We start from the raw sequence: 72,089 nt of genomic DNA, 5'->3' as shown, positions 1-72,089 counted from the left end.
CACTAGCTTTGGTCATGGTAATGCTTCCTAAGGCCCATTTGACTTCACACTCTAGGATGTTCTGCTCTAGGTGAGTGATCACATGATTATGGTTATTTGGATAGTAAGACTTTTCTTGTATAGTTCTTCTGTGCATTCTTGCCAACCTCTTCTTAACCTATTCTGTGTCTTTTGGGTCCTTACTGTTTCTATCCTTTATCATGCCCATTATTGCATGAAATATTCCCTTGATATTTCCAATTTTCTTGATCTCTTGTCTTTTCCATTCAATTTTTTCCTCTATTTCTTTGCATTGTTCATTTCAGAAAGCCTTCTTATCTCTCCTTGCTCTTCTCTGAAACTCTGCATGCAGCTGGGTATATTTTTCCCCTTGTCCCTTGCCTTTTACTTCTCTTCTTTCCTCAACTATTTGTAAAACCCCCTCAGACAACCACTTTGCCTTCTTGCACGTCTTTTTCTTTGGGTTGATTTTGGTGACTACCTCCTGTACAAATGTTGCAAACCGCTATCAGTCATTATGTCTACCAGATCTAATCCCTTGAATCTATTTGTCACCTCTTCTGTATAATCACACAAACACACAAATTTTGTAATAAGGAGTTCATGATCTGAACCAAAGTCAACTCCAGGTCTTTTTTTTTTTTTTTTTCCCCGCTGACTGTATAGGTCTTCTATACCTTTGCATGCAAAGAACATAATCAATCTGATTTCAGTACTGACCATTTGGTGGATTTAAATATATCCTAAGGCAAAAATACTGACAGAATGTGGCAAAAGAATGGAATATACCACTGAAGAACAGGTTGCAATTAGCAGTGAATAAGCATGCTGAATAAGGTGATATGCTATGTCCAGAGTGTATCTATCATCCCTGGTGGCTCAGTGGTAAAGAATCTGCCTGCCAGTTCAGTCTCTGGGTGGGAAGATCCCCTGGAGAAGGAAATAGCAACCCACTTCAGTATTCTTGTCTGGGAAATCCCATGGACAGAGGAATCTGGTGAGCTCCAGTCCATGTGTTTGTAAAAGAGTTGAACACAACAACTAAAGAACAAGAAAGGAAGACTGATGGAAAATACTTGGATTAAAATTGAAATAATAAAAAAGAAACTGAAAGATAACACCAGAAATGCTGGTATTTAAATATAACAGACTAAAAGATCTCTTAAAAAACTGGAAATAGAACTGCCTTATGATCCAGCAATCCCACTGCTGGGCATACACACTGAGGAAACCAGAAGGGAAAGAGACATGTGTACCCCAATGTTCATCGCAGCACTGTTTATAATAGCCAGGACATGGAAGCAACCTAGATGTCCATCAGCAGATGAATGGATAAGAAATCAATGGTACATATACACAATGGAGTATTACTCAGCCATTAAAAAGAATACATTTGAATCAGTTCTAATGAGGTGGATGAAACTGGAGCCTATTATACAGAGTGAAGTAAGCCAGAAAGAAAAACACCAATACAGAATACTAATGCATATATGTGGAATTTAGAAAGATGGTAACAATAACCCTGTGTACGAGACAGCAAAGGAGACACTGATGTATAGAACAGTCTTATGGACTCTGTGGGAGAGGGAGAGGGTGGGAAGATTTGGGAGAATAGCATTGAAACATGTATAATATCATGTATGAAACGAGTTGCCAGTCCAGGTTCAATGCACGATACTGGATGCTTGGGGCTGGTGTACTGGGACGACCCAGAGGGATGGTATGGGGAGGGAGGAGGGTTCAGGATGGGGAACACATGTATACCTGTGGCGGATTCATTTTGATATTTGGCAAAACTAATAGAATATTGTAAAGTTTAAAAATAAAATAAAATTTAAAAAAAAATATAACAGACTAAAAGACTCACAGAGTTGTCCAATGATTTTACTTATTGCCCATTAAATTGTTTCAGAAGTAGGATATAAATAGTAGTAGATCACTTGTAGATGATCTAATATTTAAATTTATAAGAAGTAGATGAGTTAGTGATGGATTTTTATAAACTTTTATCAGTAGAAGTGTCAAAATTGAAGAAAACTAAATGAGGACAGGAAAAGTGATTGCTTGGAATTTTAGACTATCATTCTAGGTTGTCACATTAACAACAACAAAGAATCAGTTATAATGAGGTGGATGAAACTGGAGCCAATTATACAGAATGAAGTAAGCCAGAAAGAAAAACACCAATATAGTATACTAATGCATATATATGGAATTTAGAAAGATGGTAACAATAACCCTGTATGCAAGACAGCAAAAGTGACAAAGATGTATAGAACAGTCTTTTAGACTCTGTGGGAGAGGGCGAGGGTGGGATAATTTGGGAGAATGGCATTGAAACATCTATAATATCATATAAGAAATGAGTCGCCAGTCCAGGTTCGATGCAGGATACAGGATGCTTGGGGCTGGTGCACTGGGATGACCCAGAGGGATGGTATGGGGAGGGAGGAGGGAGGGGGGTTCAGGATGGGGAACATGTGTATACACGTGGCGGATTCATGTTGATGTATGGCAAAACCAATACAATATTGTAAAGTAATTAACCTCCAATTAAAATAAATAAATTTATTAAAAAAAAGAAGACCAAACATTTTTAAACATGTGCCCAAGATTTGACATTCAAGAGAGTTCAAGTGAACATTACTCATCTTAATCATTAATTAAGTTACTTTAAATAAAAATGAAGAGGCAGATTTTATTTCATTAGAAGTCAGAATATTCGTATGTTATAATTTTCCAGATTTAAATAGGGTGGCTCAGGTGGTAAAGAATCTGCCTGCAATGTGGGAGACCTGGGTTCAGTCCCTGAGTCAGAAAGATCTCCTGGAAGAGGGCATGGCCACTCTCTACAGTATTCTTGCCTGGAGAATCCCCATAGACAGAGGAGCCTGGAGGGCTGCAGTCCATGGGGTTGTAAAGAGTTGGACACAACTGAGTGACTAAGCACAGTACTAAAAAGTAATGAGCTAGATCTATCTTTTTATCTTTTATAAGTTGTGGGCATTGGACTAGATGACCTTGAAGATTATTTTTATAACTATAAGTTTTTAGGAAATAATGTATCATATATATTAATAAAATACATTTGTGAATGTCAGAAAAATGTAATAATTGCTAGAAAAGATTTTTATTAAATTTATAAACTATTACTGATTTTCAATAATGAAACAGCATTTTAAAGATTAGACAGTGTTTTCAAATTTTCCACTGTTCTTCCATAAAACACATCTTGATTCTTCTAATTTCTTCTTTACCATTCCTACCAGGTTCTCACAATTTATCAATTGAACTTGACATAATCGAATCAACTTTTATATTTTAACCACAGTGTATGACTCCATACTTTTGTCAAAGTCATGCTACTACCTTGATGAAAAACTGTTGATTGCCTCCCATTGTCCTGGGCATACAAATATATATTTTACAAGCATTTGTACAAGACCCTATGTTTGTCCCTGTGGTATATGGCATGTCCCTGTGTATCTTCTGTCATTTATCCTTTGCACTCTCAGTCGCTGTGGCCTACTTTCAGTTTCCTATGTGAAAAAAACTCTTATCTCTTGTGCAATCTCCTCTATCTTCAAAAGCCACTCTACACCCACTACTACTACTACTACTACTACTACTAAGTCGTTCAGTCGTGTCCGACTCTGTGCAACCCCATAGACGGCAGCCCACCAGGCTCCCCCATCCCTGGGTTTCTCCAGGCAAGAATACTGGAGTGGGTTGCCATTTTCTTCTCCAATACACCCACTATCATCTGTCAAATCTTTACCCTACAAAAGTCCCAAAGAGGTACTTCTGAAATCCAATTTAAATTATTTACTTCTTATATTTTCTCTCATAAATCTGTTTTTCTTTTAGGAACATTTTGCATTAAAAATTTTTACATATGTATATATATGTAATTCATATGGTAGGGACTTTGGTATAACAAATGCTGGCACAGTACTTGTTTTTAATTTAGTTATTTTTTATTGAAGGATAATTGCTTTACAGAATTTTGTTGTTTTCTGTCAAACCTGAACATGAATCAGTCATAGATATACATATATCCCCTCCCTTTTGAAACTCCCTCCCATCTCCCTCCCCATGCCATCCCTCTAGGTTGATACAGCGCCCCTGTTTGAGTTTCCTGAGCCATACAGCAAATTCCTACTGGCTATTTATTTTACATATGATAATATAAGTTTCCATGTGACTCTTTCCATACATCTCACCCTCTCCTCCCCTCTCCCCATGTCTGTAAGTCTATTCTCTATGTCTATTTCTCCACTGATGCCCTGTAAATGAATTCTTCAGTACCATTTTTCTAGATTCTGTATATTTGTGTTAGAATACGGTATTTGTCTTTCTCTTTCTGACTCACTTCACTATGTATAATAAGTTCTAGTTTCATCCACCTCATTAGAACTGACTCAAATGTGTTCTTTTGGAGTAATATTGAGTAATATTCCATTATGTATATATGCCACAACTTCTTTATCCATTCATCTGTGAATGGACATCTAGGTTGCTTCCATGTTCTAGCTATTGTAAATAGTGCTGCAATGAACAATGTGATACCTGTGTCTCTTTCAATTTTGGTTTCCTCAGGTTATATGCCCAGGAGTGGGATTTCTGGGTCATATGGTGGCTTTATTCCTAGTTTTTAAAGGAATCTCTATACTGTCTTCCATAGTGGCTGTATCAGTTTACATTCCCATCAACAGTGCAAGAGTGTTTCCTTTTCTCCACACCCTCTCCAGCATTTACTGTTTATACACTTTTCTGACCGGTGTGAAGTGATAGCTCATTGTACTTTTGATTTGCATCTCTCTAATAATGAGTGATGTTTAGCATCTCTTTATGTGTTTGTTAGCCATCTGTATGTCTTCTTTGGAGAAATGTCTGTATAGGTCTTTTCCCCACTTTTTGATTGGGTTGTTTGTTTTTCTGGTATTGAATTCTATGAGCTGCTTATATATTTTGGAAATTAATCCTTTGTCAGTTGTTTCATTTGCTATTATTTTCTCCCATTCTGAAGGTTTTCTTTTCATCTTGCTTATAGTTTCCTTTGCTATGCAAAAGCTTTTAAGTTTAATCAGGTCCCACTTGTTAACTTTTGTTTTTATTTCTGTTACTCTAGGAGGTAGGTCATAGAGGATCTTTCTTTGATTTATGTCATCGAGTGTTCTGCCTATGTTTTCCTCTAAGAGTTTTATAGTTTCTGTTCTTAAACTTAGGTCTTTAATCCATTTTGAGTTTATCTTTGTGTATGGTGTTAGGAAGTGTTCTAATTTCACTCTTTTACACGTAGCTGTCCAGTTTTTGCAGCACCATTTACTGAAGAGGCTGTCTTTGCCCCACTGTATATTCTTGCCTCCTTTGTCAAAAATAAGGTACCCATACGTGATGGGTTTATTTCTGGGCTTTCTATCTTGTTCCATTGATCTATATTTCTGTTTTTGTGCCAGTACCATACTGTCTTGATGACTATAGGTTTGTAGTATGACCTGAAGTCAGGAAGGTTGATTCCTCCAGCTCCAGTCTTCTTTGTCAAGACTGCTTTGGCTATTCAGAATTTTTTGTGTTTCCACATGAATTGTGAAATTTTTTGTTCTAGTTCTGTGAAAAATGCCATTGGTAATTTGATAGGGATTGCATTGAATCTACAGAGACGGCGATGGCACCCCACTCCAGTACTCTTGCCTGGAAAACCCCATGGATGGAGGAGCCTGGTTGGCTGCAGTCCATGGGGTCGCTAAGAATCGGACACGACTGAGCGACTTCACTTTGACTTTTCACTTTCATGCATTGGAGAAGGAAATGGCAACCCACTCTAGTGTTCTTGCCTGGAGAATCCCAGGGATGGGGGAGCCTGGTGGGCTGCCGTCTATGGGGTCAGACAGAGTCGGACATGACTGAAGTGACTTAGCAGCAGCAGCATTGAATCTGTTGGAGAAGGCAGTGGCACCCCACTCCAGTACTCTTGCATGGAAAATCCCATGGATGGAGGAGCCTGGTGGGCTGCAGTCCATGTGGTCGCTAAGAGTCAGACACGACTGAGTAACTTCACTTTCACTTTTCACTTTCATGCATTGGAGAAGGAAATGGCAACCCACTTCAGTGTTCTTGCCTGGAGAATCCCAGGGACGGGGGAGCCTGGTGGGCTGCAGTCTATGGGGTCGCACAGAGTCGGACATAACTGAAGTGACTTAGCAGCAGCAGCAGCATTGAATCTGTAGATTGCATTTGGTAATATAGTCATTTTCACAATATTGATTCTTCCTACCCAGGAACATGGACTATCTCTCCATATGTTTATGTCACCTTTGATTTCTTTCATCGGTGTCTTATAATTTTCTGTTTACAGTTCTTTCATCTCCTTAGGTAAGTTTATTCCTAGATATTTAATTCTTTTTGTTGCAATAGTGAATGGGATTGATTCCTTAATTGCTCTTTCTGATGTTTCATTGTTAGTATATAGAAATGCAAGTGATTTATGTGTATTGATTTTGTATCCTGCAACTTGACTAAATTCACTGATTAGCTCTAGTAATTTTCTGATACTATCTTTAGGGCTTTCTATGTACAGTATCATGTCATCTGCAAACAGTGAGAGCTTTACTTCTTTTCCAATCTGGATTCCTTTTATTTCTTTTTCTTCTCTGATTGCTGTAGTTAGGACTTCCAGAACTATGTTGAATAACAGTGGGGAAAGTGGACATCCTTGTCTTGTTCCTGATCTCAGGGGGAATGCTTTCAGTTTTTCACCATTGAGAATAATGTTTGCTGTAGTCTTATCATATATAGCTTTTACTATGTTGAGGTAGATTCCCTCTATGCCCATTTTTTGAAGAGTTTTTAATCATACATAGGTGTTGAATTTTGTCAAAGGCTTTTTCTGCATCTATTGAGATGATCATATGGTTTTTATCTTTCAATTTGTTAATATGGTGTATCACATTGATTGATTTCTGTATATTGAAGAATTCTTGCATCCTTGGAATAAATCCAACTTGATCATGGCATATGAGCTTTTTGATGTGTTGTTGAATTCTATTTGCTAAAATTTTGTTGAGGATTTTTGCATCTATGTTCATCAGTGATATCGGCCTGTAGTTTTTTTTTGTGTGTGTGTGTTGTCTTTGTCTGATTTTGGTATCAGGGTGATGGTCGTATCATAGAATGAATTTGGAAGTGTTCCTTCCTCTGCAATTTTTTGAGAGTTTTAGAAAGATAGGCATTAGCTCTTCTCTAAATGTTTGATATAATTCTCCTGTGAAACAATCTGGTCCTGGGTTTTTGTTTTTTGGGAGATTTTTGATCACAGCTTCAATTTCAGTGCTTGTAATTCGGTTGTTCATAATTTCTATTTCTTCTTGGTTCAGTCTTGGAAGATTGAACTTTTCTAAGAATCTGTCCATTTCTTCCAGGTTATCTATTTTATTGCCATATAGTTGTTTATAATAGTCTCTTATAATCCTTTGTATTTCTGCATTGTGTATTGTAATCTCTCCTTTTTCATTTCTAATTTTGTTGATTTGATTCTCTTTTTTTCTTGATGAGTCTGGCTAAGGGTTTGTCAATTTTGTTTATCTTCTCAAAGAGCAAGCTTTTAGTTTTATTAATCTTTACTATTGTTTCATTTCTTTTTCATTTATTTCTGCTCGGATCTTTATGATTTCTTTTCTCCTATTAATTTTGTTTTTTTTTCTTCTTTTTTTCCAGTTGTTTTAGGTGTAAAATTAGGTTGTCTATTCGATGTTTTCCTTGTTTCTTGAGGTAGGATTGTATTGCTATAAACTTCCCTCTTAGAACTGCTTTTGCTGCATCCCATAGGTTTTGAGTTGTGTTCTCATTGTCATTTGTTTCTAGATTTTTTTGATTTTCCTTTTGATTTCTTCAGTAACCTGTTGGTTTTTTAGAAATGTGTTGTTTAATTTCCATGTGCTTGTGTTTCTTACAGTTTTTTTTTCCTTGTAATTGATATCTAGTTTCATAGTGTTGTGGTCAGAGAAAGTGCTTGATACGATTTCAATTTTATTAAATTTACTGAGGCTTGATTTGTGACCCGATATGGTCTATCCTGGAGAATGTTCCATGTGCACTTGAAAAGAAGGTGTATTCTGCATTTGGATGGAATGTCCTGAAGATATAAGTGAGATCCATCTCATCTAAGACTTGTGTTTCCTGATTAATTTTCTGTTTTGATGATCTGTCCATTGGTGTGAGTGGGGTGTTAAAGTCTCCTACTATTATTGTGTTACTGTCAATTTCTCCTTTTATGTCTGTTAGTGTTTGTCTTATGTATTGAGGTGCTCCTATGTTGGGTGCATAGATATTTATAATTGTTGTGTCTTCCTCTTGGATTGATCCCTTGATCATTATGTAGTGTCCTTCCTTATCTCTTGTAATCTTCTTTAAGGTCTATTTTGTCTGATATGAGGATTGTTACTCCAGTTTTCTTTTGCTTCCCATTTGCATGGAATATATTTTTCCATCCTTTCATTTTTCAGTCTATATGTGTCTTGAGGTCTGAAGTGAGTTTCTTGTAGACAGCGTATATATGGATCTTGTTTTTGTATCCATTTTGGTTGGAGCATTTAATCCATTTACATTTAAAGTAATTATTGATATATATGTTCCTATTGCTATTTTCTAATTGTTTGGGTTGATTTTGTAGATCTTTATTCTTCTGTTGTATTTCTTGACTATACAAATCCGTTTAACATTTGTTGTAAAGCTGGTTTGGTGTACTGAATTCTCTTAACTTTTGCTTGTCTGAAAAGCTTTTTATTTCTCCATAAATTTTGAATGAGATCCTTGCTGGGTACAGTAATCTTGGTTGTAGATTTTTCCCTTTCAGTATTTTAAATATATCCTGCCATTCCCTTCTGGTCTACAGAGTTTCTGCTGAAAGATTAGTTGTTAAGTGTATGGGTTTTACCTTGTATGTTACTTGTCATTTCTCCCTTGCTGCTTTAAATATTCTTTATTTGTGTTTAGTCTTTGTTAATTTGATTAGTATGTGTCTTTGTGTGTTTCCAGTTGGTTTATCCTGTATGGGACTCTGTGCCTCTTGGACTTGATTGGCTATTTCCTTTTCCATGTTGGGGAAATTTTCAACTATAATCTCTTCAAACTTTTTCTCATACCCTTTCTTTTTCTCTTCTTCTTCTGGGACCCCTATAATTTGAATGTTGGGTCATTTGATATTCTCCCAGAGGTCTCCGAGACTGTCCTCAGCTCTTTTCATTCTTTTTACTTTATTCTGCTCTTCAGAAGTTATTTCCACCATTTTATCTTCCAGCTCACTGATTCATTCTTCTGCCTCAGATATTTTGCTATTGATTCATTCTAGAGTGGTTTTAATTTTAGTAATTGTATTGTTTGTATGCTTATTCTTTAATTCTTCTAGGTCTTTGTTAATTGATTCTTGCATTTTCTCCATTTTCGTTTTCAAGGTTTTTGATCATCTTTATTATCATTATTCTGAATTCTTTTTCAGGTAATTTTCCTATTTCCTCTTCATTTATTTGGACTTCTGTGTTTCTAGTTTGTTCCGTCATTTGTGCAGTATTTCTCTGCCTTTTCAAAAATTTTTTTTTGTTTTAAGTTATTGTTTTTGAGGTCTCCTTTTCCCAGGCTTCAAAGAAAGTTGTATTCTTTCCTTGAAGAAGGTTGAATTATTTCTTCCTTTTGGTTTCTGCCCTCCTAAGCTTGGTCCAGTGGTTTGTGTGAGCTTTGTATCAGTGAGATTTGTGCTGAGCTTTTGTTTGTTTGTTTGTTTTTCTGCCGATGGGCAAGGTTGAGTGAGGTGGTACTCCTCTCTGCTGATGATTGGCTTTGTGTTTTTGCTTTGTTTGTTGTTTAGATGAGGTGTCCTGCACAGGGTGCTACTGGTGGTTGGGTGATGCCAGATCTGGTATTCAAGTGGTTTCCTTCATGTGAGTTCTCACTATTTGATACTCCCTAGGGTTAGTTCTCTGGTAGTCTAGGGTCTTTTGAGTCAGTGCTCCCACTCCAAAGGCACAGGGTTTGATCTCTGGTTAGGAACAAAGATTTCACATGTGGTTTGTTATGGCATTAAATGAGATTAAAACAAATATAGAAAAACAGGAAACCAAAGATGAACTCCAGCCAAAGGCAGTTACAAAATAGGGCAAATAATAATTTAAATAATGGAATATATACATATACACCCATGAGCAAAGTGAAAACAATCCAACAAAAATAAAGTACAGTAGATTGATTCAGCTAACAAAGGAAATCAAAAATTATATTTACCAGTTAAGAACAAAACTAATTTAAGCACAAACTGGAAAACAAAACTAAAGCAAGGTGCCAAGTGGAGAATAAAGCAATGAAAACAAAACTAACACATATGTTGAGAGGAAAGAAAAGAAAGAAAGAATAGATACGCAAAGTTAAATAGAGGTAGATGAAGAAGATTTTTATACATTAAAGATTAACTGCAAGGAGAAAGGAACAGTAGGAAAGGCAAATAAATGAATAAATGTAGAAAAAATACGATAGGTTTAAAAAAATTAAAATTATAAAAAAGAGAAAAAAATGGAAGAAGTAAGAAAAAAGGGGGAAAAGAAAAGAAAACTCCACAAAACTGCAAAAGCACAATGTAGAGGCAGAGGTTTATAACAATGGAAAGTATGACAGAATATACACATATTCATATACACCCATAAGCAAAATCAAAACAGTCCAACAAAAATTAAGTACAATTGATTGACCCAGTGAACAAAGGAAAGAAAAAATTATATCTACCAGAACAAAACTAATTAAAGCACAAATTGGAAAACAAAACTAAAGCAAGGTGGCACAGTACTTTTATTCAACCAATCTTTCAAGCTATGAGAGAACAGAATAGTTTTTGTTTTTACTTATTTATTTTATTTTATTTTTTTACTTATAAATAGCAGAGATTTGTTTTTCACAGTTCTGGAGGCCAGTAAGTCAAGATCAAGGGAATAGTTCATAGCTGATGCCTGGTCACTGTGTCCTCAAGTGATGGATGGAGTTAGGGATCTCTCTGGAGGTACTTTTCTAAGTCACTAATTCCATTCATGAGGGCCCCACCCTCATGGTCTAAGCATCACTCAAAGAAAGTGAAAGTGAAATCTCTCAGTCGTGTCTGACTCTTTGCAATCCCATGGACTGTAGCCTACCAGGCTTCTCTGTCCATGGGATTTTCCAGGCCAGAGTACAGGAGTGGGTTGCCATTTCCTTCTCCAGGGGATCTTCCCCACCCAGGGATCGAACCCAGGTCTCCCGCATTGCGGGCAGATTCTTTACCTTCTGAGCCACCAGGGAATCCCAAGCATCACCCAAAGGCCTACCACATCCCAATATTATCCTCCTGGGCTTTAGGTTTTTGACATATTAATTTGGGGTGAGAGGGAAAGAAATATTAAGGCTACAGTACACATATGTCTATACGGGCATTGATATTGCTAGGGATTTAGGATAACTGTGTGGCCGGCAGAGTACATACCGATTCTGACAGAGCAGAAGGGGTCCACACTCTGTTGAAGGTGTGCACACTTGAGTAATTATGCAAGTGTCCACCATGATAGAATTCAAGTCAAAAACTTCAGCCATACTGGAAGTGGAGTCAGAAGATCTTTGGGACTGAGACTGTACATGGAGTTTTAGAGAGGTATAAAAAAAGAGAGAGAAACAGGACAGTAACCAAACAGCTATGTATAAACTCACTTCAAGTGTGAGTTCAGCAGTGGGAAACATCAAGGAGTATAGGGGGAACCACAGATGGAATGCTTAAAGGAAAGGGTCCATATTTTAGCTGTTGCACAAGGCAAAGGAGGCCCTGTTATAATCTTAAACCTACTCACATCAAAGACATTGGTACAGAAGATGGATTCTGTCTTCAAAGTGTTACCAATAAAGTTTCTTGGCCTCCTGTAATCAATAGAAATTGATCAGAGGCCTGACATTCAGGGAATTCAGGCAAGACTTTATTGGGTCTCCCACTGCATCAGGGCAATAAAAACAAGTAACAGATTCCTTATCTTGTCCCTGAGCAGGGACAAGCTTGTTCCTCATATGGAGTGAGAGAAGGGGTCCAGGGGACAGGCAGGAGGGGTGACTTAGGTGGTCTGTCCACTCCTTTAGTGGTGTTGAGCACAGGGGACATGCATAGCACCTTCTTTTTACTCCCACCCTCCTGCTTTATGCTCTTGGTTATTCTGAAGTGGCAGTTGGGTTTTTGATCTTTTTGTATCTCGTTGTCCATGGTTTGCCCCAACTTCACTTGCACACATTTTTAGTCCCTTTGTATTTTCTTGTTCTAGGAGATCTTTGTTCAGGTGTGAGCACTGCAGCAAAGGGTCTCAAGTCTTAGGTCCCAGCCTGTCTAAAGACAGCCAAAAGGGCCATGCTCAGAGAGTCAGAAACTGAGGAGTTCACTTTGGATTAATGACACAAATGAAGTAGGCCCATTAAACAACATCCAGAAGTTCAAGTTTATCCATTAAAATTTAGTTATTTTCTAGAATGAAATTCACTCCTCCTTGAAGAAGATCACAGAAAACATAATGCATCCACCACTATGACTATATTTGTATTAATAATAAGTTCAATAAAAAGTTAATACAGCCCCACTTCTTTGTGAATAAGTTGGTCCCACACACCAACTGATGGGGCCTGAGTACCTACCTGGCTATCAATCTCATTTGATCTATTCTCATTACCCCAGTGGAGCCTTGGGTCCCCTTTGATGTAGCAGGTAAAATTGAATTTCTTGTAGACACTGGAGCTACCTGATCTGCTCTGACTTGGCCAGTCAGCCCCTCTCCCTCTGCGGACTATACTGTGGTAGGAGTTGGTGGACAGCCATAGGGAGGGTGACTTACATCTCTCCTTGGCTTCCCAGGTGGCAGAGTGGTAAAGAATCTGGCTGGAATGCAGGAGACACAGGAAACTCAGGTTCGATCCTTGGGTTGGGAAGATCCCCTGGAGAAAGAAATGGCAACCCACTTCAGTATTCTTGCCTGGAAGAGTCCATAGACAGAGGAGTCTGGTGGGCTAGAGTCCAAGGCAGGGCAAAGAGTTGGCCACAACTGAGCAACCGAGCACAGCCCAGTATAAATTAGAACTCTGGATTCCTGGGTGAGGGGGATCATTAACTGGAAATGGATATGAGAAATTGAGATCACAATGATGGTGTCTTTTTTTGTTATTGTTAATTTGGATGTTGTTTATATGGGTATATTCATTGTCAAAATTAATCAAGCATTACAGTTAAAAATCCATGAATTAAATTTATGTAAATTATGAATAAATTAATAAATGACGGGATCAATTTCCTTGGTTTGTAAATAATATGTAGACATAATTTTGTATAACTGTTGCTCATAGATTAGAAAAATAGCTAACATTATAATAATTCATGCAATAGTAGCCAAGATTTCTTTGGATTTTTTAAATTATGATATACTAAGTGTACACAGTTCTCCAATAATTCAAAATCCCAACTTAGCATTTCTTTCCTTTAATATGTCTTCTAATTTGGAGCATAATCACCATCTTCACCCTTTGGTTTGAATGTAAGAAGCATGAAGGTGTGGCAATAAATATATTATGGATCAGTAACTCAGTGATGCTCACTCCTGCTGCCTTCCAGATCACTGAACTAGTCAGCATCAAATTCACAATAAATCGCCTTCTATTCTCTACCTCATTTCTCATTCTTCAGGCTCCACCTCATAGATAACAGCAGTAGAAACTAAACCTAGTCCAACCTGACACATATATGGAATATACAGAGTATATAAGCATGTCATTTTCAAAGGAGACCACTCGATGGTTAAAATCCTCCAGTTTAAAAAGGAGAGGAAAAAAAAAAAAAACAAACCACTGAATTCTCTCTTTATAAAAGCAGCAGCAGGATGGTTGTTCAGATTCAAGTAAAGGCCTTTCAGAATAAACCAAGCAATTTTGATTTGCTATTTTACCTTTGACTGAGAAACTTTACGGCTTGCTTTATGTAAACAGAAATACTAGGTTTTATGTCTAAAGAGATATTCAATAAGTATGTCACATAACAGAATTTGTCTTTTCAATTATACTTTGCAGTTTCATATCAAATGTCTAATCTATATGTAGGCTATTTTTGATAATTTTGGTTTTAATGCAAAAAGACTATAAAGGATGAAAAAGTGTTTAATCATCCCATCTCTGTCTCACAAGTGCAAAAGCATTATAATGCTTTTGGTGAAATTACAATGATGTGCATATATTTATAAATCTTTTATTTTGACACAAATCTGTTGGGGGATAAATTTCCAGGGTAAGCATGAATGATTTTAATTTCATGACACACTACTTTTCAAGAATCAAAATGTATTTAGAAGTTCTTGGATTTTACAATTTCGCATTCTTTGTTTTATAGATTAAAGAGCTTTGTAAATTAAAGATTATTTATATCAAAGCCTTGATTTTATAGGGAACTGGAAACAGTATCCCAGAGTGGTGAAGTAAACCACTAGTTCACAGCTAGTTAAATAGAGTAAAACAGAGCTCAGAAAGCACGTTCCATTAACATACATCTCTGAGACTGAACATTTGAGCATTTTTTGTGTGTAATTCTTCATGCTTCAGGTTTTGCTTTTCATATGATATGCTTTGAGGAAATCCAAGCTTCAGCAAAAATCTAGAACTAATTGGCTTATGTGAGTGAACATTCTGACCTGGAACACATCTTGTCAGAAGAAAGAGGGGAATAATTAGACACAGTTTATGCTGGATGAAATTTAAATAAAGATAAATCTAGAAGTACTTCCTTAGAGTTAGTAAAGCTACTGTTGTATTATTTGTTCAAAGATTATTTTTTCCAATAAGAAAACATTTTTATCTTAATCCCTGTCAGAAGACCTAACTCTATTCTCAGAGACACAAATTTTTCAAATTAGGGACTTTAATGTTTTCAGATACACTTAGCATTTAAAAAATGTTAGTTAAATCACCTTTGCTTCACACCAGTAAACAATTCTGTGAATTTTTATTTTTTTATTACAGTCAAGTAATTCTCCTACATGAAGTGTGTGTGTGTGTGTATATATGTGTATATATATATATACACATATATGCTTCCCAGGTGTGTGTGTATATGTATGTGTGAGTATATATATATATAGGTTTCTCAGGTGTAACCAGGGATCAAACTTGCCATCATATGTTGGCACTAACAGCCAATGCTGGAGATGTAAGAGACTCAGGTTCGATCCCTGGGTTGGGAAGATCCCCTGGACGAGGAAATGGCAACCCACTCCAGTATTCTTGCTGGGAGAGTCCCATTGCCAGAGGAGCCTGGTGGGCTACAGTCCATAGTATTGCAAAGAATTGGACACCTCTGAAGTGACTGAGAGTGCATGCGTATATGTGTGCATATATATATATATATATATATATGAATTCATGTTTGAAGCAAAATTTAATTCATCTCTTTCTATATCTTTACCAGTAAAGTAGGGAAGTTTGGGGACAGTGTTTCCATGTCTCTTTTAAGATTTAAATTTCTTGAGACATTCTGTGTTCATTTATCCTTTGAGAGCTAAGAAACAGATCTCATCTATAAGCCAGTGGACTCTCACAATGTTGTCACAGTCCTTGGTGCTTTCCCTAGATTATCTAGCATAACAAATATTTCTTGACATTAGAGTTGACAGTATTTCATTAAATATTCAACTGGATATTCACTTTATTGTATTCTATTTTTCAAATATATATATATATATATATATATATATATATATATATAAGCCCTCCAAGCTTCTCTGTTCATGGACTTCTCCAGCAAGAATGCTGGAGTGGGTTGCCATTTACCTGACCCAGGGATGGAACCTGGATCTTCTGTATTGCAGGTAGTTTCTTTACTGTCTGAGCCACCAGGGATGAGGCATATATATCACTGAATACTCTTTATTGCAATATTTAAGAAGCTGTGACCTATTAGGTGTGATACATCATTTTTCATTTTATGCTCTAATTAGGTGCTTATTTGTTTTCCCTTCATTTCTATATAGGGTGAGCCCATTTATCCCAAAGATAGAGAATCGAATCTCTCCAAGTACCAGGAGGCAAGATTTGAATAACCTTAGATTTTCCCTCAGAGAAAATACAGGGAAAGATATTTAAAAAGCAGTGTGACTTTTTTTTTTCAATATAAAGGCTTTTTTGAATTAATAAATTAACTTATTTTTTCTGCATACAGTTCTCTAAGATATAAATTATACCTAAATGTAACTACTGCTGTATTATATATATATATATATATATATATATACTGTCTTTCATATTTGTAGCTTATTTTGACTATTTCATTAAAAAATTGTCTGCTAGTACACATAAACTTTTTAAAGGAAGCATGATGGTTAATTTCATGTGTCAATTTTCCTGGGCAATGGTGCCCAAAGTGTTAGTCAAACATTATTCTGGATGTTTCTGTGAAGGCATTTTTTGAATGAGATTAGCATTTAATTTGATGGACTTGAGTTAAGCAGTCCTCATATGAGGTTAGTACTCATCCTAAATGTTGAAAACTTTAATAAAGACTGAGCTTCTGAAAGACAGAAGAAATTCTGCTAGACACACAGTCTCTGAACTCTGAATTTTTTCCTGGATCTCTAGCCTACTGCCCTATAGTGCAAATTTTGGATATATCAAGTCTTCATTATCACATGATCTGATTCCTTAAAAATCTCTCTTTCTTAGTAAGAAATGGAAAATATATATATATAAAATTAATATCATATACTATGCATGACATACATAAATATGTATAATATATAATAAAATGTGTATTAAACATAACAAAATATGTATTAAGTGTATTACACACATGTATATATACACACACATACATCCTATTGACTATTTCTCTGGAAAACTATAACACAAACTGTTGCTAATTTTATAGTTATTGATAAAAATGGATTTACAACATTAAGAATTCCTTAATGTCACCTTTCCTAATCTTCTTACTTTTAGTAAGATGATTAACATCTCACACAAATATAGATACTATTTTTATTTGAGTTATAAATGTGACCTGCAACTTTATTTAAGCTAGATTAAATTTGAAACTAAACATTGAGCTGTTGTGTAGAATTCTCCTTGGTTAAATGGCTTTGCTCCCTTCCTTTTCATTTTTTTCAACCTCTGATGATAAAGGAGCTTTGCATCTTACCAGGGACTCAGGAGAAAATGTTATTAGCAGGAGTTTTCTATGAGAAAATTGCATTGAGCCATATGGCTTTCCAAATCTCACTATTACATACAAATGGGGACTTTAGAAGAGTCGAGGGAAATAAATTCCTCATACCCACAGCGGAAATTATTTGAGACATCTAAGGAGGAGGATCAGACAATATTAATGTTAGTGTTTCCAGAGATGTCTTTAGATTTTGCTTTGAAGATATGTGATGAAAACACATGAAAACTGTAACTTTTATTGTTTAAGAAACTTTATTATATATTATTATATATTAATGAGAATTTTAAAGGATTTCATGCAGCTGTAAGATGAAAAATAATCCAATTTTGATAAAATAAAAAAATAATATCTGCTACAATTAACGGTTTCAAGAGGTCCATGAACACAGCTAATAGCTATTCACCTCTGGCAATTTCACAAATAATTGCTTGCTTTGCCCAGGCCATCATGTCCTTCCATTGCCATTACTATTAACACCATTAATTGTCTATTGGCTATTTCAATTAGTACAGATGTCACAGCAATAATTAGATACTCTGCCCATTTTTCTCCACAACTCTCCCATTTTATTTCTCTAATTCCAGTTAAGGAATTTAGGACTATCCCATTTGGGGCTGTTCTTCTGTTTAGTTCATCATAATTGATTGGGTAAACACAATTGATTTAATTTTTGCCTATTTCTTGCTACTAATTCTCATATCCTCATCAGATTTCATTCAACATTATTATTCAAAGATTATCTCTCATTCAGGATTCCCAAAGTAAACCTATTGAATCAAAGGAATTCAGTGTCAAAGCAGTCTTTAAGAATATATTATTCATATTATTGGCCTGATACTCAGCAGTGTCTACATAATTTGTAGACTTCAGTACTAAGTGAAAATATAGGATTTCTTGTCCAAAAAATTAAGAATTTCAGGACAGTGCCTGCAGAGTATTGAACTAATGCTATGGTCCTTCTGAGCATTGGGCCCTCTGCAATTGGCCAGTTCATATACATAAAGCCAGACTGAATTCTTCCCATATCATCTTAACCGTGTGGTTATTGGGCCTCTATTTACACACTTTCAGAGACAGAAAACACACTACTTATCAAAGCCAACCATCTTCAGTTCAACAGTTGCATCTATTAGAGGGTTCTTCCTTATTCTTTCAAAATGCGGGTGGGAAGTATGATGGCACATGATGAACTATTGAAGCTTCTAAAATTATTGTTGTCTATTATTAGACTTTTTTCCCCTCACATTTCTCCCTTGCATCCAGTGTTTCAAAGGCAAATGTGGGAAAGGAACTAAGATGATGTGAGCATCCCTCCAACCGCATTACTTTCACTCCATTGATCTTCTTTACTAATTAGATCTCTTTTCTCTCCTGAAACTAGAAGGAGCAACACTTTTAACAATACATCTAGTATAAATTTTTAAAATGAAAAAAATAGGGTAAGAAATGAGGGGTAAAATGGGACATGATGCCATTGAATCTAGTGGCTCCTGAATGCAAATTATTTTGAGAACGCATAGTTTCAGAAATATAGATATTGATAGAAATTCCAAATGTAAACTTCATTGTCAAACTAAGTACAATCTGGATCTCTTATTCATTGTTGTTAGAGCAGTGAAAACAACTAGAGATCTGTTCTTTCTGAGGTACCTTTGGTTAGGTAACTGCTGCTGCTGCTGCTGCTAAGTCGCTTCAGTCGTGTCCGACTCTGTGCGACCCCATAGACGGCAGCCCACCAGGCTCCTCCATCCCTGGGATTCTCCAGGCAAGAACACTGGAGTGGGTTGCCATTTCCTTCTCCAATGCATGAAGGTGAAAGTGAAGTCGCTCAGTCGTGTCTGACTCTAGCGACCCCATGGACTGCAGCCTACCAGGCTCCTCTGTCCATGGGATTTTCCAGGCAAGAGTACTGGAGTGGGGTGCCATTGCCAACTAGATGTATTATTTTCACATATCCACCCTTAATGAAAACATTAGTATTACTAATATTTTCATGTTCATTTCTTTGATCACTACATGGATTAACCCCATTAGTTTAGGTACTTCAAAATGGCATTTGTACTCCATGCCTTTTTTAATCCTGTTATATATTCTCAGGGCTTCTCTAGTGGTTCAGACAGAAGACACTGGTTTGATCCCTGGGTCAGAAAGATCCCCTGGAGAAGGGAATCCACTCCAATATTCTTGCTTGGATAATTTCATGGACAGAGGAGCCTGGCGGGCTACAGTCCATGGGATCGTAAAGAGTGGGACATGACTGAGAGACTATGACTTTCACTTTTTCATGCATACTTAACATGATCTCTTTCTCCTTGTCTGGTATAAGAAATCTTATTTATCTCTATAGGACTTTTACTGCCCTCCTCATTCTGAATCCCTCTCTCTCTCCCCAATTATATATAATCTCCTCCTCCTTTGAATTCTTATAAATATTGATTTGCTCTTTTCTCAATGTATTTCTTATTTTATCCAACTTCTACACTGGAATAAAAATTGGAGGTCATCCTTACAGCATATAGCATAGCTTTCAATGAACATTTACTTTATTTATTGAGCAAAATATAATTAATCATAATTTTACTCATTGAGTTTGATAAATACTTACTGAATTTATTTATAATGCATGTAAAAAAAGAAAAAAGAAAGCACATAAACCCCGAATCATAAAGAAAACAGTACTGCTTGGTTTTAGACATATTCGGATAGCTATCTCTATCTTTATACCTATACATATGTATTTTAAAATAAAATAAATATTAGTTTTTGACACAAAACTAATTCATAAATCATATAAGAATGTTTTCACAATGATTAATATTGGTTGATCTTTCTTCTCCTTCTGGAACCCATAAAATGTGAATGCGAATATATCTGATGTCTCAGAGGTAATTTTGGAGAAGGCAATGGCACCCCACTCCAGTACTTTTGCCTAGAAAATCCCATGGATGGAGCAGCCTGGTAGGCTGCAGTCCTTGGGGTCGCTAGAGTCGGACATGACTGAGCGACTTCACTTTCACTTTTCACTTTCATGCACTGGAGAAGGAAATGACAAGCCACTCCAGTGTTCTTGCCTGGAGAATCCCAGGGATGGGAAGCCTGGTGGGCTGCCGTCTATGGGGTCACACAGAGTTGGACATGACTAAAGCAACGCAGCAGCAGCAGCAGCAGAGGTAATTTGAACTATCCTCATGCTTAAAATTTCTTTTTTTCTTTTTGCTGTTTCAATTAGCTGATTTCCATTATTCTGTTTCCCAAATTGCTGATCCTTTCTTCTGTCCATTGAATTTGCTATTGATTCTCTCTAGGGCATTTCATTTAAATTTCAGGTTTTTTTCCCAATATGTATATGGTCAATTAATCTATGATATTTAAGGCATGAATAAACAGTGGAGGAAATACATCTCTTCAATAAGTGGTGTCAGGAAAACTGGAGAGTTATATTCAAAATAATAAAACTAACCCACTTTCTTATACCATATACCAAAGTAAATTTAAGATGGATTAAAGACTTAAATGTAAGACTTGAAACTATAGAATTCCTATAAGAAAACATAGGTGGTATGATCTTTGACATTAGTCTTCAGTTCAGTCACTCAGTCGTGTCCGACTCTTTGCAACCCCATGAATCACAGCACGCCAGGCCTCCCTGTCCATCACCAATTCCCGGAGTTCACTCAAACTCATGTCCATCGAGTTGGTGATGCCATCCAGCCATCTCATCCTCTATCATCCCCTTCTCCTCCTGACCCCAATCCCTCCCAGCATCAGAGTCTTTTCCTATGAGTCAACTCTTCTCATGAGGTGGCCAAAGTATTGGAGCTTCAGCCTCAGCATCAGTCCCTCCAATGAACACCCAGGACTGATCTCCTTTAGAATGGACTGGTTGGATCTCCTTGCAGTCCAAGGGACTCTCAAGAGTCTTCTCCAACACCACAGTTCAAAAGCATCAATTCTTTGGTGCTCAACCTTCTTCACAGTCCTACTCTCACATCCATACATGACCGCTGGAAAAACCATAGCCTTGACTAGATGGACATTTGTTGGCAAAGTAATGTCTCTGCTTTTGAATATGCCATCTAGATTGGTCATAACTTTCCTTCCAAGGAGTAAGCGTCTTTTAATTTCATGGCTGCAGTCACCATCTGCAGTGATTTTGGAGCCCAGAAAAATAAAGTCTGACACTGTTTCCACTGTTTCCCCATCTATTTCCCATGAGGTGATGGGACTGGATGCCATGATCTTCGTTTTCTGAATGTTGAGCTTTAAGCCAACTTTTTCACTCTCCACTTTCACTTTCATCAAGAGGCTTTTGAAGTTCCTCTTCACTTTCTGCCATAAAGGTGGTGTCATCTGCATATCTGAGGTTATTGATATTTCTCCCAGCAATCTTGATTGCAGCTTGTGTTTCTTCCAGCCCAGCATTTCTCATGATGTACTCTGCATAGAAGTTAAATGAGCAGGGTGACAATATACAGCCTTGATGTACTCCTTTTCCTATTTGGAACCAGTCTGTTGTTTCATGTCCAGTTCTAACTGTTGCTTCCTGATCTACATATAGGTTTCTCAAGAGGCAGGTCAGGTTGTCTGGTATCCCCATCTCTTTCAGAATTTTCCACAGTTTATTAGTCTTAGCAATATATTTTTGAATCTGTTTCCTCAGGAAATGGAAACAAAAGCAAAAATAAATGAGACTACACCAAACTAAACAGCTTTCACACAGAAGAAAAAACTATGAAAAAAATAAAAAGTTGCCTACTGAGTGAGAGAGAATATGTGCAAATGATAAGTCCAATAGGCATTGATATCCAAAATATATAAAGAGTTTAAACTACTCAAAAATAATACAACAGTCTGATAAAAAAATTGACAGAGACCCAAAATAGACATTTTTTTAAAGACATAAAGGTAGCAAGAGACACATAAAAAGACACTCATCATCACTAATCATCAGGAAAATGCAACTCAAAACCACAATGAGATATAACTCATGCTTGTCAAAATGGACATTGCCCAAAAAGATAAGGTGGACCATAATGAAGGCTGAGCACCAAAGAATTAATGCTTTTGAATTGTGATGCTGGACACTCTTGAGAGTCCCTTGGACAGCAAGGAGATCAAACCAGTCAATCCTAAGGGAAATCAACCATAAATATTAATTGGAAGGACTGATATTGAAGCTGAAGCTCTAATAATTTAGTCTCCTGACATGAAGAGCCTACTCATTGGAAAAGAAATTGATGCTGGGTAAGATGGAGGGCAGGAGAGAAGCGGGCAGCAGTGAATGAGATAGTTAGACAGCATCACTGACTCAATGTACATGAGTTTGAGCAAACTCCAGGAGATAGTGAAGGACAAAGAAGCTTAGCGTGCTGCAGTTCATGTGGTTGAGAAGAGTCGGACATGACTTAGCGATTGAACAACAACAAAGCTAGGATGTGGATAAAAGAGAACCCTTGCGCACTATTGATGGTAGTATAAATTGATGGATTCAATATGGAAAGCAGTAAGGAGGTTCTTCAAGAAATTAAAAATGGAACTTACTCAAGCAAACCAAAACACTAATTCAAAAAGTTACAAGCACATCAACGTTTATTACAGCATTATTCTCAGTAGTCAAGCTACGGAAGCAACCTAAGTGTTCATTGATAAATAAAGAAAATATGATAATGTGATATTTGTATAGATACAAAACTGAAAGTTACTCATCCACCAAAAATAATGAAATCTTGCAATTTGTGACAACATGAGTGAAACTAGAGTGTATCATGCTAAGGGAAAAGGTCAGGCAGGGGAAGACAAATACCATATTATTTTGGGTTTCCCTGGTAGCTCAGCTGATAAAGAAGCTGCCTGCAATGCGAGAGACCTGGGTTCGATCCCTGGGTTGGGAAGATCCCCTGGAGAAGGGAAAGGCTATCCCCTCCAGTATTCTGGCCTGGAGAATTCGATGGACTGTATAGTCCATGGGTTCATATCATTTTACTTTAAATTAGAACCAATGTATTAATATAAGAAAACAACAAACAAAATCCTCTCATAAATACAGAGAAAAAAAAATTGGTCAATGCCAGAGGGGAGACGATGGGAAGTTGGGCAAAATAGGTGAAGGAGATTAACAGGTACAAACCTCCAAATATAAAATAAATAAGTCACAAAGATGTACATAATACAGAATATAATAAATAATAATGTAATCAATTTGTATGGTGACAGATGGTGACTAGATTTTTCCTGGTAATACATGAAAATATGGAATCAATATGCTGTATACCTGAAACTAATATAATATTGTAAGTCAATTATTCTGCATTAAATATTGATTTTTAAAAACAGTGAAATTTTGTGATCACAGTGGCATAGCTAAGTGACTATTGATGCTTACATATAGACAAAGCAGTAGTGAAAAAAATTTTGTTCCGTTTTGAGGAAATTTGTTACTTAAAAAGAAAGACATACTTTTCTTCTTTTTGAAGGATAATTTAAATATGCTTTAAAGGCACTTGCGACCTATTGACCATGTTAAAAGGTTTTAAATGGTCATAAATACTGAAATGGAGAATTTTTGCCTAAATCCTCTATGTTTTTTAACAATTTTTATTGAAGTATGGTTGATTTACAACGTTGTGTTACTTTCAAGTGTACAGCAGAGTGAATCAGTTATACGTGTATCTGCTCTTTTTTAGATTCTTTTCCCATACAGGTCTGTATAATTTAAACTTACTAATAAAAATAATACATTTTCACCAATACATTTTAAATAACTGAATTATTTAAACTTTAAATTGAAGAAATATTTGTTACTATGGCTATCAGAATCATTTTTCCACCATTTTAATGACTTTTAATGAGCCTTTGCAGATATTTACATGGATTTATTTTTTTCTCATACCATATAATTGCTGATTCTATTCTGTCCTTTATAGTAGATTCATCCTAATAGAATGATATGCTTAAATTAAACATTTCAATGCCAAATTTTTAAGTAATCATGTATTATGCTTTCTCATAGATAATGAGAAACCACTGTCAGTTATAATTTAATAAAGCTATATATTTCATTTCTTAGAGTATTTATATGCATTTTATTAATTGAACACTGAGTTTTACTATGCCCTAGGAAGATACTGGAGAAGGCAATGGCAACCCACTCCAGTACTCTTGCCTAGAAAATCCCATGGACAGAGGAGCCTGGTAGGCTGCCGTCTGTGGGGTCACACAGAGTCAGACACGACTGAAGCGATTTAGTAGTAGTATTAGTAGGAAGATAGTAAGTACTGAATATGTATGTAAGTATAGATGTATAGTATATAGTATAGTATAGTATATATGTATATATGTGTGTGTTTATATATATATATATAATTTGTAAAAAGATATCATAATTGTCATATAAATGTATGATTTAAATATAAACAGATAACTGAGCATATATGTTAGTGCTATTGAAGATAACTTACTGTAGTTCTATGAATATAGAAAACAGAACAACTTCCTGAAGGGAATTGAGGGGCAATGCAGAAGTGATGTTTAATGTTTGATCCAAGGGAGAAATGTTGAGGACCTACACTTGGGTGGTGACAGGTGGATGGTAAGAATAGCCTGAATTTGAGAGAAAAGTGTGAGGGAGAATTGACAGCTTTGGTGACAAAGGATTTTGCTGCCAATTACAGTAAAAGTGCTTTATTATAAGAAATATGTAATATAAAACAGGTACACTATTGCTAAGTATTGGTATTCTTGCTTTAGCAATTATCTTGAGGTGTTTAATCACTTTTATATAGCTCATGATTAAAGAGAATGTGAGGTTGATAATATTGATAATAAAAATAGGAAACATTTATTTATGCAAAATATTGGAATTTAACAATCTGTACAGAAGACAACTCTTTCAGAGGAGACTTAGGTCCAGGAACACAGTGGCAGAATTCAGGACTCCTGACTCTGTTGATCTGAGGCATGAAAATTGACTTAAGTCATTTCATTGTATCACTGAAGTATGTTTATATATTTTTGGAGTAATATTTATTCCTAATTTATTAGTACCCAGGACACACCACATTCAACTGTGCTATATAATAGACCTGTGGTAAATATTTGATGAGTTAAGACATGCTTCAGAGAGAACCAAAGTAAATTGTGAATGTATCATTTCCATTCACCTACTATTTTTGAGGGGCTGTAGAAATGTGATCAGTCCCTACTGTAGTACATTATGAAAGAAACAGAATTATACCATTCTTAGATTTTACCTTCTTGTTGAAGAAAATTTGAAAACCAAAAGATGATGCAACAAAATAAATCAGCATCTAAAATAAAATGCATAGCAAACAAAAGAGATTTTTAAAGCTTAATTGGGAAAGGAAAAGTAACAAGAAATTTAAGACATATATGCACACAGAAAGAGGTCAAATTAGTTTGATGTTTGTAATGACATCTAAAGAAATAAGACTGGAATATATCCAACTTGATTTTGTTTTTAACTGTTTTAAATATAACTAAAATGATTACAATTCTGTAAAGATAAGTAGTTTTTATTTTTAAAAAAGAATGAATTTTAAAAGATAAATAATAGAGCACTTTTGAATTGAGGTAATCTCAGGTGAAAAAAATTTTTTTTTCTAGTTTCCAGATCAACATGTTCAGTTTTTTACAAAGGCAAAACAGAATGAAATATTTATGAAGATGGGGAAAAATACACCCAGGCAGTGTATCAACACTTACTGCAGGAATTTCTGTGTCAGCCATGGTGGTCTGTGGGATGTTTTGGAGGCAAGGATGTATGCAGCACCGTGGTCAGAGTGAGTGCATTCAGAAGTAGAGTATTCTTTCTGGCTCCAGGTGCACTCCAGTGAGTTGTGCAGATCTGATCTGGTCTACCCCTCTTTGAGTACAGGACAGAATGAGGAATGATTCAGTTTTGTGCCAGACTTCAGAAATGGCCCTCGCAGAATCTGTGAGATTTCAATATACAGATCATCCTGCCCGGGGGTGTCTGGGCTGCTTTGATAACAGAATTAAATTGGCCTCTGAAGAAGGTATGATCTGTTGGTAAAAGCATTTCACAGAAGTGATTTTCCCTCTAGTTCTTCATTTATCAACAAAATACCAATAGAGATGGAAAATAAAATCATGAAATTATAATCTTCTGAGTGAGGCAATTGAGACACCTAGAGGGTTCTTAAAAATGGTATTTTAAATAATGGGCTTCATAGAAGACCCCATATTAAAAAAGAATTAGAAAATTATCCCATACTTGGAAGTTTGACAATAGGAGAGCGAGTAAAATTGAGAGTCTAGATAAAGTTATATGTGGTTAGTGTATGTTATTATGTTTCTAACATTAAAGAAAAAAAAACTTTGAAGTGCAGTTACATTTATTTATCTGAGCACTCTTTTTTTTTAAAGATGTAAATGCACTTATCCAGCTGGAAAAAGAGCTATAATGTTGCAGATTATATTATTAGTTACACAGATTCCCAGAAGATGCAGAGAGAATTTTAAAGTTAAGAAAATATCCAAGTTTAAAGAAACTTTGGCCACCTGATGTGAAGAGCGGACTCATTGGAAAAAACTCTCATGACTGGAAAGATTGAAGGCAAGAGGATAAGGGGGTGACAGAGGTTGAGATAGTTGTATAACATCACTGACTCAATGGACTTTAGTAAGCAAACTCCAGGAGATGGGAAAAGACAGGGAACCCTGACATGCTGCGGTCCACGGGTTGCAAAGAGTAAGACACAACTTAGCAACTAAACAACAACAATAATATGTAAAGAAAGAGCAGAATTCACTGAAGGAAAAGTGAATTTTTACATTGTCTGCTCCTTTATCTTCTTGTTAATATAGGCAGACTTTGGAAGTCTAGTTTTAATGACATAGTTGGTGGCATTTTTAGGCTTTATAGACTTTTGACAGATGGAATCATAAATTTGTTGATTTAATATCCTTAAACCTAAAATATTCCAGATGCAGATGTAATATAATAAGCATTTATGGCATAGTTAGGATTAGTTATTATGTATTTTAATATTTTTATCCTTATAACTGGATTCATTTTGGATATCAAAATATTGTCATGGTCTGTTATAAAAGGACCTAAATTAATTTGATGAAAGCATCATCTGCCTATATGCAAATTTAAGAAGGGTTTTTCTAATTGATGTGCCAAATTCCACATAGTGTAACTAAATTGCCACAGGAGATTTCAAATGTGTCAAGACAAAGTTATAATCATCAACAAATATTTATGGAGTGTCCACTGAGTGCCTAGCTTTATATGAATTGCTATAAATTTGTTTTCATCTCTGGAAGTAGATTGGGATGGTAAAGACTGAAATGGGAGAGAAGAAAGTACAGAGGGCAAAATTCCCATTAAAAAATGATTTAGATTCTAAGTCTATAAAAAAGATAAGCTAGGAATTTAAAGAAATAAATTCTTATTTATACTTTGATTTATTATATTTTCTGGTAATTATAAAATAGGACATGTGCCATTTTTTTACAAAGTCTACTAAGATTAGTGTTTTTTTACTTTAAGGAAGATTATAGCACTCATATAGGTATATTGAGTCATTTTACAGTTAAATTTTGAGTGAGATATTCTAAAAAAGGAAGAAAAAGGTGATGTGTGTGCTGATTTAGAGGACCTATTGTCATTTTCATTTTTGGTAGGAGAAGAAAACTTCAGACAAAAATGATCATTCTCTTCTTAAAGTATTTGTCTTATACACATAGATCTCTAAAATAAGATCTTACATTTACGTCTTTTTTTCTGTTTAAACTTTTAAAAATATACAGTTAGAAATACATTTCATATCATGGCTCATTTATTGCAATGTACACAGATGTTGCTAAGAGACCATGTGATGTGTTGTGATAGTTTCTATTCTACTTCATCCTCTTTATTTCATTTACAAGTTCAAAAATACACTGCATTTATTTCATTACCCACCAATGGGTACTGACACACAATTTGGAAATGATTTTTCTAGAATTTTGAGAATAAGCACAAAAAATAAGAAAAAAATAGACAATGGAAATTGAGCAATAAATGCATGGATCCAAATCCTAAATACACAATGGAAGTTCTTGTATTCCTAAGAATTGTATTTTACTGCTAGTTATATTTAAAAAATTTTCATGGTAACAAACCACTTGTTAATAGACTTCAGTAGGACATTTCAAAATAGTTTGTAAATAAGCACAGCACCTCTACTGGTTAACCTGCTTTTAATTTTCTCCCTGAAGCCAGGTAAGCTGAGATTAATGAGTTGTAGGGCATCTTTGTACTTCTCTGTTTATTAACATAGGCTGCACTGTGACAGAGTGTACATGTGAATCCATCCATATTGTTCAGTAGAACAGCAGACAGTGCTTCCGGTTTATGGATCAAGTTGGCATTTCAGACTGACTGTCCTACTTGTGTGATTCCTTAGTAGCCATCATTAATTCTTCATCTAGAAAGATAAACAAAAGTATCAAAATTTTTCCAAGGACACATTTGAATATATTCAACACTACCAAATTAACATTGTTTACTTGTCTTTTAATATATGTACAGGTAATATACACACATATAGATCTTGCATAATGTAATGATTAAAATGACTATAGGAATGAATTATAAAATGCAGCAAGTGTGACCCTTTGAAAGTTGTGTTGAAAATAGACATGGGAGCTATGGCAACCAGATCTAGACTATCTGTATTGAACTTCAACTCATTTTGAATAATATTGAAAGAGAAAAAGAGGTCCATAAGTTTGAGAGCATCTCATTTTCCAACAGAACCCATGAATATGAATGTAATATCTTCCTGCTTGAAAACAAAAAGAAAACTGCTGTCAAAACCCACATTTTTTAATTCTTATTTTTTCAAAGGAAATTTATTTTTTATTGTAAAAGATTTCCTTTATTTTTCATATTTGTTTCTGATGGTAGCTTTAATTAATGTCATATCACATAGCTCTATGTTAAATCATTATAAAGCACATAATGATAGAATTATAATTATAAAATAATAATCTCATTTTGAAGTGAAGTTGCTCAGTTGTGTCAAACTCTTTGCGACCCTGTGGACTGTAGCCCACCAGGCTCCTCCGTCCATGGGATTCTCCAGGCAAGAATACTGGAGTGGGTTGCCATTTCCTTCTCCAGGGGATCTTCCTGACTCAGGGATCGAACTCAAGTCTCCTGCATTTCAAGCAGACGCTTTAACCTCTGAGCCACATTATAAAGCACATAATGATAGAATTATAATTATAAAATAATAATCTCATTTTAAAGTCATCTAAAAAGCAGCATTTTCTAAGCATGGTGGAGGGGAAGTGATGGACAATTTAATGAAGATGGCTAAAGAAATACAAATAGCTTTGGCTATTAAAAAGGCAGATTAATAAAAAATCTTTATATTCTATTTTTTCTGGAGAATTTGCTAAAGTTTGGATGATTGTAAAAGTTATTTTTGGTTTATTTTTGTCTGCATTAATTGTTTTTATTTTGACTATTATGATAATAATAAACAAAATGGAATAATGAGAGTGACTGTATCAGGATTTCTGGGAAAAAATATGTTTAGGGAATGTAAAGATTCTAGAAATGTAAACTGAGGAAGCCATGGCCTGTAGTGTACATGGAAAAGGTCATGTGTTTAAATGGAATTAATCTTTATTAAATAACAGAGAATCTAAATACTTAAATGTTGTTGGAAGAAAGAATTGTGAAATGAAACAGAAGTTAGATAGCTTAACTGAGGGTGTCTTTGACACCTCCAAGTCCTTACACCTGAACACATAGAGTGCACAGCAAACAGACTCTGCCCCCAACAGCACAAGCTCTATCCACTGAGATAATTATTAGGAATGATATAAATATATCAAGACTAAAAGGGGAGAGGAGAAAGAGTGGTGTGGAACACTAAATCTGTTAAAGGGCTGATTAATATGTGAGAGATTGGGGGCAACCACCAGAAAGAGCAAGACTAAGAAAGATTGCATCATGAAAGTGAGATTTATGGTAGTGCAAGAAAAAAGAAGAGATTCAGTTCCTCTCTCTCTATATATAAAACCTTTGCAATTTCTCGACTTTTTAAATATATTGTTATTGTTGTTCAGTACCTCAGTCATGTCCGACTCTTTGTGACCTCATGGACTGCAGCACGCCAGGCTTCCCTGTCCTTCAACATCTCCTGAAGCCTACTCAAACTCATGTCCATTGAGTCAGTGATGCCATCCAACCATCTTGACCTCTGTCATCCACTTCTCCTCCTGCCCTCAATGTTTCCCAGTGTCAGCGTCTTTTCCAATGTGTTGGCTCTTTGCATCAGGTGACCAAAGTATTGGAGCTTCAGCTTCACCATCAGTCCTTCCAATAAATATTCAGGATTGATTTCCTTAATGACTGACAGGTTGATCTTGCACTCCAAGGGACTCTCAAGAGTCTTCTCCAACCACAGTTCAAAAGCATCAGTTCTTTAGCACTCATCCTTCTTTATGGTCCAACTCTCACATCCATACATGAGTACTGGGAAAACCATAGCTTTGACTAGATGGAGCTTTGTTGGCAAAGCAATGTCTCTGCTTTTTAATATGCTGCCTAGGATGGTCATAGCTTTTCTTCCAAGGAGCAAGCGTCATTTCATTTCATGGCTGTAGTCACTGTCTGTAGTGATTTTGGAGCCCAGTAAAATAAAGTCTGTCACAGTTTCCATTGTACCCCATCTATTTGCCATGAACTGATGGGACTGGATGCCATGATCTTAGTTTCTGAATGTTGAGCTTTAAGCCAGCTTTTTCCACTCTCCTCTTTTACCTTTATCAAGAGGCTCTTTAGTACCTCTTTGCTTTCTACCATAAAGTGGTGTCATCTGCATATCTGAGGATAATGATATTTCTCCCAGCAACCTTGACTCCAGCTTGTGGTTGATCCAGCCTAACATTTTGCATGATTTACTCTGCATGTAAGTTAAATAAACAAGGTGACAATATACAGCCTTGATGTACTCCTTTCCCAATTTTGAACCAATCCATTGTTCCATGTCTGGTTCTAACTTGCTTCTTGATCTGCATACAAGTTTTGCAGGAGGTGGAAAATGTGCTCTGGTATTCCCATCTCTTGAAGAATTTTCCACAGTTTGTTGTGATTCACACAGTCAAAGGCTTTAGTGTAGTCAATGAAGCAGAAGTAGATGTTTTTCTGGAATTCTCTAGCTTTTTCTATGATCCAACAGATGTTGGCAATTTGATCTCTGGTTCCTCTGCCTTTTCTAAATCCAGCTGGAACATCTGGAAGTTCTTGGTTCACATACTGGTTAAGACTAGCTTGGAGAATACTGGTGTGTGTGTGTGTGTGTGTGTATTTTTTTTTTAACAATATTTTTTAAAAACAATATTTTTTTAACAAAAAAAGCCCTGAAGGTGGGAAGAATCAGATTAACTCCTAGGATAATAAGCCACCATCTTTCCGTATCCATCATGCTTTTTTTTCTACTTAGATTTAGCAGGTGTATAGGAGTGAATCACAGCAAAAAAACTCATATCAACAACATGTAACATGAACAACAAACAACATGTAACAGTAAAGAAAATTATAGAAACCATTAGTTAAGCCCATTTTGGTGCAAAAAGCAGCTGAAAAAGAGTGTCCAGAAAAAGGGCAATGGAGTTGGCAATATATGCTAGGGATTTTATTTTGATTTCCATTTATTTTTAAATATTTCAAGTATTTTTTCCAAGTTGTCTGTCATATTCTGAGCAAGATATCTACTACTATGTGTGGCTGGATAATATCTTGCTATTTTTCTTTTTCTCTTGGTACTTACAAGTCCCCAAGAGAAATGCTGACTCTGTACTTATTATCTTCTAACAAGTTTGTGATGTACTGAACAGAGAGAATAGAAGTAGTACACATATCTTTTCTGGTGTTTGACTTCATAGGAATTTGTGCATACTCAAAAAATAAGTATTGTGGTTTTGGAAAAAGCAATTTCCCCATACAATTAATGGTTTTCCTCAAGTTGAGAGAAAGAGAAGCGTGAGTGTGGTAGATGGCAAGAAAGAAAATAGGCTACTTGTCTGCAGACAAGTAGCTCCTAAGAGGCAGCAAGAACCTCTGCTGAATATGCAAGACCACATGCAAAATTACAAGATAAAGATTCTGTGTCTGAAGCGTGGGACAGGAACATTATAAAACAAATGTATTAGAAAGATAAGCTGATAACAATAAAAAAAAAAAGGAGGTCAGTAATCTATTTCCATCTCTAAAGAGTTTAAATTGCAAAAGATACCATAATGGTGGTAAAATCCCAGAAACAACTAAGTTTAAATTTAGTAAAAGTTGACTTTTCATTTTTCTCATCAGATTTGAAGAATGTGAACTCATAGTTAGAAATCAAGTTATAAAAAACAGGTGGCACTAGTGGTAAAGAACTCATTTGCCAAATGCAGAAGACATAAGAGACACAGGTTCAATCCCTGGATTGGGAAGATTCCTGGAGAAGGGCATGGCAACCCACTCCAGTATTCTTGCCTGGAGAATCCCCTGGACAGAAGAGCCTGGTGGGCTACCGCCCATAGGGTCACTAAGATTTGGACACGACTGAAGTGACTTAGCACAATATTGTAAAAACAACTATATTCCAATAAAAATTAATTTTAAAAAGTAATATTGTATATCTTTGAGTTTGCTGTGATTCACTCCTATACACCTGCTAAATCTAAGTAGAAAAAAAAGCATGATGGATATGGAAAGATGGTGGCTTGTTATCTAAGGAGTTAATCTGATTCTGCCCACCTTCAGGGCTTTTGTTGTTAAAATAAACTTGTGCTCTTTAATAGCTCCCTTTTAAAAAAATCTTTTATTTTGTATTGGTTACAGCCAATTAACAATCAATGTTGTGATAGTTTCATGTGAACAGTGAAAGGACTCAGCCATACCCATACATATATCCATTCTTCCCCAAACCTATCTTCAATCCAGGGTGCTACATAACATTTAACAGAGTTACATGTGCTATATAGCAGGTTCTTGTTGGCTATTCATTGTAAGTATAGCAATGTGTTCATGCCTATCCCAAACTCCCTTCCCTCTATCCTTCCCCCTAGAAACCATAAGCTCATCCTTGAAGTCCATAATTCTCTTGCTCTTTTATAAGTAATTTAATTTGTATCATTTCTTTCTAGATTCCACATGTAAGGGATGTCATATGATATTTCTCCTTCTCTGACTTCACTCAGTATGACACTCTCTAGGTCTATCCATTTTGCTACAAATAGCATTATCTCATTCTTTTTTTATGGCTGAGTAATATTCCATTGTATGTATGTATCACATTTTCTTTGTCCATTTCTCTATTGATGGGCTTTTAGGTTGCTTCCATGTCTTGAAAATTGTAAAATGCTACAATGAAATTTATTGGGGTGTATGTATCCTTTTGGATCATGTTTTCCTCTGGATTTATGCCCAAGAGTGGGATTGCATGGTCATATATTAGTCTATTTTCAGTTTTTAAAGGAATCTCCATGCTATTCTCCACAGTGGCTATGCCAATTTACATTCCCACCAACAGTGTGAGAGGGTTCCCTTCTCCATATCCTTCTCAGTATTTATTGTTTGTATATTTTTTGGTGATAGCCATTCTGGCTGGTGTGAGGTGATATCTCACTGCAATTTGGATGTATATTTCTCTAATAATTAGTGATATTCAATACCTTTTCATGTGCCTATTGACCATCTTATGTCTTCTCTGGAGAAATGTCTGTTTAGGTCTCCTGCCCATTTTTTGAGTGGGTATTTTATTTTGATGCTGCTAAGCATCATGTGCTATTTGTAAATTTTGGAGGTTAATCTTTATTGGCCACATTATTTGCAAATATTTTCTCCTAATCTATAAAATGTCTTTTCATTTGTTTATTGTTTCCTTCATTATGCAAAAGCTTTTGAGTTTAAGTAGGTAAATTTGTTTGTTTTATTTTTATTTCCATTATTCTGGGAGATGGATCAAGAAAGGTACCTCCATGGGTTATGTCAGAGAATGTTCTGCCTATGTTTTCCTGTAGGATTTTTGCGGGGAGCCAGCATGAGGACCTCCACCCGTGGCAAAGGTCATGAGGAAAGAGGCTCGACATAAGCAAAGGCGGGATTGAGCCTCAGGAGTCCCCCTGGAAATTCTTGAGCATCTACCCCCCAAACCAGAGTCTGCCTACTTTACTGCTTTGTGCTTTCACCTACACCTCTGACTTTACGGGGGGCTGTCCCCCACCACCTCTTTCGGAGAAGGAGTTAACTTAGAGCTCCAGTTAATAATAATTCCTGGGCGTGATAGGAGTGTTTCAACCTACAAAGTCCTCTGAAGTTTCTCTAGCCTGCCTGACAGGCTTGTCCAGCCACATGTGATCGCTCACAGCCTCCCAACCGTGAGAGGCACGAGATGCTTTAAACCTTCTAAAAACAGGTTCTTTAGAGAAGCTAGAAAACTATTAGTATAGTATAGTGGGCTGATCAGAAATTGTATTGGTGAAGGGTTTTTCATTTGTTGAGCCAATGTTTGTTGCTAACTCTCCATATCCCCTGCCCTTACACACATTAATGAATATATAGAAGAAATAAGTATTAACCTTTGATATTAATCATGTTAGACCTTAGGCTAAGTAAATTCTTTCCTTAATTAAAACCCCCTACACCCTCACCCTATAGGAATGTAACTTTATTTGGGTGGCGTCTGTTTTAAGAATAATCACCCCTGGAGAAATAAGTGTTGACTGACGACTGTCACAAGGAGAGGGTCATAAATTGTCAGCAGGCCCCCTGGCCAGAAGATGATGTAACACCCCTAAGACCTCTGTATACGTCTGTATGAAGCACCTGACTTTAATAAAAGTCAGGACTGCTGACCCCGCATGACTTTTGTATAACATCTCAGTGTATAGAAACAGACCCTGGAAAATAAAGAATTGGGAATCTCCAGGTAAGAATACTGGAATGGGTTGCTGTTACTTCTCCAGGGAGAGACTGTCTACAGCATTGTATACAGACTTGTGTCCTTTGTCATAGATTAATTGTCCATAGGTGTATGGACTTATTTCTGCATTTTCTATTCTGTTGTATTGATTTAGATTTCTATTTTTGTGCCAGTACCCTATTGGGTTGATAACTGTAGCTATGTAGTAGTCTGAAGTCAGGGAGCCTGATTCCTCCAGCTCCGTTTTTCTTTCTCAAGATTGCTTTGTCTATTTGGGAACTTTTGTGTCTCTACACAAACTTTGAGATTTTTTTGTTTTATTTGTTCTAGTTAACAACTACCTTTTAAACTTAACTGTTTAAGAACTTAGATAACTCCTATAAGTGTTTTTATGCACTTGTTTCTCATATGAGAAACTATGATATAAATTCAGTTGCTCAGTCGTGTCTGACTCTTTGCGACCCCACGAATCACAGCACGCCGGGCCTCCCTGTACATCACCAACTCCCGGAGTTCACCCAAACTCATGTGCATTGAGTCGGTGATGCCATCCAGCCATCTCATCCTCCGTCGTCCCCCTCTCCTCCTGCCCCCAATCCCTCCCAGCATCAGAGTCTTTTCCAATGAGTCAACTCTTCGCATGAGGTGGCCAAAGTATTGGAGTTTCAGCTTCAGCATCAGTCCTTCCAATGAACACTCAGGACTCGTCTACTTTAGGATGGACTGGTTGGATCTCCTTGCAGTCCAAGGGACTCACAAGGGTCTTCTCCAGCACCAAAGTTCAAAAGCATCAGTTCTTTGGCACTCAGCTTTCTTCACAGTCCAACTCTCACATCCATACATGACCACTGGAAAAACCAGAGCCTTGACTAGATGGACCTTTGTTGGCAAAGTAATGTGTCTACTTTTTAATATGCTATCTAGGTTGGTCATAACTTTCCTTCCAAGGAGTAAGCATCTTTTAATTTCATGGCTGCAATCACCATTCGCAGTGATTTTGGAGGCCCCCCACCCCCCAAAAAAAGTCTGACACTGTTTCCACTGTTTCCCCATCTATTTCCCATGAATTGGTGGAACCGGATGCCATGATCTTCGTTTTCTGAATGTTGAGCTTTAAGCCAACTTTTTCACTCTCCACTTTCACTTTCATCAAGAGGCTTTTTAGTTCCTCTTCACTTTCTGCCATAAGGGTGGTGTCATCTGCATATCTGAGGTTATTGATATTTCTCCTGGAAATCTTGATTCCAGCTTGTGCTTCTTCCAGCCCGGCGTTCCTCATGATGAACTCTGCATATAAGTTAAATAAGCAGGGTGACAATATACAGCCTTGACGTACTCCTTTTCCTATTTGGAACCAGTCTGTTGTTCCATGTCCAGTTCTGACTGTTGCTTCCTGAATGCATATAGGTTTCTCAAGAGGCAGGTCAGGTGGTCTGGTATTCCCATCTCTTTCAGAATTTTCCACAGTTGATTGTGATCCACACAGTCAAAGGCTTTGGCATAGTCAAGAAAGCAGAAATAGATGTTTTTCTGGAACTCTCTTGCTTTTTCCATGATCCAGCAGATGTTGGCAATTTGATCTCTGGTTCCTCTGCCTTTTCTAAAACCAGCTTGAACATCAGGAAGTTCACGGTTCACATATTGCTGAAGCCTGGCTTGGAGAATTTTGAGCATTACTTTACTAGTGTGTGAGATGAGTGCAATTGTGCAGTAGTTTGAGCATTTTTTGGCATTGCCTTTCTTTGGGATTGGAATGAAAACTGACCTTTTCGAGTCTTGTGGCCACAGCTGAGTTTTCCAAATTTGCTGGCATATTGAGTGCAGCCCTTTCACAGCATCATCTTTCAGGATTTGGAATAGCTCAACTGGAATTCCATCACCTCCACTAGCTTTGTTCGTAGTGATGCTTTCTAAGGCCCACTTGAGTTCACATTCCAGGATGTCTGGCTCTAGGTGAATGATCACAGCATCATGGTTATCTGGGTCATGAAGAGCTTTTTTGTACAGTTCTTCTGTGTATTCTTGCCATCTCTTCTTAATATCTTCTGCTTCCGTTAGGTCCATACCATTTCTGTCCTTTATCGAGCCCATCTTTGCATGAAATGTTCCCTTGGTATCTCTAATTTTCTTGAAGAGATCTCTAGTTTTTCCCATTCTGTTATTTTCCTCTGTTTCTTTGCACTGATCCCCGAGGAAGGCTTTCTTATTTCTCCTTGCTATTCTTTGGAACTCTGCATTCAAATGAGAATATCTTTCATTTTCTCCTTTGCTTTTCACTTCTCTTCTTTTCACAGCTGTGTAAGGCCTCCTCAGACAGCCATTTTGCTTTTTTGCATTTCTTTTCCATGGTGGTCTTGATCCCTGTCTCCTGTACAATGTCACGAACTTCAGTCCATAGTTCATCAGGCACTCTATCAGATCTAGCCCTTAATTCTATTTCTCACTTCCACTGTATAATCATAAGAGATTTGATTTAGGTCATACCTGAATGGTCTAGTGGTTTTCGCTACTTTTTTCAATTTAAGTCTGAATTACACCTGTGGTGGATTCATTTTGATATTTGGCAAAACTAATACAGTTATGTAAAGTTTAAAAATAAAATAAAATTAAAAAAATTAAGAAAAAAAATAAATAAAATAAAATGAAAAAAAAAAAAAAAAAAAGTCTGAATTTGGCAATAATGAGTTCATGATCTGAGCCACAGTCAGCTCCCAGTCTTGTTTTTTTCACTGTATAGAGCTCTTCCATCTTTGGCTGCAAAGTATATAATCCATCTGATTTTGGTGTTGATCATCTGGTGATGTCCATGTGTAGAGTCTTGTGTTGTTGGAAGAGGGTGTTTGCTATGACCAGTGAGTTCTCTTGGAAAAACTCTATTAAGCCTTTGCCCTGCTTCATTCCATATTCCATAGCCAAATTTGCCTGTTACTCCAGGTGTTTCTTGACTTCCTACTTTTGCATTCCAGTCCCCTATAATGAAAAGGACATCTTTTTTTGGGTGTTAGTTCTAAAATATCTTGTAGGCCTTCATAGAACCGTGATATAAGGGTGCTGGGTAATTTCTAGAGCTGAAAACGTGACACTTCTGAGTTTCTTCTATTTACATGTTTATATGACTGCTGAATTTTGGAAGGTTCAGAGGGGCATAGCCATCAGTTAAGCTAACTAAACTAAATATATTGTATTATATTAACTATAATTCAGTTACTCGGTTGCTTAGTCATTTCTGACTCTTTGTGACCCCATGGGATCACAGTTGATATCACAGGTTCCTCTGTCCATGGGATTTTCTTGGCAAGAATACTGGAGTGGGCTGCCATGCCCTAATCCAGGTGATTTTTGATTCAGGGAATGAACCCATGTCTTCTGCATCTTCTGCATATCAGGTGGATTCTTTTCCACTGAGCCACTGGGGAAGTAAGTAAATTATTGGGTTTTATTCCATGGCACCCACTCATAACCTTTGAAGAATTTTACCTTTATAAAATTGATTTACATTTCAAATATTTTGACATTTAATAAGCAGTATAACATAGGCATATGAAGACTGTAGCTAATATTGGTTTTCCCTATTTAGTTAGACACTTTCTTATATTAAAAGTATCTAAGATTGTATTAAAGAATAAGAATAAGTTTACTTCTATGCATAAATGAAACACAGAATGAAGGGAGAAGTATACATACTTTCAGCAGAGACCCAAGTGGAACAGAGAAAAACATTGAGGCAGTAGAATTGCTCATTCATTTTCTGAGACCTGAGGTAAAAAGGGGGCTTCCCAGGTGGCACTAGTGGTAAAAAAGTCCAGCTGACAATGCAGGAGACATAAGAGACATGGATTCAATCCCTGCATCAGGAAGATCCCTTGGAGGAGGGCATGGCAATCCACTCCAGTGTTCTTGCCTGGAGAATCCCATGGACAGAGGAGCCTGGCAGGCTATGGTCCATAGCGTTGCAAAGAGTCAGACATGACTGGAGTGACTTAGCATGCACTCACAAGATAAGAAGACTGCTGTATTGGATTACTTATTTGTTGTTTCCAGACAGTAGGAAACATATAACAAAATATGAAGATTTTAATTAAGAACCAATATATTTTGCAGATTCTCTTACTAAAGACTCAAAGTTACATGTAGTTTAAAAAAGGCATTCATTAAATATAAAAAATACTATGAAAATGCCATTTCCTTACTATATAAAAGTATATTATTTCTATCAAGTATAGAAAATACAATGAATTCATTAAAATAAAAATTTATATTTACTTAAATTTAAGAAAATGAAGTGATTATCTCCAAGACAGTGTACAGAGAGAAAACAAAGGGGTAATCTCTTAGCCCTAAAAATTCTTGATAGTTTTTTTTTTTCCAAATGAGAGTGAGAATTTACCTTGAAGTGTATTGGGAAAAGCATAAGGACTTTGTGTGTTTGTTGTTCCCACAAAAGCCATAATAAAGGAAAGTTACAATTAAGAAGATGGGGGAGATTATAGGTACTTGATATGATAAAATGAAGGTTATAAATGATTGTGAAAATTATGATATCACTTTTCCAGTGTTTGAGATTGAATATATATTAAAAGGATATGGAAATTTTTTTCCTTTGGATAACATGGAGAACTTCATATTAAAAACTAATAGTTACAAGATCTTTAGAAGATCTCAAAAAATGAACATTTAGAGGAAATTTCCTTTTGGTCCAGTGGTAAAGACTGAACTTCCATTACAGGGGACACATGTTTGATCCCTGGTTGAGGAATTAAGGCCCTCCATGCTGTTCATGTGGGTGAAATAAGTAAATAAAATAATGAACATCCATCATGATCATTTCAAAATTTATACAAATATTGAATTAGTATATTGTACACCTAAAACTAATATAATATTGCATGAAAATTATACCTTAATAAAAAAATTTTAAAAACAATACCCAACTTTCCAGAAAAGTAGAGACATCATTCAACATTAAGAATCAAAAATAAAGGCAAAATTGGGTATTCTTTTTAAAATTTTTTGTGATTTGCTATTGTTAACATTTTAGCTGTTTTAAAATTTTAGAGGCAGCTTGTATATCCAGGCAATTTTGATTTTAATAAACAGTAGAGACAGGGTTAATTACCTTGAGCTATTGAAAAAGAGATCTTGAAACTAAAATCCTTGAAAAAAAAAGGAAACAGTGTAAAGAAAGAATAGAAACAATTCACCATCTAAAACAAACAACAGCAACAAAAAAGCTCACATAGAACTTGTCAGCCTTGGCTCATTCTCTAGGTAAAAAAAATGTTTTCCTTTTTCAAAGATTTATAAGAACTTGCCTGTCTTCATACAGGATTGTGTTCAAATCTATACTAATGCATCACCATTGGAAACATAGTGTCCTGTTAGTTCTAAGTTACCTTTCTTTTGAATACAATCCAATACAATGAAGAAAGCATATTATTTCTTAGAAAAATTAAGAGTCTGAGGAAATCTCAAATTATAATTTATATGTAAGACTTCCCCAAAGCAATTCAGATAATCAGAGTACTTAGAAGGGCTCACAAGTTGCAAGAAAATAGCAAAAAAGCATAGCCAGTACTGAGGGATCTAATGAAGCCAATTCTTTGAGTCTTATATTTTTTCAAAGAAGAAACCACTCTGAGTGCAAATTGCAAGGATTAAGGCTAAGACCAAATAGTATATAGAAACTGTGGAAGCTGAGCAGCAAAGGAAAAAGTGCTTAGGGGAACCCAAAGAACAGGAAAAAGAAAAACAAACATCAAACATCAAATAAATAAACCTTCTGAAAGAAAATGCATTTCTTGAGATGCAAGGATTTTGCCCCTTGGTACTGCCTTCTTAGTTACTGAAGGAGCTCAGAGCTGGCAAAAGAACACTTATTAAACTTGGGAAATTCTTAAGAGGCATAAGAAATATAACCTTTCAAATATGCCAAATATCAACCAAAGAACAGGTCAGTGTAACAACAGAGCGACAGCTCTTGGCATAGAAAGACAGAACTTCCCATGAAGGTTCATTGGACTCAATCTCACCTCGACAGGAACATTTTGTGAAAAGCTGATTTAGAAAAAGAAAATTATTTCAAAAATGAATAGGAAAAAGAAGTGGCACATAAAGACTGAGTGGAAAGAGCAAGTGTTTTTGTGAGAGAGATAAGACTAAAGGTAAAAAATAGCCACATTTCTTCCTGGCTAATTTTTAGAGACAACTAAAATTCTCCCCTGAAGAAAATTCATCTTATGTTGAAAAGGCACAAAATCTATCTGGAAAAGTTGATTCTAAAGAGTAAAAATGAAGATAATTTCTAGAAATATTACAGGCCATCAGAGGAGACTTCACTTTCCTATTTTTCAAGGAGTACAAAACTTTCAGATATCTTTAAGAAGATGAGGCTTTTTAACAAAAAGACTGAGAAAGTATAATTAAGTTGTAAATTCTTGATAAAGTGGGAGAATTCAGCTCACACTGATACTGAAAAATAGGGGGTGCCTCTTGCACTTCTTAGTAAAGAAGAAAGAAAAAAACAGAAGACGACATTGGTATGTTCATAGGCTTACTCTCAAGAAGATTGAAATGTTTATGACAGTTTCCATTTTCATGATGAAATATGAGGTAATTATCAGCTCAAATTGGGTACCTTATCATGATAAGGGATGAGGGAGGCTTGAACAGTAAGAAAGAAGGTGAAAATGTCACTGTACAGAAGAAGTATAAAGTTAAGGATGCATCATTTATAAAAAATGATACTTAGCAGGAGAAGAGAAAGGTATGAGAGAAAACTTGAAATATCATGCTTCTTACAGAAGTTATAATTTTCCTAATACTTAATACTCATAATATAGTACTTTATAATAATCATGAAAATCATTAGTACATAAATTAAAATGAATTACATTCCACACTCCCAAACCCACAACCCACATGTTCAGATGACTTCCCATTGAATCCAGATAGCAAATGTTAGTAGTTTGAAGGTGTCACCTTAGAAAAGATTTTCTATTGATGCATTGATGTAGATGCATATGTATAAATATGCATTACTTATCAATATATTTATTTTTATCATCTAATTTATTTTCTTTTACAAAATAGTTCTTTATTTTTCAGTATGTTTTACCTATTTCATCCTTATAATGCTTCTATGGTACCTATAATATAAATAGATTATACTTTACATCCTTTCCTCTTTCCAAAGATTCAAATAATTGCTAGATTTACCATTAAGATCACAAAAGTGATTTTATGAGCAGTTTGCATATATGTTTACATGCACTGGTGAATTCAACTCAAAAGAGATTGAATTAATGTCATTTTCTGGAATCTGTTATTTTTAAGTATTTTATGTGACATTTATCAGAGTATGCTTAGGTGTGTTCTTTTATTACACTTTTGTACCATTTCTTGTGAAAATAGCAGATATTTTGCCTATGTTAATTGATGCAAGATACAAGATAAACTTGATTTTTAACTAAGCCTAGTTTAGGTAAAGTTAAACTTCTCAAAATCTTCTCAAAAATGTGCATGTGAACTTGACTCTATTCTGAGCCCTGACCCTCCTTCTGATGGTGGACCATGGTATTGCTCCTCATACTGTTCATGACGCCAATTGTCTCACTGTATCTCACTGTCTGCACTGCTCATTGAACCCAGGGTAGGCAAGGCATGAAATAAGAGGCTGGAAGAAGATTCAAGGAGCCATAGGAACTGCAGACACGTTTATTCTTTTCTGGCTGGCACAGTAGACCTAACAGCAGATTAACGTAACACAGCATAACTGCACACAACCTCTCTCTTGGCTGACACAAGACCCATAACAGTATTCATGCTATATTCTCTCCTCTCATGGCTGGACCCAACTCACAAAGCCATGATGCAACAGTAATGCCACCTCTTTATGGGTGGAGCTTATATATCCCCACAGCACAAAGTAGCCTGTGACCAAGCGAATACCTCATGATGTGTATGCAGTGGTATAAGTGATCTCAGCTGTTACATAGTCATTATTTATAAACTGTGGGGCGAGAGAGCCTGAACACATCATCTTGGCTAATTTGCTCTCTCCCCACAGTCACCAAAGAATGTCTATAGGATTATTTGGAATAGTGTATATCATCATTCTGAAGAGCAGACTTGTAAACATATTAACATATAGTACCCATATATAATATGTATATATACATTGTATACCATATATATATATATATATATAATATTATGTTTATAATTAGTTACAGGAGACAAAGAATTGGACACAAATATTTGTGTATATGTGGAGAATCTATGATTCAATACAAAAGAAATTGATGAGATTTATTGCTCTCATGAAGGGAACCAGGATAGAAATAAAGGCTTAATTTTACTTTTCATCAACTGCTCTTTTGAAGATTTGCATTTTTAGGGTATCACATATATGCACTATTTCAATAATAACAATTATAAAATGCATTGAAGTAAAATTATGTGGGTAATTTTATACCCATTCTGCCTTTCAAGAATAAATTTTCTAACCTCTTGTCTGTTTTATTTCAACATATAATAGTATCAACAAAAGAACTAGCATTTTAAAAATTCTGAACAATATTAGTGTTGGTTCAGTTCAGTTCAGTTGCTCAGTCGTGTCCGACACTTTGTGACCCCATGAACCGCAGCACGCCAGGCCTCCCTGTCCATCATGAACTCCCAGAGTCCACCCAAACCCATGTCCATTGAGTCGATGATGCCATCCAACCATTTCATCCTCTGTCGTCCCCTTCTCCTCCTGCCCTCAATCTTTCCCATCATCAGAGTCTTTTCAAATGAGTTAGCTCTTCTCATGAGGTGGCCAAAGTATTGGAGTTTCAGCTTCAGCATCAGTCCTTCCAATGAACACCCAGGACTGATCTCCTTTAGGATGGATTGGTTGGATCTCCTTGCAGTCCAAGGGACTCTCGAGTCTTCTGCAACCACAGTTCAAAAGCATCAATTCTTCTGCACTCATCTTTCTTCACAGTCCAACTCTCACATCCATACATGACTACTGGAAAAAACCATAGCCTTGACTAGATGGACCTTTGTTGGCAAAGTAATGTCTCTGCTTTTTAATATGCTGTCTAGGTTGATCATAACTTTCTGAGGTCTTAATGTATGTTAAAATATTTAATTCTCACATCCTGTCATCTGTGTATGAAAGTGACATGATTAGTGTACTTTTTAAAAGAGCACAATTATTATGTCAAATAATTTACTAAAAGCTGAACAATTTTAGTTTATAGAGCAACATTTGAATCCTGCTCTCACTGACTACACAATAATATTACAGGTAATGTGTTTAAATGACATTGAAAATATGGAAATAACATTAAGGTAGATGTATAAGAAAAGAGAATGTATTTCAGAATAACTGTATATAAACAATGCTAAGTCGCTTCAGTCGTGTCCGACTCTGTGCAACCCCAGAGACGGCAGCCCACCAGGCTCCCCCGTCCCTGGGATTCTCCAGGCAAGAACACTGGAGTGGGTTGCCATTTCCTTCTCCATTGCATGGAAGTGAAAAGTGAAAGTAAAGCCGCTCAATCGTGTCCGACTCTCAGTGACCCCATGGACTGCAGCCCACAGGCTCCTCCATCCATGAGATTTTCCAGGCAAGAGTACTGGAGTGGGGTGCCATTGCCTTCTTCGATATAAACAATAAGAGAAGCCTAATCAGTAGGAGAGAAATGAGGTGGAAGAGAAAAATAATAAGAAACAAGTTTATTCCTGGAACTACTAGATTTTAAGAAGGCAAAAAAAAGTAGAATACAGCAATAGTGAAACATCAAGGTGGAAGTATGTGAAGTGAGAACTGAAAATACATCAGACAGGAACAAAAGAGAGAGGAACCAGAATGCATTATTCAAGTCATAAAATTGCAGAGAACAATAAAAATATCTGAGTCACAAGCAAAAATCAGAATCGAGTGAGCCATGTAACAAATATTTCAAAGTGAATTATTGCCTGAATATCATACACATTCAAAAAGGTAGGTGATAATTAACATACAATATAAAAGTAATGGCTAACCCCTAGGTATAAAACACAACAATCTGAACACAGGAGTCAATAATTAAAAAGAAAGAAAGAAAGAAAGAAAGAACAATTCCCATTGTGGAATGTGTGTGTGTGTGTGTGTATAACAATTGACATTTAGTACAAAACGTAAAATTTCTATTAAGGCACGAAGGTAAACAACAGAAACTTCAAGAATCAAAAGTCAGTGACAAGTAAACCAAAAAGCAATATACACATTAATAAACCTATAAAAAAGAACCTTAAAAAGCTAGGATTATATAGTTCACAGTAAGAAAATTTAATATTGTTTTAAATTCAGGAGAAAGAAAGTGATTACCAGGAAATTCATAAGTTCTAGTAACTCAAGATGGAATTTTGGAGTATTTCTTTGAAGTTATGTGAAAATGACAATATTATCAGTATAGCTTGCTGCTTGTATGTGTGTTTGTGTGACAAGATAATTTCATAAATAATTGGAAGTTCTAGGAAAAAAGCTTCCTTTCTATGTAGCAGACCTTAACAAGCATAAGGAAATTAAAATTGTTAGAAGTAAATTATGCATAATGGAAGATTAATGAGGAGATAAATTAGGACTAAATAAAGGGAAAATTAATTTTGAAAATGACAAAGGAGGATAAGAGAAGTAGAGGAATTAAATTGGTTGTGTTAACGTATGTATTAAAATATGAATAATGATTTAGGAAGATATAGAATCTGTATATGAAAGAGAAAAATAATAGTACAGCAGTTTCAAAGAAAGATAATCCTGAAGGAGGAGAAGATGGAAAGCAGAGAGAGAAATACATTTGAGACTGAGAAAATTATATGCATAGGGAAAAGAAAAAACACAAATGTATGAAATATGCATGAGTTTTTAAAAAGAAGCATAAAGAGGAGATGGAAAACATCAAAGATCTAAAACTTAAATAATCCCTTCTTTGTGAATAATCAGCCTATCTCATCTTCTAAGAACTCTTCATTTAGATGATCTCCAGTCCTATTTCCATAAAGAAAGGAAACTCCCAACTATCAAACATCTGTGTATTTTTCTGAGTTTCAAACCTTTTATGCATTGAGGAAAACAAGGTTGTATGAGGCACAGATGTGGAGCCATGGAGGTGTGCCTAGCAGAGCCTGGTATGACTGGGAGCCAGTTACACTATAGGTGTCCATGATGGACAGGTTTTTAAATACATATTGTTTTTTCTTTCTTAAAACATATTTATACTAGTGTAGGCTATACATTTTATGTTAATATAAATTAAGTTATTCACCTCTGAGGTATTATGGCTGTGACAAAAATTTCTAGGATGTAACTTTGGAAGAAAAATATTACCAAGTTGATTTAGGTAAATCAACTAGCTTGTAAGGTACGTATATATTAGACTTAATGGATGCCATGGATTGTTTTTCCGTATAGTGACTTTAACAATTTTCTGACCCACTGACTGTGTAAGAGAGGACAGAAATATATAAAGCTTGTTCATTCACATAGTAGAAAACTCAGTATTGCCAAGATGCCAATCCTCCTTAAATTGATCTACAGATTTGATGCAACCTTAACTTAAATGTCTAACATGCTTTTGTCTTGGTAGAATTTTACAAGCTGAATCTAAAATTTATGGGACTATAAAATACTTTAAGAAAATAACCTTGAAATAGTAAAATAATGTTAAGATATTCATTACTGTATTTTAAGAATTACTAAGAAGTTACAGTAATCAAGATAGAATTCCATTGGCCTAGAGTTAATGCTGGTGCACCAGTAAAGAACTTACCTGAAAACACAGGAGACTTAAAGAGACGTGGGTTCAATCCTTGGGTTGGGACAATTTCCTGGAGGAGGGCATGGCAACCCACTCCAGTATTCTTGCCTGGAAAATCCCATGGACAGAGGAGCCTCGTTGGCTACAGTCTTTAGGGGTCACACAAAGTCAGATAAGACTGAAGTGACTTAACACACACGCACATATGATTAAAAAATATATCAGAACAAAATAGAGTATCCAGAAATAGACTCATATATATATACTGTGAAAATAAATAACCCTCCCCAATTTCCTCCTAAAATCTAATAAAAGCTGACCTCCCCTTTGTGTCTTCAGATTTGCCTGTGATTCACCACGGTTTGCTTGTCCTCAACTGCAGTTCTGCTATTCCTGAGTAAACTGGTTTTGCTTGTAAAATAACTGGCTATTTATTTTTGAGGTTGATTTACTGTTCTCTTTGTGTACTCCACTGTCTTTGTGTTTCAATCTGCTTTTATGAAGCTTCCTGGTAAGTCACCCATTCTGTTCAAAAGAGGGAATAAAATAATTCCTGGTGTTTTAGAACAGGTTTTGGAAAACAGAGCTCCTCATAATTAACATGCTTTACAGAATTCAAAGGCAAGATAGATTCCACCTACTTCTTGGAAAATGGAGTTGTGTCTTCTGGAAAAAGTGAGTGTAGTTTTAGATAATTTGGAATTATAATGGCCTTTCTAGAGAATCTTTGTTTAGATATGTCCACATTAAGGGGTAACCTTAAAAGAGAGGATCTCAAAATTCTCAGTGGATGGAAAGTATTCTTGATTGATATGCATAAGCTTCTAAAAATTGAAATGACTTACAGTGCAAATAAAACATCTTTAGTAAAAATGCTTTGGCCATCTGAGCGTCAGTGGAGTTTGTAATTTTCTTGGTCTTGTATCACTGCAGCAAAAATTTGAAGTGATGGATGGAACAGTGTTACAGCTACGTGTAACAGCTCAGTTTTATTTGGCAAGCAAAGGAGAATACATCCTCGAGGCGTGAGGGCAGGCTGACCCAAAAGATGTTAAGAGAAGAGAAGTCTCCAGCTCAATTTTGGCTCCTCTTTTTAATGTTTTTTTTCTCCCCCCCCCCCCCCCCCCCCCCCCCCCCCCCGAGCCTTCCCTATGTAAATTGGGCTAGCCGGGAGGGCTGTTTGTTTTACCTGAGGTCCCACTCTGGTCCTCGGACTTTCCTTTGTTCTATTTTCGCATGCTTTTCCCTTCTTTGTCTGTTTAGCCGCCACCACTCTGGACTCCTTTTTCCTATTCTAATTACCTAACATTTCCCCCTCAAGAGATGTGAGGACCAATTTTTTGGGAATAGGGGCGTTGAGGTCTCTCTGGCTATTTCCTGCTGAACTGGGATGGCGAGGGTCATTGGGCCTCCCCCTCTTGCTAGTCTCAAGCCTCAGAGTCCTCATAGCGGTGTCCATCTAAGGGTGAGTGATGTTTTACGTGGTCAGCTGTAGTTTTATATATCCTTGTTGAACTGGCACTGCATGTTGTAGCTTGTTGAGACAAGCTGGGCAGAGACAAAATGGGTCGGACAATCAACAATACATGGAGCAATCATAAGCAGCATCTATATGGTGATAACAGGGATTAGTAGGGGCATTAGCCAACTCCAAATTCCCCATTGCCAGGAGAAGGATCCCCCAAAGAGAGATCTTAGCCACCCTGAGAACTCTCTAGCTCGTTCATTGAGATCCTGTAGGATCTTAATGTTTTTCTTGAGGACTGTGAGACTTTCTTTAAAAGTTGAGGTATTAGCTGGAGGTATTTACCCAGAAACAACATGTCTCATTCAAGATGGCTCAAGTCCCTCCTTGTTCAGGGATCAGGAGATCTATCTCCTGTCTTATTTTGGAGTACAATCCCTGCCAAGCTGTGTTGGCTCTTTAGAAAGAGAAATCTTATCTCCAGAAACTTAATTTGGGGGGTGTTCACTAGAATGACATTCATTTGTAGCTCTGAATAGGTATCTGAGATCTCCCAGGGGCTCACAGGTGTACTTCCGTTTTCTTGACTCGTGAGTAGTGAATCCAGGAGTCGTGTCCTGGAACCTTGACTACTATGGGGGTAGAAAGTATTAAAGAGTAGCCCCCTTCCATGTGGGCTAGAGTTGAGCCTTTGGGGACCCATGTTTCCAGACTTTAATCAGGACTTGAGTCCCTGAAGCATATAGTGATGGCTCTTCAGCATCTTTTGGGTCCTGGTTGACAGCCCACAAGTATCTTGTTGGAATTGCCCAATGGCCATGGTATAAGACTGGAGGGTCTAAGCCTCTGGATCTAGAAAGAGGTCATTGACATAAACAAATGGTCTCCCACATGGCCTCTTTTAAGGACTAAGATCAACTTGTTCCTTAGGGGCAATGCAGGTGTGGAGGAGAACTATTAGTAAAGTCTACTTCCATCCCTGGGAGATCTCTTGGGTTATCTTTTTTTATTACTGATTATAAGAATTGGTTGGCTCTTTCTACTTTTCCTGAAGACTGAGGCCTCCAGGCATAATAAAGATAATAAGTAATGCCCAATGCTTTCGAGACCCCTTGGGTGACCTTAGAAGTAAATGATGTCTCATTGTCACTTTGTAATGACCTGGGCAGACCAAATCTCAGAATTATTTCATGGAACAGTTTTTTTTTTTAAACCACCTCCTCAGCCTTCTCAGACTGGGTGGGAAAGCCTTCAATCCATCCTGTGAATGTATCTATCATGACTAATAGGTATTTATACCCCTGAGAAACTGGCATCTTGGTGAAGTCCATCTGCCAGTTCTCTCCCAGGTAAGTCTCACATCATTGGAGAGACTGGGCCAGCTGGGTTCTTTGAGCTTCCTGGGGGTTGCTTAATTGGCAAGTGGGACAAGAGGAGACCACTTGTCTTATAGTCGTGTGGAGGCCTGTTCCTCTGAAGGATCTTTTTAGTAATCTTTGAAAGGCCTTCTCCCCTAAATGAATGGTGGAACATAAAGAGTTAATCAACTTCCATTGGAGGTGCCCAGGCAGAAAAAGGAGTCCCTCCTTTCAGAACCACCCCATATGATCTTGAAAGCCCTTACTCTTAGCTTTAAGAGTCTAATCTTCAGTATATGAAGGAATTTCTGGCAAAGTAGTCTGTGGAACTAAGGTGGCAACTTCTATTAGGTCATTGTTTTGTAATGCTGCTCTCTTAGCTGCCTGATCAGCTGCTTAGTTCCCTCATGCCACTTCTGTGCTCCCTTTTTGGTGTCCTTTACAGTGGGAGACTGAAACCTTAGCAAGCAGATGAACTGCTTCCAAGAGCCTAAGGATTTGATCACCGTATTTGATTGGGGACCCTTGGGTGGACAAGTGTCCTCTTTCTTTCCAAATAGCAGCATGTGCTTGTAGCACCAGAAAGGTATACTTGGAGTCAGTGTAAATGGCTACTCTTTTCCCTTTTCCCAGCTCTAAAACTTGAGTCAGGGCTATGAACTCAGCTAATTGGACTGAAGTCCCTGGTGGCAAAGTTTAGCCTCTGTGCTCTCGAAATTGGAGACTACTGCTTATCCAGCTTTTCTTTTTCCATCCAAGACAAAGCTGCTTCCATCAGTGTACCAGATTTCCTCAGGATTGGCCAGAGGATCTTCTGACAATCCTTTTCAGGGTTTTGTCCAGTGGTCCTAAGTTTCTAGGCAAGAGTGAAAGGGGAGAGAGCTCTCGGGGGTAGGCAGGAGGGTAGCTGGGTTAAGAACTTCACAAGGGGATATAGCCAGGCCTGGATTTTCCATCAGCACAACTTGATATCAGAGGATCCTTTGATCAGATTTCCATAAGTGGCTTCTCCTATTCAGGAGTTGTTAACTTGGTGGCTGGTAAAAATAGTTTGCCCCCAAAAGAGAGTTTTAAAGCATCTTCTATCAGGACTGCAGTAGCTGCAAGATTTCGAAGGCAGGAAAAGATCTCTTCCCAATAAGGGAATAAGACACTCAGTAACCATCAGAAACTGGTGGAAAGTATTTGTCCATTCCAGCTACAAAGAAGTGCTCCAGTGAATCTTTTTGTAATTGTTTTTCTTGTAGCACCCCAAATGGTGCAGGTTTGGGAAGAGAAGGCTCCAGATCAGGAAGTCAGGACAGAGTATGTAGCCCCTGTGTCAACCAAGAAATTCTCGGGCCTACCTGCCACATCCAGTTGCACCCTTGGCTCTAGTCCCATGATGGTTATCTGTGACAGGCGGACTGGCTGGAGCAGGCTGTTTCAGTCCTTTTGAACCATCTGAAGGAAGGCTTGGCACTTGATCTTGAGGCTCCTGGGCCCCAAGGTCAGAGTGCCGCTCAATGTCCCAATTGATGGCAGTTGTAGCAAGCCATTTTAGGACACTTGTCATGGTTTGGACACTCTTTGGCCCAATGTCCTGCCTGTCTACAGATTAGGCATTTGCCTCATGCCTTGTTCTTTAAGGACATGGGTTTGCCATAGGGCTTCCCTGGAAGGCGGCCAGCATCTGGGCATGACTTGTCTCTTTCCTTTTCTCCCTCTCCTGGGCCTTGGCTTCCCTCTCCTGTTCTGTTATAAAAGGTATTGGTGGCTGTCTGGACCATCTCATCTAAAGAGGCAGCAGGGTCCTGATTCTGTAGATGTTGTAATTTTATTGTGATGTCTGATGCACATTGAGACAGGAATTTGTCCTTTAAAATCACCTGTCCCTTGTAAGAGTCTAAGTCCAGACTGGTAAATTTTTGGAAAGCCTCTTTCAACCTTTCCAGAAAGGGAATGGGTTTCTCGTTGGGCTCCTGAGTTATTGCTGAGATCCGGGTATAGCTGATTACTTTTTGCTGGGCTTCTTTAGGTCCTGCCTTTACACAGATCAGAAAATGGTCCCTTTCTCAGATGTGCTCAGGGTCATTATAATTCCAATTAGGATCAGTGGAGGGGTCTGCAGTTTCTCCTGCTGCTACTGCTGCTAAGTCGCTTCAGTCCTGTCCAACTCTGTGCCACCCCATAGATGGCAGCCCACCAGGCTCCCCCATTCCTGGGATTCTCCTGGCAAGAATATTGGAGTGGGTTGCCATTTCCTTCTCCAGCAGTTTCCCCTACTGGGTATTTATTGCTTGACCTGTGAAGCCCCATAGCCTACCTTCGGGCTTCTTTTAAGACCCTAGCATGCTCAGGGTCAGATAAAGTTGGACTAAATAGGACCATTATGTCCTTCCACGTCAAATCCAAAGCCAAGGTAATGTGTTGGAATGTAGATATATTTGCCCATTTCATCTGTATAGCTTTTCAGATCTTGTTTGATCTGTCTTTATCGCTAAGAGGGATAAGGGCTTATGGACCTGGGTTGGACCAAATTCTCCTCCAGTTTCAACTAAGGGACATACTCGAGTTGGCTTTTGTGGAGGGGATGGGCCCAGATGGACACATTTGGATACAAGGAAGGAGCACCAGGCAAATCAGGAGCCGTGGGAGGTAAGCCTTCACCAGGGGCTTCCTTATCTTGGTTGTTTGTGCTTAACAGCATTTGCCTAGTAGGCTTAGTTATAGGGCATACAACAACCCCATACTTAAGACAGAATTCCTTCATATCTCTTAGTTGGAAGAAAATTTGGACATAGGGGAACTCTGTCCATTTCCCTTGTCTTTTGCAGAATAAGTCTAGCTGCTGGATGGTATTATAATTTAAACTCCTATCTGCAGGCCAGTGTTCCTTGTCCCCTAGAGGATACTGTGACCATGCAGTGGCACAAAAGAATTTTAAGCAACTTCTATTTAGGATTAGAGGATTGAATAGCTTACACTTATAAAGGTGTCTGTTGGGAAATGGATTGGTTATTTCCTATCTGAAAGACAGTGATGATAGGGAGGAAAAGAAAAAATTCTAATAGGCATCCTTCTGCTTCCATGGGTGGACTTCCTTAGGGGTGAGTCTTTTTTTAAGCTTATCCTACCCAGTACTGTTGCAACCTGAGAGCCAGGCATCCCTGGGTCAGGGTGAAGATCTCCAGGCAGGCTGAGGCATGGCAGCCTCCTAGAGATCGAATTCCCAGGCAGGTCGAGACATGTCGACATCCTGGGACCCCTGGACTGGCAGATCCCTGAGCAGGTGTGACAAAATTTTGAAGACCAGACCCTAGGCAGGTCAAGGCAAGTCGACCTCCTGGGACCCCTGAACTGGGAGTTGGGCATCCCCAAGATCTCCAGTGTGACCAGTGCTGGGTAGGATTAAGAGGTTGTAATCTTAAGTCATTGCTGGTTTGTCCACTGTGGATGGGAATAAATATCATGATGTAAAGCAATCCAAGCCTGTGCCCTGAGACTGCCAACGTGGTGCAACAGCCATAAGCCTTTTCCTTATTGCTCTGAGGGAATGAAAGTCACTAATTTCCTCCCCTAGTCCTCCATAAGAGCAGTTTAGGGTGTCTCCAATGATAAACATTTCATTGTCATAGACCCACGTTAGGTAATAACAGAAGTAATGACAAATGAGTGGGTTATCTGGTCCTGTTAGGGGCATTAAGAATATTTTAATAATAAGTGAGGTGGAGAAATGTTGCCTACAAGAGGGAGGGATCTTGGTTGTAGGAGTAAGTAACTGGCTTAAGGACAAATTTATAAGAGGCAACAGACCAGATGTTCCATAAAGGTGGAGTAGAGATTTGATCCAGGGATATGTTTGTAATTTTAGGAGAAGGGTGGTAACAGTTTGGGCCCAAAGGGCCTGCATGGCTAACTCCCAAAGTGGCAAACATTATCCCCAGAAGCCCAATTGCCCTTGAAGGGATGCCACTAACAGATGGACTTCTAGCAGGCACTGTGTGCCTGTCACATTGTGTGCCCACCTTAGCAAGTTCACTGAGAGTTGCTATTGTTGTACATGTTGTAGGAAACATGGAAGTTCAAGGCCTGAATATCTACAGGGATTGGAGATTATACAGTATTTCTCTCCCAAAAGCCAATTATTTTCTGGTTGTCCCTCCAGAATATTTTAGAGGCAACATTGTGGGCCCTGACAGGGCTCAGGAAAAAAGTGTGAAACAGGAGGGAAGGGGGCAGGGCACAACTTTTGAAAGAATGAGATAGCCCAAGGGCATAACATAAACTGATTAAAATCAAATGGGTCCAAGGTGACAAGTCAAATTCAACTAAACCTTGATCCTCAATCTGCAAGCTAAATGACACACCCAGAGGTGCCAGGACAGTTCCAAGCCATTGTCAAAAGACGGAGGAGTGGGCGGTTCCCCAGTTTTTGGAATGATTCTCCCACTCATTCACATATGAAATCACCCAACATGCAAAAACCAACCACACCACATTCCATGGCCTCGACACTCACCCTCTGCAATGGCCCATACCCTGCAGAAAGTGCTTTTCTCTGAATCGGAGCAAATCTACCTCTTACCTATGCTGTGTCTCTCACTGAATTTTTTGCTATGAGACATCAAGAGCCTGAGCTTCATTAGGTCCTAAAACCAGGCACTGTAGGTTTTGGCTAGGCTCAAGTCCAGAGAAAGAGGAGCTGAAGGAGGGGAGGAAAAAGCAGTGGGGAAAATGTGCCAAGGAATCCCCTTCATAACCTGCCAAAATATCTGCTAAATACCTGACCTGTGCTCAGTTTTCATTGGCCTGATCCTTGGCACAAAGAAGATTAAGGACAGAAGAACCTCCACTCGCTTGGGCAACAGCTACTAAGTAGCCCCTGCCAGAGTTCCCTCAGTTGCACCCACTGCCACTCACCTGTTCGTGAGGGGTTCAAGGAAACAAGAAATGAGAGACTGTAAAGGAATTAAGATTTTGTTAGCCATATGTCCTTACAGCCATAGGAGCAAGGACCTTTTACCTTAACCCGAGTTCTCCTGTAATCTGAGACTGAGCCACATGAGCTTTCTGCTGAGTTTGTTTTTGCTGTCCTGGTTTCTAGCACACTCGACTTCTTGTCACTTCCACTATGTTGGGTTTTCTTCATGTTCAGGTTCTACCGTGGGAACTTTTGCCGAGTTGGGCTTCTGCTGTGTTTAGCTTCCCCCTTGCAGGGGGCGAGCCGTGCTTGTTTCAGCCAGGTTAAATCCGAGTCATGGCACCATGCATGTTGAGGGAGTTTATAATTACTTTGATTCTGTCTTGCCACAGCAAAAATTTGAAGCCACGGACGGACCAGTGTTACAGCTCATTTTTATTTGGCAAGCAAAGGACTGAACTGAACTGACAAGGCTCATTTATTTCAACCAAATTATCCATTTAATAAAATGGGAGAAATGAAAATCTTTCAATATTTAGTTTGCAACAACTAGTATTTTAAATGGGAGGAAAAAAAAAAGCCTCAATTCTTACCTCAAAGATGTAACAAACAAAAAGATTAATATGAAATATAGACATAAAAGTAAAAGTTAAAACTAAAATTTATTGAAGAAATCAGTATATCATCAATGCAAACTTGTGTTACTCGCTCGGTCGTGTCTGACACTTTGTGACTCCATGGACTGTAGCCCTTCAGGCTTCTCTGTCCATGAAATTCTCCAGGCAAGAATAATGGAGTGGGTTGCCATTTCCTCCTCCAGGGAAACTTTTCCTCCTCCATGCAAACTTAGATTAGGTAAAATATCTTAAAACAAACAGAGTAGTCATCATAAAAATAAACTTTAAAACAACAGCAACAAAAAAATTTCTAAAATTTTGAATGACATTTAAATAAAAATAAACTACAATTTGAGAAAAGATATTTGCAATATTCTTCTTGGATATAAAATATATCTAAAATGCATAGGGAAGCATGCATGCTCAGTTGCTCTGTTGTGTCCAACTCTTTGTGACCTCATGGGCTGTAGACCACCAGACTCCTCTGTCCATGGAATTCTCCAGGCAAGAATACTTGAGTGGGTTGTCATTTCCTCCTCCAGGGTTATCTTCATGACCCAGGGGTTGAACCCACATCTCCTGCATTGGCAGGTGGATTCTTTACCACTGAGCCACCTGAGAAGCCCATCAAATGTATGAATTACACTTTATAAAAGACTTTCAACCCAAATTTTAAAATATCAAAAATAAATCAGTAAACACATTACCAAAGAAGATATGTATTGTGACCACATACACATAGCAGTGACTAAAATTTACAAGGAAAAAAATAGCAATAATTACCAAGAATGTGGAGCAATTGGAACTATCATATAATGTCCTTGAGAAAATGGAATGGTAAAACTAATTTGGAAAACACTTTAGCACATTTTTTTTTAAGTTAAAAATAACATAGCCTCTCATCCAAATGAAATAAGAGATGAAATTATACACTTTAAAGGAGATTTTTATAAGAGTGAATATAGAAGCCTTATTCACAATAGCCAAAATATCTGAAGCAAAAGAATGTCTTTCATCAGATGAATAAATAACCATAATGTACTATATTTATACATATATATGTATACTACTGTACTGTATAGGCATTATGTTGAGCAAATAAGTCAAATATAAACTAGAACTTATTGTGTGATTCCATTTATATAAATCCTAGAAGAGGTAAAATTATTTAACTGTACATATGAATTTGATTTATTTTGAAGTGTGTAAATTATATGTCAGTTTACATAAAAGGAAAAGGGATATAGAGTAGAAATACATTGAAAGTATTAACTTGATTTTTGTACTTTGACAAGTAAGCTATATTTTACATTATTTTCCAGTTTTATTGAGAAATAATTGATATATATTAGTGTGTAAGTTTAAGGCATGCAAGACAATGATTTGACTGACATATATTGTGAAATGATCACCATAATAGGCTCAGCTAACATCTATCTTCTAATATAGAAGCAATAAAAGTTTTTAAGAAGAAAATACTGTTTTCCTTTTAATGATAACTCTTCAGATTTAGTCTCATTATAATTTCCTTAATATTATACAGCAGTGTTAACTATGGCTGTTCTATTGTACATTATATCCCTAGCAATTATTTACTTTATAACTAGAAGTTTGTAACTTCTGACCACCTTCTTTCAATTTCCCCAACCCCAAATTTGCCTCTGATAACTAAAAGTCTGATCTCTTTTTCTATTATTTTGTGTTTGCTGTTCACTCAGTCATGTCCAACACTTAGCGATCCCATGAACTACAGCACGCCAAACTTCCCTGTCCTTCACCATCTCTTACAGTTTGCTCAAACTCATGTCCACTGAATTGGTGATGGCATTCAACCATCTCATCCTCTGTCATCCCCTTCTCCTGCCTTCAATCTTTCCCAGCATCAGGATTTTTTCTAATGAGTCAGCTCTTTGCTTCAGGTGGCCAAAGGGTTTTGTGTTTAGATTTCACATATAAATGGATGGTGTTTGCCTTTCTCTGTCTGACTTGTTTCAGGTAAAATAATGCTTTCAAAATTAATTCATGTTGTTGCAAATAGTGGGAATTTTTCTTATTTTATGGTGGAATAAAAGACCAACCCCAAGGAAAAGAAATGTAAAAAAAGCAAAATGGCTGTCTGGGGCGGGGGTGGGGGGAGTGGGCGGGGGACTTACAAATAGCTGTGAAAAGAAGAGAAGTGAAAAGCAAAGGAGAAAAGGAAAGATATAAACATCTGAATGCAGAGTTCCAAAAAATAGCAAGAAGAGATAAGAAAGCCTTCTTCAGCAATCAATACAAAGAAATAGAGGAAAACAACAGAATGGGAAAGACTAGAGTACTCTCAAGAAAATCAGAGATAACAAAGGAACATGTCATGCAAAGATGGGCTCGATAAAGGACAGAAATGGTATGGATCTAACAGAAGTAGAAGATATTAAGAAGAGATGGCACGAATACACAGAAGAACTGTACAAAAAAGATCTTCACGACCCAGATAATCACGATGGTGTGATCACTGACCTAGACCCAGACATCCTGGAATGTGAAGTCAAGTGGGCCTTAGAAAGCATCACTATGAACAAAGCTAGTGGAGGTGATGGAATTCCAGTTGAGCTATTCCAAATCCTGAAAGATGATGCTGTGAAAGTGCTGCACTCAATATGCCAGCAAATTTGGAAAACTCAGCCGTGGCCACAGGAGTGGAAAAGGTCAGTTTTCATTCCAATCCCAAAGAAAGGCAATGCCAAAAAATGCTAAAACTACCACACAATTGCACTCATCTCACACGCTAGTAAAGTAATGCTCAAAATTCTCCAAGCCAGGCTTCAGCAATATGTGAACCGTGAACTTCCTGATGTTCAAGCTGGTTTTAGAAAAGGCAGAGGAACCAGAGATCAAATTGCCAACATCCGCTGGATCATGGAAAAAGCAAGAGAGTTCCAGAAAAACATCTATTTCTGCTTTCTTGACTATGCCAAAGTCTTTGACTGTGTGGATCACAATAAACTGTGGGAAATTCTGAAAGAGATGGGAATACCAGACCACCCGATCTGCCTCTTGAGAAATCTTTATGCAGGTCAGGAAGCAACAGTTAGAACTGGATATGGAACAACAGACTGGTTCCAAATAGGAAAAGGAGTACGTCAAGGCTGTGTACTGTCACCCTGTTTATTTAACTTATATGCAGAGTACATCATGAGAAACACTGGACTGGAAGAAACACAAGCTGGAATCAAGATTGCTGGGAGAAATACCAATAACCTCAGATATGCATATGGCTCCACAGTTATGGCAGAAAGTGAAGAGGAATTCAAAAGCCTCTTGATGAAAGTGAAAGTGGAGAATGTAAAAGTTGGCTTAAAGCTCAACATTCAGAAAATGAAGATCATGGCATCCGGTCCCATCACTAGATGGGGAAACAGTGGAAACAGTGTCAGACTTAATTTTTCTGGGCTCCAAAACCACTGCAGATGGTGATTGCAGCCATGAAATTAAAAGATGCTTACTCCTTGGAAGGAAAGTTATGACCAACCTAGATAGCATATTCAAAAGCAGAGACATTACTTTGCCAAAGTTTAATCTAGTCAAGGCTATGGTTTTTCCTGTGATCATGTATGGATGTGAGAGTTGGACTGTGAAGAAGGCTGAGCGCCAAAGAATTGATGCTTTTGAACTGTGGTGTTGGAGAAGACTCTTGAGAGTTCCTTGGACTGCAAGGAGATCCAACCAGCCCATTCTGAAGGAGATCAGCCCTGGGATTTCTTTGGAAGTAATGATGCTAAAGCTGAAACTCCAGTACTTTGGCCACCTCCTGCAAAGAGTTGACTCATTGGAAAAGACTCTGATGGTGGGAGGGATTGGGGGCAAGAGGAGAAGGGGAAGACAGAGGATGAGATGGCTGGATGGCATCATTGAGTCGATGGACGTGAGTCTGAGTGAACTCCGGGAGTTGGTGATGGACAGGGAGGCCTGGCGTGCTGCGATTCATGGGATCGCAAAGAGTCGGACATGACTGAGTGACTGATCTGATCTGAATATTCTGTTTGTGTGTGCTAAGGCTCTTCAGTCATGTGTGGCTCTTTGTGACCCTATGGACTGTAGCCCAGGCTCCTCTGTCCATAGGATTCTCCAGGGAAGAATACTGAAGTGGGTTGCTATGCCCTTCTCTGGCTTTCCTGGTGGCTCAGATGGTTAAGCATCTGCCTGCAATGCAGGAGATCTGGGTTCGATCCCTGGGTCATGAAGATCCCCTGGAGAAGGAAATGGCAACCCACCTCAATACTCTTGCCTGTAAAATTCCATGGAGAGAGGAGCCTGGTAGGCTACAGTCCATGGGGTTGCAAAGAGTCAGACACGACTGAGCAACTTCATTTTCTTTTCTTTTTTTCTATGCCCTTCTCCAGGGTATCTTTCCCACCCAAGGAGCAAACGGGTTTCTCTTATGTCTCCTGCATTGGCAGGTGGATTCTTTACCACTAGTGCCACCTGTGAAGCCCAAAATTTTAAAAGGAGAATGAAAAACATCCTGTCTTCGGTTTTCATCATTAAGGAATGAAAAAGTAGCCTTCCATTTTTTTCTTTTTTATGGTGGAATAATATTCCTTTAGGGCTGCCCTGAGGCTTCCCTGGTGGCTCAGCAGTGAAGAATCAACATGGGTTTGATCTCTGTTTTGGGAAGATCCCCCGGAGAAGAAAATGGTAACCCACTCTAGTATTCTTGCCTGGGAAATCTCATGAACAGAGGAGCCTGGAAGGCTACAGTGCTTGGGAACACAAAGAATTGACTTAGCAACTAAAATAACAATATTCCCTTAGGTATATATACCACAACTTCTTTATTCATTCAACAATGAACACATAAGTTATTTTTATGTCTTAGATATTCAAAATAATGTTGCTATAAACATGGGAGTACAAATACGTTTTTATTTCCTTTGGATGATTCTCAGAAGTGGAATTTCTATATCATATGGTAGTTCAATCTTTATTTATTTTTTTAGTATTCTTCATATTGTTTTCCATAATAACTGCATAAATTTACATTCCCACAACGTTGCATAATATCCATCCCGCCCTGTTTTTTTTTTAACCATATCCATGTCAGAATTTGTTAGCTCTTATCATCTTGCTGATGGCCATTCTAACAGGTGTGAAGTGATATCTCATTGTGATTTTAATTTTTATTTCCCTAAGGACTAATGATGTGCAACTTTTGATGTACCTGTTGATCTTTCATATATCTTCTTTGGAGAAATGTCTATTTAGACCCCATGCCCAACTTGAAATAGGTTATTTGGTTTCTTGTTATTAAGTTGTATGAGTTCTTACAGATATTGTGAATATTAGCTTATCAAATATATAGTCTGCATTTTTTTATTCCATGGTTTTTAAGTTGATTTTTTTTAATGTAGTCTCAATTGTTTATATTTTATTTTCTTGTCTGGGCTCAGGATTCTAATCCAAAAAATGAGTCTTAAAGGAGATTTATTCCTATGTTTTCATCTAGGAATTTCATGGTTTTAGGTCTTACATTTAAGTCTTTAATCCATTTGGAATTAATTTTTGTGAGTGATTTAAGATATTGGTCTACTTTCATTCTTTTATCTGTGACTATACAATTAACCCAGTGCCATTTATTGAAAAGACTATTTTTTTTTCCCCCACTGAGAAGTCTTGGCTCCCTTGGCAAATACTAGTTGACCGTAATGCATTTGGGTTTATTTCTGGTCTTTCAATTCTCTTCTATTGGCTGGCCTATTTGTCTGTTTTGAGTCAATATTATGTTGTTTTGATAAGTATAACTTTATAGTAAAACTTGAAATTAGGAAGTATGATAGTGAATTCTGCTCTGTTCTTTCTCAAGTTTTGTTTGGCAAAGCAGGGTCTTTTGTGTTTTATGTAAATTTTAGAAATATTTTATTTTTACTTTATAAAAAATGACATTGGGACCTTGATTGGGATTTCATTGAATCTATAAATGACTTTTGAAAATATTGATTTGACATTTTAACAACATTGATTCTTCTAATCCATGAACCTAATCCTTTATTTTTTTGCATCTTCTTTGATTTCTTTTTTCACTGTCTTATAGTTTTCAGAGTAGAGATCTTTCACTCTCTAGTTAAATTTATTCATAAGTATTTTATTTTGTCAATGTTACTGTAAATGGGATAGATTCCTTTCACTTCAAAAATTCATTGTTACAATATACCTTGATTTACTGTACTTTATTTTATTGCTCATCACAGACATTGCATTTTTTCCTTAACAAATAGGTTTGTGACAATCCTACATGAAACACCAACAGCATTTTGCCAATAGAATTCGCTCCTTTAGTTTATATGTCATAATTCGGTAATTTTCACAATATTTTATATGCTTTCATTATTATTTTGCTTTTGAAAAGTGAAAATGAAAGTGTTAGTCTCTCAGTAGTGTCTGACTCTTTGCAACTGCATGGACTGTAGCCTGCCAGGCTCCTCTATCCCTGGAATTCTCCAGGCAAGATTACTGGAGTGGTTTGCCATTCTGTTCTCCAGGGATCTTTCCAACTCAGGAATAGAACCCAGGTCTTTTGAATTGCAAGCAGATTCTTTACCATCTGAGCCATAGGAAATCTGTAATCAGCAATCTTGATGTTACTGTTGTGATTATTTAGGGACACAATCAACTGCGCCTGTATACATATTATGTATGTTCTGACTGTTCCACTCACTGGCCATTTCCCCATTTTCCTTCTTCTCCTCAGGCCTCCCTATTCCTTGAGACAAAACAATGTTCAGATGAGGTTAATAGAAACTTTGAAATGGCCTCTGAGTATTCAAGTGAAAGGAAGAGTTAAGCTTAGTGAGGAAGGCGTTTTGAAAGTCATTGGCTAAGGCGGTCCTAAGATGGCAGAGGAATAGGATGGGGAGACCACTTTCTCCCCCACAAATTCATCAAAAGAACATTTGAGAGCCGAGCAAATTCCACAGAACAACTTCTGAATGCTGGCAGAGGACATCAGGCACCCAGAAAAGCAGCCCATTGTCTTCAAAAGGAAGTAGGACAACATACATAAGATAAAAAGAGAGACAAAAGAGATAGGGACTGAGATCCATCCTGGGAAGGGAGTCTTAAGAAAGAGAGAAGTTTCCAAACACCAGGAAACACTCTCTCTGGCGGGTCTGTGGTGAGCCTTGGAATCTCAGAGGGCAAAATAACTGGGAGGAAAAGTAAATAAATAATTAAAACCCACAGATCACGCGCCTAGCAGAAACTCCCAGCAGTGCAACAGCCCAGACGCTCGCATCCCCCACTAGCAAGCAGGGGAGGGACAGGAAGGCACAGGCTGCATTGCTTAGGTTAATGACCAGGCCTGAGGGCCTGAATGCCCTGAGGGCAATCTGAGGGAACTAGCTTGAGATAGCAACCCAGACTGTGGGATAGCTATCCCCTGATCCCTGTCCTGTGAAAAGCCCTAACCACCTCCAGGCATGCTCACAGAACAAAGGACTGAGCAGAGCTAGCTGGCTGAGGACCGGCCCTTCCCCCACCGGAGACAGGCAGGCAAGGGCAGCCAATGTCGGAAGGGGGCAGTCGCAGCCCCAGAGAGGCATTCTATACCAAACTGAAAGCAGACTTCATTGCTAACCAAGACTTCTTGGGATTCTGGATGCTCGACATCTGCTGGGAGGGTCGCAGCCAGAGATCATCTTCCCAGAAGTGACACACGGCACACCTGAGAAGGCCCGCCCGTTGTACACCCAGAAAACTGAGCAGTTGGGACGGGAAAGGGGATAAGTTGCAGCCTTCAACTGGGGGCGACTTTGCGTGCCAAGGACCTGGTCACCTGAGCTGCTCGGATCTGGGACAGGAGCAAAAGGCAGGCCTAACCAAGTCTGCACCCTTGTGGAGTACCCGAGAACCTGAATCTGAGTGGCTTAGACCTGGGAAATGCATGCAAACTAGGGCCCACATCAAACAGTTCCCAGCAGAGCAACCTAGAGTCTGAGCAGTGTAGACTGGGAAAGCACACACGCTGTGAGCGGGGCAAACCCAGTGTGGCTGAATCACTGTGAACACATGCCAGTGATATTTGTTTGCAGTGTTCCTCCCTCCCCAAAGAATGGCTGAACAAGCGAGACTAAAATAAAAATTAAAAAGTGACCACCACTGTGCCCCTGTGTCAGGGCAGAAATTAGACACTGAAGAGACCAGCAAACAGAAGCTAAAATAAACAGAGGGAACCGCTTTGGAAGTGACAGGTGCAATAGATTAAAACCCTGTAGTTAGCACCGACTACATAGGAAGGGGCCTATAGACCATGAGAAGTACAAGCTGGACCAAGGAACTATCTGAAAATGAACTGACCCCACACTGTCCACAACAGCTCCAAAGAAAGTCTTAGATATATTTTTACTATTATCATTTTTTAAATTAAAAAATGTTATGTTATTTAATTGATTAATTTATTTATTTTTTGTTATTTTTAAGTTCCCATTACTCCTTTTGAAGGAGGAAACAGACAGAGCTGGACTCCATCTCAGGCCAGGCTGTGAACATTAGCTACGTGCATGGTCACCCTCCCAGTAGACACTGAAATTTGTGCCCGGTGTCTATAGAAATGGCATACCAATGGAGCCTCAGGACTTGTACTTGGACTCTCCATTGCCTAAAAGAATATGCTAATTATCTCTGTAACCGAACAAAGTGGTAAATTCCATTATGTTTATCGGGATATGACCACAGGCCTATTGATAAATATCCACTGTTTATCTAGTCTTGTGACACATGAATCATGGGTTAACTTAACTTGCTCAAACCCACCTCCCCAAATTCCTTGAAACTAGTCTGGACAAGGTAAAAGTGACACATGAATCATGGGTTAACTTTGATCGTATCTCTTTTTATAAGATTTTCACAAAAACTGGTCGAGGTCCTTGGCTAAGAGGAACTCTGCCTTGGGCCCGTTGGTGTAATAAAGTGCACCTCACTATCTGCATTGTCCTTCTGAGTGAGTTTGTTTACCAGAACACGTGGCTAAAACACTTTAATTTTCATTTTTATAACCTACTATTACCTTGCACAAAAAAAAAAAAAGACCCTATTTTAAAGCAAACTTCATATATATATCTATCTTATAATTTCTGTGGCTTTGTGTTTTTTGTTTGTTAGTTTGGCTTTTTTTTTTTTAATATTATATTTTTGAGAATCTAACCTCTACTCAAGATTTTTAATCTTTGCTTTTTTGGTATTTGTTATCAACTTTGTACCCTTGACTGACTGACTGACTGACTTGTATCCTTAAGAAACCAATGTTCAATACCCATTTTACCTGGGAGTGAGATCACTGGCCTGATTGCTCTCCCCACCTTTTGACTCCCTTTTTTCTCCACCAGGTCGCCTCTATCTCCCCCCTCCCTCTTTTCTTCTCTACCTAACTCTGTGAATCTCTCTGTGTGTTCTGGGCTGTGGAGAACACTTAGGGAACAGATTACTGGCTGGATCTGTCTCTCTCCTTCTGATTCCCCCTTTTATCCTCCTGGCCTCTTCTGTCTCCTTCCTCCCTCTTCTCTTCTCTGTGTAACTCCATGAACATCTGTGAGGGATCCAGACTCTGGAGAGCACATAGGGAAGTGATTACTGGCTAGCTTGCTCTCTCCTCTTTTGATTCCCCATCTTCTCTTCCTGATCACCTCTATCTCCTCCTCTCTCTTCTCTTTTCCATGTAACTCTGTGTACCTCTCAGGGTGTCCCTCCCTGTGGAGAAACTTTTCATCATTAACCTAGATGTTTTATCATTGGTGCTGAATAGATGGAGAAGTCTTGAGGCTACTGTAAGAATAAGACTGAAAACCAGAGGCAGGAGGCTTAAGTCTAAATCTTGAGAACGCCAGAGAGCTCCTGAATCCAGGGAACATTAACGGATAGGAGCTCATCAAACGCCTCCATACCTACACTGAAACCCAGCACCACTCAAGGGCCAACAAGCTCCAGAGCAAGACATACCATGCAAATTCTCCAGCAACACAGAAACATAACACTGAGCCTCAATATACAGGCTGACCAAAGTCACACCAAACCCATGGACATCTCAAAACTTATTACTGGACACTCCATTGCACTCCAGAAAGAAGAAATCCAGCTCCACCCACCAGAACACCGACACAAACTTCCCTAACCAAAAAACCTTGACAAGCCACCTGTCCATCCCTGCCCATAGCAAGGAACCTCCACAATAAACAGGAACCACCAAATGCCAGAATACAGAAAGGCCACCCCAAATACAGCAATATAAAAAAGATGAAAAGGCAGAGAAATACCCAGCAGGTAAAGGAACAGGATAAATGCCCAGCAAACCAAACAAAAGAGGAAGAGATAGGGAATCTACCTGATAAAGAATTCCAAATAATGATAGTGAAAATGATCCAAAATATTGAAAACAAACTGCAGGTACAGAGAAATAGCCTGTAGACAAGGATTGAGAAGATGCAAGAAAGGCTTAACAAGGACCTAGAAGAAATAAAAAAGAGTCAATATATAATGAATAATGTGATAAATGAGATAAAAAACACTCTGGAGGGAACCAACAGTAGAATAACAGAGGCAGAAGATAGGATAAGTGAGGTAGAAGATAGAATGGTAGAAATAAATGAATCAGAGAGGAAAAAAAGAATTAAAAGAAATGAGGACAACTTCAGAGACCTCTGGGACAATGTTAAACACCCCAACATTCGAATCATAGGAGTCCCAGAAGAAGAAGACAAAAACAAAGACCACGAGAAAATACTTGAGGAGATAATAGTGGAAAACTTCCCTAAAATGGGGAAAGAAATAATCATCCAAGTCAAAGAAACCCAGAGAGTCCCAAACAGGATAAACCCAAGGCAAAATACCCCAAGACACATATGAATCAAATTAACAAAGATCAAACACAAAGAACAAATATTAAAAGCAGCAAGGGAAAAACAACAAATAACACACAAGGGAATTCCCATAAGGTTAACAGCTGATCTTTCAATAGAAACTCTTCAGGCCAGAAGGGAATGGCAGGACATACTTAAAGTGATGAAAGGAAATAACCAACAGCCCAGATTACTGTACCCAGCAAGGATCTCATTCAAATATGAGGGAGAAACCAAAAGCTTTACAGACAAAGAAAAGCTGAGAGAAATCAGCACCACCAAACCAGCCCTCCAACAAATGCTAAAGGATCTTCTCTAGACAGGAAACACAGAAAGGGTGTATAAACTCAAACCCCAAGCAATAAAGTAAATGGTAACGGGATCATATTTATCAATAATTACCTTAAATGTAAATGGGCTGAATGCCTGAATCAAAAGACAAAGACCGGCTGAATGGATACAAAAACAAGACTCCTATATATGCTGTCTACAAGAGACCCATCTCAAACCTGGGGACACATACAGACTGAAAGTGAAGGGCTGGAAAAGATATTCCATGCAAATAGAGACCAAAAGAAAGCAGGAGTAGCAATACTCATATCAGATAAAATAGACTTTAAAACAAAGGCTGTGAAAAGAGACAAAGATGAACACTACATAATGATCAAAGGATCAATCCAAGAAGAAGATATAACAATTATAAATATATACGTACCCAACATAGGAGCACCACAATATGTAAGACAAATGCTAACAAGTTTGAAAGGGGAAATTAACAATAACACAATAATAGTGGGAGACTTTAATACTCCACTCACACCTATGGATAGATCAACTAAACAGAAAGTTAACAAGAAAACACAAACTTTAAATGATACAATAGACCAGTTAGACCTAATTGATATCTATAGGACAGTTCACCCCAAAACAATGAATTTCACCTTTTTCTCAGGCACACATGGAACCGTCTCCATTATAGAGCACATCCTATGCCATAAATCTAGCCTTGGTAAATTAAAAAAAATAGAAATCATTCCAAGCATCTTTTCTGACCACAATGCAGTAAGATTAGATGTCAACTACAGGAGAAAAACTATTAAAAATCCCAACATATGGAGGCTGAACAACACGCTGCTGAATAACCAACAATTCACAGAAGAAATAAAAAAAGAAATAAAAATATGCATAGAAATGAATGAAAATGAAAACACAACAACCCAAAGCCTATGGGACACTGTAAAAGCAGTACTAAGGGGAAGGTTCATAGCAATACAGGCTTACCTCAAGAAACAAGAAAAAAAGTCAAATAAATAACCTAACTCTACACCTAAAGCAACTTGAAAAGGAAGAAATTATGAACCCCAGGGATAGTAGAAGGAATGAAACCTTAAAAATTAGGGCAGAAATAAATGCAAAAGAAACAGAAGAGACCATAGCAAAAATCAAGAAAACCAAAAGCTGGTTCTTTGAAAAGATAAATATAATTGACAAACGATTAGCCAGACTCATCAAGAAACAAAGGGAGAAAAATTAAATCAACAAAATAAGAAATGAAAATGGAGAGATCACAACAGACAACACAGAAATACAAAGGATCATAAGAGACTATTATCAGCAACTATACACAAATAAAATGGAAAACTTGGAAGAAATGGGCAAATTCTTAGAAAAGTACAACTTTCCAAAACTGGACCAGGAAGAAATAGAAAGTCTTAACACACCCATCACAAGTTCGGAAATTGAAACTGTAATCAGAAAACTTCCAACAACAAACAAACAAAAAAAGCCCAGGACCAGACAGCTTCACAGCTGAATTCTACCAAAAATTGAAAGAAGAGCTAACACCTATCCTGCTCAAACTCTTCCAGAAAATTGCAGAGGAAGGTAAACTTCCAAACTCATTCTATGAGGCCACCATCACCCTAATACCAAAACCTGACAAAGATGCCACAAAAGAAGAAAACTACAGGCCAATATCACTGATGATCAGATCAGATCAGTTGCTCAGTCGTGTCCAACTCTTTGTGACCCCATGAATCGCAGCACTCCAGGCCTCCCTGTCTATCACCAACTCCCAGAGTTCACTGAGACTCACATCCATTGAGTCAGTGATGCCATCCAGCCATCTCATCCTCTGTCATCCCCTTCTCCTCTTGCCCTCAATCCCTCCCAGGATCAGAGTTTTCCAATGAGTCGACTCTTCACATGAGGTGGCCAAAGGACTGGAGTTTCAGCTTTAGCATCATTCCTTCCAAAGAAATCCCAGGGCTGATCTTCAGAATGGACTGGTTGGATCTCCTTGCAGTCCAAGGGACTCTCAAGAGTCTTCTCTAACACCACAGTTCAAAAGCATGAATTCTTCGGTGCTCAGCCTTCTTCACAGTCCAACTCTCACATCCATACATGACCACAGGAAACACCATAGCCTTGACCAGACAAACCTTTGTTGGCAAAGTAATGTCTCTGCTTTTGAATATGCTATCTAGGTTGGTCATAACTTTCCTTTCAAGGAGTAAGCGTCTTTTAATTTCATGGCTGCAGTCACCATCTGCAGTGATTTTGGAGCCCAGAAAAATAAAGTCTGACACTGTTTCCACTGTTTCCCCATCTCTTTCCCGTGAAGTGATGGGACCGGATGCCATGATCTTCGTTTTCTTAATATTGAGCTTTAAGCCAACTTTTTCACTCTCCACTTTCACTTTCATCAAGAGGCTTTTGAGTTCCTCTTCACTTTCTGCCATAAGGGTGGTGTCATCTGCATATCTGCATATTTCTCCTGGCACTCTTGATTCCAGTTTGTGTTTCTTTCAGTCCAGCGTTTCTCATGATGTACTACCTCAACATAAAAGCTATATATGACAAACCCTCAGCAAACATTATCCTCAATGGTGAAAAATTGAAAGCATTTCCCCTAAAGTCAGGAAGAAGACAAGGGTGCCCACTCTCATCACTATTATTCAACATAGTTTTGGAAGTTTTGGCCACAGCAATCAGAGCAGAAAAAGAAATAAAAGGAATCCAGATTGAAGAAGAAGAAGAAGTAAAACTCTCACTGTTTGCAGATTACATGATCCTCTACATAGAAAACCCTAAAGACTCCACCAGAAAATTACTAGAGCTAATCAATGAATATTGTAAAGTTGCAGGATATAAAATTAACACACAGAAATCCCTCGCATTCCTATATACTAACAATGAGAAAACAGAAAGAGAAATTAAGGAAAGAATTCCATTCACCATTGTAACGAAAATAATAAAATACTTAGGAATATATCTACTTAAAGAAACAAAAGGCCTATATATAGAAAACTATAAAACACTGATGAAAGAAATCAAAGAGGACACAAATAGATGGAGAAATATACTGTGTTCATGGATCAGAAGAATCAATATAGTGAAAATGAGTATCCTACCCAAAGCAATCTATAGATTCAATGCAATCCCTATCAAGCTACCAACAGCATTTTTCAGAGAACTAGAACAAATAATTTCACAATTCGTATGAAAAAACAAACAAACAAAAAAAAAACACTCAAATAGCCAAAGCAATCTTGAGAAAGAAGAATGGAACTGGAGGAATCAACCTGCATGACTTCAGTCTCTACTACAAAGCCCCAGTCATCAAGACAGTATGGTACTGGTACAAAGAGAAATATAGATCAATGGAACAAAATAGAAAACCCAGAGATAAATCCATGCACCTATGGACAAATTATCTTTGACAAAGGAGGCAAGAATATACAATGGATTAAAGACAATCTCTTTAACAAGTGGTGTTGGGAAAACTGGTCAACCACTTATAAAAGAATGAAACTAGAGCACTTACTAACACCATACACAAAAAAACTCAAAATGGATTAAAGATCTAAACGTAAAACCAGAAACTATTAAACTCCTAGAGGAAAACATAGGCAAAACACTCTCCGACATAAACTACAGCAAGATCCCCTATGACCTACCTCCCAGAATACTGGAAATAAAAGCAAAACTAAACAAATGGGAGCTACTTAAAGTTAAAAGCTTCTGCACAACAAAGGAAACTATAAGCAAGGTGAAGAGACAGCCTTCAGAATGGGAGAAAATAATAGCAAATGAAGCAACTGATAAAGAATTAATTTTAAAAATATACAAGCAACTCCTGCAGCTCAACTCCAGAAAAATAAAAGACCCAATCAAAAAGTGGGCTAAAGAACTAAACAGACGTATCTCCAAAGAGGACATACAGATGGCTAACAAACACATGAAAAGATGCTCACTCATTATCAGAGAAATGCAAATCAAAGCCACAATGAGGTACCATTTCACACCAGTCAGAATGGCTGCGATCCAAAAGTCTACAAGTAATAAATGCTGGAGAGGGTGTGGAGAAAAGGGAACCCTCTTACACTGTTGGTGGGAATGCAAACTAGTACAGCCACTATGGAGAACAGTGTGGAGATTCCTTAAAAAACTGGAAATAGAACTGCCATATGACCCAGCAATCCCACTTCTGGGCATACACACGAAGAAACAGAATTGAAAGAGACACGAGTACCCCAATGTTCATCACAGCACTGTTTATAATAGCCAGGACATGAAAGCAACCTAGATGTCCATCAGCAGATGAATGGATAAGAAAGCTGTGGTACATATACACAGTGGAATATTACTCAGTCATTAAAAAGAATTCGTTTGAATCAGTTCTAATGAAGTAGATGAAACTGGAGCCTATTATACAGAGTGAAGTAAGCCAGAAAGAAAAACACTAATACAGTATACTAACGCATATATATGGAATTTAGAAAGATGGTAACAATAACCCTGTGTACGAGACAGCAAAAGAGACACAGATATATTGAACAGTCTTTGGATTCTGTGGGAGAGGGCGAAGGTGTGATGATATGGGAGAATGGCACTGAAACATGTAAAATATCATATGTGAAAGGAATCGCCAGTCTGGGTTTGATGCATGATACAGGGTGCTTGGGGCTGGTGCACTGGGATGACCCAGAGGGATGGGATGGAGAGGAGGGTGGGAGGGGGGTTTCAGGAAGGGGAACACATGTACACTCATGGCAGATTCAAGTCAATGTAGGTAAAGCCAATACAATATTGTAAAGTAAAATAAATAAATTAAAAAATAAAACAGAAAATCATTGGCTGACAGCTATGTCTCTTGTGTTGAACAGTTAGCTAATTTGTGAATTTGAAGAAAAAGTACTAGAAGGAAATTAAGACTGCTTCTCTAGTGAACACGCAAGTGACAAGAAAGTAAAACAGACTTTTTACTGATACGGATAAAGTTTTAGTGATCGAGATAAAAGATCAAACCAGGCACCACATTCCCTTAAGACAAAAATTCACACAGAATAAGGCTCTCAGTTTAGGTCAGTTCAGTTCAGTTGCTCAGTCGTGTCCAACTCTTTGCAACCCCATGAATCGCAACACGCCAGGCCTCCCTGTCCCTCACCAACTCTCGGAGTTCACTCAAATTCATGTCCATTGATTGGTGATGCCATCAAACCATCTCACCCTCTGTCGGACCCTTCTCCTCCTGCCCCCAATCCCTCCCCGCATCAGAGTCTTCCAGACTCAGCTCTTCAAATGAGGTGGCCAAAGTATTGGAGTTTCAGCTTTAGCATCAGTCCTTCCAATGAACACCCAGGACTGATCTCCTTTAGGATGGACTGGTTGGATCTCCTAACAGTACAAGGGACTCTCAAAAGTCTTCTCCAACACCACAGTTCAAAAGCATCAATTCTTGGGCACTCAGCTTTCTTCACAGTCCAACTCTCACATCCATACATGACCACAGGAAAAACCATAGCCTTGACTAGACAGACCTTTGATGGCAAAGTAATGTCTCTGCTTTTGAATATGCTATCTAGGTTGGTCATAACTTTCCTTTCAAGGAGTAAGCATC

The sequence above is a fragment of the Bubalus bubalis genome, chromosome 17, assembly GCF_019923935.1.
Source record: "Bubalus bubalis isolate 160015118507 breed Murrah chromosome 17, NDDB_SH_1, whole genome shotgun sequence".
Taxonomy (NCBI): domain Eukaryota; kingdom Metazoa; phylum Chordata; class Mammalia; order Artiodactyla; family Bovidae; genus Bubalus; species Bubalus bubalis.
Note: the sequence above shows the minus strand (reverse complement) of the source record.